Here is a 51,742-nt window from a genome sequence, read left to right as displayed (position 1 = left end):
GAAAAAGAGAAATGATTTGTACAAGTTTTAAATAGACAAGCCTCATGTAAGTCCTTGTAAAAAAGTAGATCACATCTTAAAAAGTGTAAAAAAATAATATTTATTAGTATGACCTACTTTTTTACAAAAAGTTTTTATATGACTTGTCTATTTGAGATTTGTACTTAATATTTTTTAAAAATAAAAAGAAGAATATGGAAAGGATGAGAGCGGGGTATACAAAAAGAAGTAAAATTGTAAAAACTTCTAAGACAAATAAAAACTTAAATTTTGTAAGAAATTGATCTATTTTAATGAAATCTTTATGCCCTTTTTATTTTAGGTATTTTTTAAAATATTTATACTTTTGTATCTTGCAACTTTTTCATACCTTTTGTTTTTTATTTTCTAAGAATTTTTTAAATGCATACTATAATTTCTAATGCTTGGATTTTTATGAAGAAATCTGGAATATTAGTTGCCTTCTTCTATTTCACTTAAAACTATAAAATATCAATATTCCTTATTTAATACTTAAATGATCTATTATATAAAATTCCTTGAATAATAATCATTATGCTCAAGTTAGTAATTAAATCGTTTGAATTCAGAAATAAGTTGAAATGGATTGTGAATAGTAGTAAAATTTGTGAGTTAACGTTTATGAATAATAATGAATAGTAATGTGATAAATTTAAATAAATTTAGATAAATTGTAAATTCAAACCAATCGTTATCATATATAATTAGCATTTTTTTCATTTTTACTACATCAATCTAATTTAAAAATATATATATTTTTTTACAAAAAAAAAAGAAAAAGGAAAAAAAAAAAAAAAAAAAAAAAAAAAAAAAAACTAGCTACATTATCCTAGAAAATGGAAGGACAATAATACGCTCTCATTGTAGGCCACCTACTCACTCCACTTATGATCAGCAATCCCATCTTCCAAGAAATTGGTCACTGCCTAAAAAAGAGTTCCTCTTATTTAAGATAAGAATGATCACCATCATACCATCTCCTTGTTTTCATGGTACTGCTATTCAGCATTAGCATTTTGTCTCAGTTATTATTAATGAAATTAATTTTTTTGCTTATTTTTTATTTTTAATTTTTTAAATATAAAAAAATACATAAATACACTGGTAATAACATTTTTAATCATTTTAAAAAAATTAAATACACTAATAATAACTTTAAAAAAGCAAGAGTAAGGCTTCGTTTGATTACCAAACTCACATCAACTCATCTCAACTCATCATTACAATTTTTTCAAATCCCAATACAAAATATAATAAACAATTCAACTTTTTCAAATTTTAAAATAATAATATTATTAAAAAATAATATTCTAATAATATTTTATCATCACAACTCAACTCAACTCAACTCACTTCAACATCCACACACACCCTAACACTACCACCTACTGAAAATTTGTCCGAAAGTGTGTCTCAAAAAGTACATTTTATTTTTTATTTTTCTTTTATTTTTTATGTATTTTTTAATCATCATAAAAAAATTTAAAAAAAATAAAAAATTTACAATATCATTCAAAAATATTTTTTTAATTATTAAGTAAAAAAAAACGATGAAACTAAAATAAAATAAAACAAATAAACTAAAATAAAATAAACAACTAAACTAGTATTATTCTTGTTTTTAAAGTTTTCTAGGTTAGAGTACCACAATAGAATTATAGTGGGTAGGGTAGGTAGTGATGATGACGGGGAAGAGCAATCTCCAACCAGAGTTGGATGGACTTTAATCCCAAGTGATAGTGATTATGATGCCAGCCATTTTGGCTTTGAGTGCCAAAAATTCAATAAAAGAAGTTATTATAATGATATATCACTAATCATCAATTGTTGAATTTCTTATTTTAAAAATCAAATTAAGGATTGATCTAATGGTTGATATACTATCGAAGTACAACGAAATAAAAATGAGAATGTATTATATAGCATAATTATTTCGATGAATATATCAGAATGGCTTATGAAGAATTCGTTTGAACAGTGAGATGAGATGAAATTATTTTAAATGAGTTGAATAAAATATTATTATAATATTATTTTTTTTTAGATTTAAAAAAGTTGAATTGTTTATCATATTTTGTGTAGAAATTTGAGAAAGTTGTAATAACGGGACAATATGAGATGAAATCATTTTTCAATCTAAAGTGTTTTTATTTTTAATTTTTTGGGTAAGGATGCAATCAATTATGATATGGTTATAGATGCCAAATTATATGGTTTAGCACATCAAGACCCCAAGTAGTTGTTACAAAATTGGGTGCAAACTATTTGAGTTTGTGAATCAATGTTATTGTATGAGATGAGTTAGGCAATTATTACTATGAATTATATGAAAATGAGTTTAGGTAAAATTGGATTAGTCATTAGAGAAAAGATATTTGTAATTATGAATTGTGCAACCGTCGCGTAATTACTTTGAAAAAAGTGAATAAAATTTAGAATCCACATGAAAAAAATTAATTTTTTAATAGTGAACTCTACTATTTTTCAAAGCGATTATACGACATTTACGTACTTTACAATTATATATAGAATTACTCTAGTCATTGACATAACTCTACCAAGGTTGGTGTTAGCGGTGATAATTTGAGTTCATGAGTTTGATTTGTCTTGTGTCGAACCATTTGTAAGTAATTATTTAGTTCAACCTCATTTGATTAGAATGATCTAACACATTCTTATAATCTATTTAACAAATATACAATGTTAGGTGCGCCCAAATGCAATATGTTTTGACTTATTTAGGCCTTGTTTGGTTTCATTTCAAATATTCTCGTTTCATCTCAACATCTAAATATCATTAAAATATAAACACTTTTCAATTTTAAATTTTTAAATTTTTCATCTAATTATTATAATTTTTCCAAACTTCTAAACAAAACACAACAAACAAAAAAATAATATTAAAAAGTTATATTCTAACTCTCTTTTAAGTTTTAACTTTATAATTTTTTCTTATTCAACATTTTCTCTCTCATTTATCAAAATCTTATAAAAATCTTAACTCAAACTATTTTTACTATTATTTATAAATTATCTCACTACTATTTACTACTTTCTCATTTCATCTTATCTGTGTAACCAAATAAAGCCTTAGTAAATAGATTGAATTGACTTAATTATTTGATTAAACCTAATTGGTACAATTGTATGTATAAGCATAAAAAAAATATTCATTCATCATTCATATTATCACAACTAGATTCATGACTAATCAACTTGATAAACTCATACCCATAACCATACTGATAAACATAATCCAACCTATCATACATATCCAATAAATAAGATTATAGTATAAAATTAATCTAAATACAGATAAATATAGCAGTAAAAGATAAGATTTCATTCCACAAATGACATAAAAAACCTCCTTACTAAACATTAACTTTAGTAATTAACAGAATTAAAAATAGATAAAGTTGAAGTGCCGTGGAATGTTTGGAAAATGAAATAAGTTGATAATTTTGTAAATAGTAAGAAGATGATTTATGAATAGTAGTAAAATAGTTTGAGAATTTTTTAATAGTGATATAAGAATTTTTGGTTTTATATGAAAGTTTAAAATATTATTTTTTAAAATTATTATTGTTTTGGAATTTGAAAAAGTTGAATTATTTATTATATTTTATGTGGAAATTTGAAAAAGTTGCAATTATGAGATGAGAATTTTGTATCTCATCCCACGCGCCAAACATATCGTTTTGAAAAATGAGATAGAAAAAGTTGAATAAAAAATATTATAAAGTTAAAATATTATTTTTATTTTGAGAATTGATTTTTTTTTAAAAAAAAAAATTGAAAAAGTTATAATTATTAGTTTGAAAAAGTTATAATGATTAGTTTGAAAGTATTTGTATTTGAATGATGTTTGTGAAGGAAATAAGATGAGATGAGATATGTTTCCAAATATCGAACTCGTAAAATTGACATATTTTATGATAATTTGACCAAAATGAAACTTATTGATTATTAATGCAAACTTTTTTTACAAGTCATTGCAAGAAATAAAATTCAAAGTATATTTAGCTCTGGGAGTAGGGTGTCACCACTCCTAATCTACTTACTCTATGTTACCTTCTTTTCTTTACAAAATTACAAGGAATTAGAGAGATCATTTCAGCTCCTTTGGAAGTGAACAGACTTGGTTTATCCTGCTATATGTAGGAGGGTGGGCTACCATGAAGATGGAGGGGATAATTACAAGGAAGAAAAACATGATCCCATTGGTGAAAAAGTCAAGTGCCTACTAAAACTACCTGCTAACTTCATTTATCTCATATCTAGGCACTTAAAAATATTATAAGTCAATGTATTAGGATCAATAATTTATTTCCCTGGAGTGGGTGGTTTGAGAAGTGGGGAAGTTTACCTAATTATGCAGTATACTGTCGTTGTTTAATACTATTACAAACAAAACCAATACTCTCTGATTCTGTTTTGAGTTATAAATGGCCACCGACACTTTTTATGGGTTTCTACGTATGCAAATGAATTATATGAAAGTAAATTTATAAATAGACGTGGCTTCATAAGATCTATTAGTTCTGTTTTATAATAAAAGTAACTTTACAATTTGACGTAACACATCAAACCACGTTACTTTGTGAGTTTACTTTTATATAATTATTTTGTCACTAAATATTTCTCTAAATTTCTAATCTTTTACTGTTATTATTCAAATCACTCAGTCTAGACTCTAAACTTCAGATGAAAACTTTGGTATATTAAAACCCATGATATATCCAAGAATGAAGAGTGCTTGAATATTAAAACCTATGGTTGAATGAAATATTATATTCCTATCTTTTTAGTGATCACACTTTTCAAATTCTCACTAACAGCATTGAAAAAACGAATGAGTTGTTTGCCAAAGACATCCAAAAGAAATGGCATGCAGTTGGGTTGTTAGTAACTTCTCAACAAGGAATTTTGCCGGGCAGCAATAGATAGGTACTGAGTTTTCTACTCGTATATGATTCAACCATGTGGACCGATGGATTGCAATTATATATAGTTTTTGATACAGATATTCACATCATGTTACAAGAATATCTGCATATCCACATTTCGAGTGTACTTGATGGATTAAGACTTCGATGGAAGTTTGCTTCCTACACAAAAGACAATAGGAGTTGAAAAGACATGGATGTAGAACTAGTGCACGCTTTATGCATATACAGGGACTTGAAAAGAGCTGCTCTGCCGCAGAAAGGGATAGCGCTACTGGAAATAAGCCTTCACACACTAAACTTAAAACTTTTTTATGAAATTGATTTTTTTTATTTGCACCGGGTGTCCAAGAATAAAATCCTAACTAATCGCTGGAGTGCACAAGACTTTGGCAAAGAATTTTTCGCAAATGCACTTAAGATAATTCGAGAGAAAGTTCTCACAGTCCAATGGCCCCTAGAAATTAATTGCATCCAAGAGGAATCAAACCTTAGACTTGGAGTGAGCATACCACCAATATACTGACATTTTAAATCAGTTGCAGAGTTGACGAGAAGGCAAAAATAAAAAAAGATGATACAAAGTTCCATCTTGAGAGAACCAATTTAACAATAGATATATTATAACTTCTTAGTCATGACACAGATACTGCTAAAAGACAACCTAAAATATTGTACACAGCACATATGAAAAGTTTATAGATAGTCTGATAAACTCTTTCTAATAAAAATAAACATCTGGGACTATGAAATGATGAATCCTTCAAATTGCTTATACTTTGAATTGCTTATAAATGGAATAGACTATAGACAAAATGTTACCAAGAAGAATAGTAACAAAATTTTGATGCACAGTCCAGCATCTCTATGATTTTCAGAGGGTGGAGCAAGAAGTTATGACTAGAAGTCCTCATCCAGATTAAAGACATAGTTTTTTCCGCCATCTTGAAGGCTTGACATTACAGATGCCTTCTGATATTCTCCCACCCTTCTCTCAAAGAAGTTTGTCTTGCCTCTGCCCAATCAAAAAAATAAATAAAAATAAAGAAAATAAAGCTGGAACCCAATTACAGAACATCCTGATCAGTGTGATTATAGTTTATACCCAACAAATACCAGAGTCCAAGATCTTGATTCTTAACGACATATTTCACAAATGCATTGACTCAAAAACAAAATGGGAAAGGAAAAAAATTCTATTTTTTTGGCAAAAAGTATCTACTAACTCACATGGGACTTTTTTTGTTTATAGAAGTAAGAATTATTTTATTATAAGCAACATGGGAATGAGCCTAGCTGATTCTTGCCCATACTTCCAGCAAGTCTAACCACTCACGTTTCCCACTTTAATCTTTTAAACCTCATTTCTGTTACACATGGCTTGCCTAAGTTAAGCCAAGGATGGGAATATCTGATCAGTCGTCGCAGGTGCGTATAAGATTACAACTTACGATAATGAGGGAGGCTCTAATATTTTGTTGCAATGCCTGGGGTGTGAAAAAACAATCAATGAAATATTATCTGGCAACAAAAGACTTCTAAGAGGCACCCCCTGGGGGTTACTTCCTACCTTTTTTTGTTGTGGTTCTGAGCATGGATTGCTGCCTACTTGTAAATGAAAAACACATTTTCTGAGATATTGAATAACCTATATACTTGGGTTGAAGACAACACAAGATTATCTCCTATAGACACCAGTAAATCAGCGGTACTTTTTAACTTTTGCTCGAGTTTGGAAAATTCAGAACCTAACCAATGCTCATCATACTTACTGCAAAGAAATAAACTCCATCCAATCAAAAGGATTTTCCACATTGTACTTTCTCTGGTACCCTAACGCAACCTGGTGCCAAAACAAAAATTATAAAAAAAAAATGTCAAACCTTTCCGCAGGAAAGTAGGAGAAAAATGAACAACTTGGTGGAAAATTACCAAAAGTCGGTCAGCAACAAACTTTATGTACTGGCTCATGAGTGATGAATTCATGCCAATCAATGCACATGGGAGGGCCTCACACACAAACTGTGTCTCGATTTCTACAGCTTCATGGACAATGCTATGAACTTTTTCCAAGTTTAGTTGCTTCCTTAGCAAGCTGTAAGCAAGAACAATAAATGAATATTTTATTCTACCATAGTTCGTATTCATAACATAATAGAAATTAAACCTATGCCTACCATAGTTTGTATTCGTATTAAGAACTTGGGTCAGGCACAGTACTGCAAGATGGGGGAAGAACTGTCCTACGATGGGTCAAATGAGGGAGATCTTGTTGACAAGCTTGCTGTGGGGGTGTATGAGGGTGCGTCGGAAGAAGGGGAGATAGAAGGGGAAGGATCCTTGATCCAGTTTGAGCCATGTAAACACTCAGCAGAGGGGGAGGAGTCTACAAGAGAGATCCTACACCAATTAGTATGATTCCTACGACTCACTCCTCTGACTAGGTTCTGAAAAAGGTGGAGGAACTTTAGAGTTGTAAGGAGATTTCATGTGAGGGCTATGAGGATCAGTTTAAGGCACTGATAATAGTCATTGAGGCAGGGCAACATGAAGCAGGGTCAAAAACAGATAGGGAGTTGAAGAGGCTGACTTGGTCCATTAATTATGATGGAAATGAGGCGAGTGCAAGTCGTGGAAGAAACAAGGGGAGGGCTGGATTAGTCGATAAATGAAGCACAAAATCTTGATTTGGAATGTTAAGGAGCTGAACGAGATCAACAAATGCCTTCGAATAAGATCTCTTTTAAGACAGTGGAAGATGGATATCATTTGTCTACAAGAAATAAAACTGAAGCTCATCACTAAAAGAACTATCCGGAGCATATGGAGTTGTCAATATGTAAACTGGACATACTTACCTTCGAAAGAGGCCTCGGGTGGAATTTTGGTCATGTGGGACAAGAGGGTGGTGGAGAACATTGATGAGTTTGTGGGTGAATATTCGGTGGAGTGTTCTTTTAAAAATACGGAAGATGGCTTCTTATGGGCCTTTGGAGGGGTGTATGGCCCTAACTTAGATTGTGAGCGGCGGTTACTTTGGGATGAACTTGTTGGCCTATGTACTTGGTGGGATGTACCTTGGTGTATTGGGAGAAATTTTAACGTGACAAGGTTTCCTAGCGAAAGGTCAGGGGTGGGGCACAACCATGCTATGGTGGAATTCTCAGATCTAATATTTGAGTTGGGCCTTATGGACATACCTTTGATGGGAGGTGAATATACTTGGGCTAATAATCAAACCTGGTTAAGATTGGACAGATTTCTCATATCTCCTTCTTGGGAGCTGCAATTTCCAGATTTATGTTAGAAAAGACTTCCAAGGATATGCTCTGATCACTCCCCGGTAATGTTGGATTGTGGTGGTATTCAAGAGGGTAGAAGGCCTTTTAAGTTTGAGAATATGTGGCTAAAAACATATGGGTTCGTGGATTTGATTCGACAATGGTAAAATTCATATAAACTCCAAGGCACTCCGAGCAATGCCTTGGCTGGAAAATTAAAAGTTTTGAAGAAGGAATTGAAGACATAGAATGAGCGAGTATTTGGTGATATAACTTTAAAAAAGAAGAGTTTATTCCAAGAGTTACAAAGCTTAGAGGGTGTAGGAGATGAGCATAACCAAAAAGGGCAAGTGGTTTCTGAATTAGAAAGGTTGATTCTAATGGAGGAAATTTCGTGGCGAAAAAAGTCAAGGGCATTGTGGCTTAGGAAGGGGGACAAGTGCACAAAGTTTTTTCATCATGTTGCAAATTCACACAGGAGGTTTAATACTATTGAGTCCATGAACATTGATGGAGGTGCATCTACAGACCAAGCCGAGATAAAGGATTATGTGGCTGGACATTTTGAACATTTGTTGTCAGAACCTCATGCTTAGAGGCCTACTGTAGATGGACTAGCTTTTGAGTCCATTGATCAAAGTAGTATGACTTGGTTGGAGAGACCATTTGAAGAGGAAAAGGTACAATTGGTAATCAGAAAAATGAACAAAGATAAAGCTACAGGCCCGGATGGTTTCACCATGGCATTTTTTCAGACTTATTGGGAGGTGGTGAGAGAGAATGTCATCCAGGTGTTTCACGAATTCTACAATTTTGGCAAATTTGAGAAGAGTTTGAATGCTACTTTTATTGCACTTGTCCCTAAAAAGGTGGGTGCATTAGAGGTACAAGATTTTAGGCCTATTAGCCTAGTGGGCAGCATGTACAAGATAATTTCCAAAGTCCTAGCTAATAGGATGAGCACGGTTATGGACAAGATTATCTCTACGTCTCAAAATGCCTCTGTGAGAGGCAGGCAAATATTGGACTCAGTTCTTATAAGTGCTTGGACAGCAGAATCAAGTCGGGAATACCAGGTATCTTATGCAAATTAGATATGGGGAAGGCCTATGATCACGTTAATTGGGATTTTTTGTTCTATATATTGAATAGATGTGGATTTGGGGAAAGATGGAGGACGTGGATGAGGCATTGTGTGTCAACAGTCCGCTTCTCGGTATTGGTAAATAGTGATCCTGTGGACTTTTTTAATAGTTTGAGGGGACTAAGACAAGGTGATCCATTATCACCCCTTTTATTTGTCCTAGTAATGGAGGCTTCTAAGTAGAATGGTGTCGGCTGCAGTAGAGGGTTGATTTTTTTCAGGATTTTTAGTGGACATGTACAATCTTTTGTTTGCTGATGACACATTGCTGTTTTGTGAGGCAAATGTAGGACATGTACAATCTTTGAAGGCTATCTGACTTTGTTTTGAAGTGGTATCCAGGTTAAAAATTAATCTTGCTAAGATGGAGATGGTTGCGGTAGGGGAGGTAAGCAACATTAGGGGGTTGGCTAACATATTGGGATGTGTGGTTTCTTCGTTGCCATTGAAGTGTTTTGGTCTTCCATTGGGGGCTTCTTTCAAAGCTATGACAATTTGGGAGGAGGTATTAGAGAAATTAGAGCGTAGGTTGGCTGAGTGGAACATGTTGTATTTAACTAAAGGGGGGAGGATCACTCTTATTAAGAGCACTTTATCCAACCTTCCCACATACTACTTGTCTTTATTTCCTCTCCCCGCCAGCATTGCAAATAGAATAGAGAAACTTCAAAGTGATTTTTTGTGGAGTGGACTAGGCGATGCATTTAAATTTCACCTAGTGGGGTGGGAAAAGGTGTGTACTCCTTTGAGAGATGGAGGATTGGGGGTCCGTAATATGAGGGCCTTCAACAAGGCTTTATTAGGAAAATGGTTGTGCCACTATAATAATGAGAGGGGAGCCTTGTGGAAAGAGGTGATTGACATGAAGTATGGAAGTGCGAGCGGGGGGGGGGGAGTTGGTGTTGTAGAGAGGAGGGGGGCATATGGTGTGAGGTTATGGAAGTATATACGGAAAGGCCGGTGCTCCTTTGTTAGTAATACTCAGCTGTGTTTGGGGGATGGCAGCAGGATCAGTTTTTGGTATGATGTGTGGGTGGGAGACTTAGCGTTGAATGACGCTTATCCCACTATATTCAGAATTGCATGGGAAAAAGAAGCTATGGTGGCTGACCTGCGGGTAATCACTCATGGCTCACAAGAATGGAACATTAGCCTTACTCGAGATGCACATGATTGGGAAGTGATTGTTCTTGTGGAGTTTCTTAACCTGCTGTATAACTGTTTCTATGACTTCCTTGTAATTGTTTCTAATTCCTAAATAGGTGTATTCACATGTATACTTCCAGTGTACCTGGACTATGCCTATTTTCATATCAATAAAATATCTTATTACTTATCAAAAAAAAATTATAGTCAAGTATTTGAATGTAGCAACACCCAGTAAAGCTATTATTCTAGTTTCTAGCCAACATCAAATGTGAAAGTTAACATCTTGACTAAAGGGAAAAAAAAAAAAAAGGAGCACAGCAATAACCTGTAAAGAAGACAAGCAAAGTCACAATGTAGGCCCTCATCTCTAGAAATAAGCTCATTTGAGAACGTCAAACCTGGCATCATTCCCCTCTTTTTGAGCCAGAAAATGGCACAGAAGCTGAGGACCACAAAAAAGTAAAACTATATAAATGTAAGCCTCATGACAGTAGAGTAACATAGAAAGGCAACCATATCATAAGACCCATAACTCAGAGGAAGATTACCTTCCTGAAAAAAAGATTCCTTCAACACATGCAAAAGCAACAAGTCTCTCTGCAAACAAGTTGGAACTGCACAAGATGCAAAATGAAAAATTGTAAAAAACACTTATAAATTCAAACTCAATATGTTTCATTTTTATGCAAAAAGGTATATCAAATCACTAGTTGAATTATACAAGCAATATTCACTAGTTGAGAATTGCGTAGAGCAGAATCCAACACATGATATGATGATTCTATTAAACGAGGCACTTTTGTGTATTTCAAGGAAACAGCTGCATCTAGTTCGTTGCAGTGCACAACATGACCTCCTCCCAGATTGGGGAGAAAACAGTTAAAACTGTACAACTATCACTCATTCTCTCTTGATTAAGTTTGATAGTGTTCATATGAGAGTTCAACACTCAATTTATGTTAATATAGGATGGTTTTCTTAATCAACATTGGACAACAAATATTGAACACTAATTAAGATCTTGATAAATACCTGTAGGGTGGCTTAATATAATTGCTAAATGTATGAAAAAAAAACTATAAAAATCAATAGAATGATACAAACCTATGAATCCAATCTAATGCCCACTTAGCCTTCCTAGCAATGCAAGGTATGTTTTCGATTGCATTGAACAACCTATGCTTCTCTTTTGGATCTTTGATATATGTCTCCAGAAGCAAGCTGTACATTTCTGACAATAGGCAGCAGCATATATATCAAACAGGTAGCCAGTAGGCCCAGTACTAGGTTATAGAAAGAAAACCACGGGCATCAGTTACAAAGCTCTACCAGAGTGAATATTCTCCATTGCCATTTGAAATCCATAGAATGCCCGAGCCTGAGAACAAAGAGAAGACTAATTTTAGTTGGTCAACTATAAGGAAGAAAAGGTGGATGCTGATGCATCCCTTTGATTTGGCCTAGGCAGTAAAGGCAAGAAGTATAATTGAGGTAGGTCTTTAATTTAAATCTGGATAACATAGGATATTGTAAAGAAACGGTGCATCCTCAACCACTAGAAAAATAAAAAGAGGATAAGAGAAGGGAGGGAGAGGCTAAATTTTAGAGAGATAGGTGAAGAGATTTTATATAATAGAACACAGATTTGGTTAATATTTTCCATGTCAAAATACAAAATCACCGTCCCAAAAGCTATGCCTTGATCTAGATAGTAATTTCTTTCAATCCTATTTACTACAATTGAACAAGCAAATAGCTCAACAAGAAAACTCTTCTAATAGGTTAACCTTTTTTTTTTTCTGATGTCTCACCTAATGGGACAACCTTAAATGACCATGATCTAGATGCAAATATGGAAGCATCATTGAATGCTATAACCAATAACAGGACGAATCATATAAAAAAGTGGAAACCAAAAGAATATCTAACTACAAATATATAGATCCTAACCAACAAATTCACCTCTGGCACTTGAACATCATTTAGAAATCTAGCGGCCAGGTTCTCCAATACAATCCCATCAGATGCTGCAAAAAATGCCAGTACATGGCCAATGAAAAATTTCTCGGAGTCAGACAAAGCTCCCCACTGCTGAATGTCCTGGGAAAGATCAACCTCCTCAGCTGTGAGCCCAATGAAAAGTCATAAGCATATGTTGAAAAATAAAATCAAAAGTGTGCATAGAACCCTTCAGTAAATCATTTTTATGATCCAAATAAGGCAGGGTGCAACACAAGAACCATTCGCTAAATCATAACGTATCATAGCGGCTTAATCATGGACTTAAGGAACTATTAAATTCTAATATCATGGTGTGTCTTAGGCTACCCCAAACTACATTGAATACCAACAGCTACTTTGAGACAGTTAGCATCCATGTGCTATCAGAACAGAGGCTACATTTTAGCACCACACTTTTTTTTTTTTTTTTATCAATAAATAAGAATTTTATTAAAATAGGCGAAGCCAAGTACCACATTTTAGTACCACACTTGGCACTGCATGCATGGTCAAAGTGGCTTAAAGATTGTTCAAAGCATTTAAAAGCAGGTCCCAATTATGTAACTTTTCCTCCTCTGAGACATAAGATAGTTGTGATATCCCATGTGATAAGGATAAGGGGGGGTAGGTGGTGTATAGGATCCCACATTGCTTGGGAATGATTAGTTCTTGCTCTATATAAGGTTCCAATGGGGCTCAAATTGTATCATTGACTAGTTTTTTTTTGCAGTATAAGTCATGTGGCTTGGGCCTTCCATTGGGGTGTTAGAATAGCTCTCAGTCTTAGCATGCATCTTCCACCTTTTTTTTTTTTTTTATCAGTAGCATGCATCTTCCACGTTAAACTTGCATACCATTATATCTTATGTCAGCATACTATAGTATTGCTGCCAGCTTTCTTACTAGCCAAAGTACTTTATAGTGCTGGCATGGTATCATTATGAACAGTTTATAATATGGATGTAATTCATGCAATAAGAATTCTCTCAACTTAATGGCAAACAACTGTTCCCAAAACTAATACATGAACCTTATATGCAATGACCCAAATATTAGTTTGAATTGCAGTTGAACAAACAATTTCACAAAACTCAAGCCAAGCCCAAGATATGTCTTTGAAAACACAACATTACAAATTGCTTGCATTCGTACCACTGCATAGTTCAAAGTTGTTCATTTGTCAATAGCAAAATGTCCCAAGATCGGTATCAATATGCATGCATGCATACATACATACATGTGGGGATGTGTGTGTGGAGAGAGAGAGAGAGATAGAGAGAGAGATTTCCGCAAGCATGACAAGATAGAGCCCGCATGTTCAAAATAGGCTGTCATCATATAGCCGCAATATCTAACAAATCTGATATATTAAATTAAACCAAACATAAAACAAACACAAAACTTAAGCAAATGAATGCCAACCCCGAGAAGAGTAAATTAATTTCCTTTTCTGAAAACTATTTACTCAAATATGGTGTTTCTAGAAACATCTTGCAGAGTCACCATTCTCGGAGAGAACAAAAACATGAAAAACAACTCATTCTTCTCAAGAATTGCAACTGCTGCCTGACATCCCTCTGTAGAGATACTCATGCATCGTCGAGGTTAATTGTGTTGATTTTGTTGTTATTATGGAACTTTTTCTGGCCCCCGAACTTCCGAAGGACGGAAACGTGGCTCCATCACTGTACGAGGGTGTAACAGAAACAACCAGCATTTCAAACAATAGGTACAGGTGCCCGAGACCATAAATTGCAACTAGAAATTCAACAAGAAAAAAAAACAGATGCCCAGTTCCAAACACTCGCAGATGAAAATGAAATAATCAAAATTTCAGAGAAAAATGTATAAGAAAACAAAACGGTTAAGAAAGAAAGTGAAAGTACCGGTCCAGAAACTGGCTTCAGCCTTCTTGTACATCTCCCAAAGCTGTTTGTACCTTATGGGGAACATACAAAACCTCTGGTTTTGCTCCTTCAATATTGGCTCTTCTTCCTTCTCTTCTTCTTTATCTTCCTCTCTGCCATTTAGTATTAGTCTCTCTACCCCATTCTGCAGGGAACCCATTGTACTGTGCCTATCTCTTTCTGTCTGTGTTTGAACTTTGAAGCTTATGCCAATATTGGGCTTAGATAAACCCTACAAAACCCCCCGAGGATCAGAGGAGAAACCGACCAAGAGAGGTTGAAAATGGTGATTGCGAACCCCCCACCCCGACGCCATCCCCGTGAATTATTTATTGGAGTTGGCACTGATTTGTACGACGACGTTTTCCGCGTCATTGGAGTTGGGTTAGGTTGTGGACTATTTTCTGTGCTTATTAGATTGGGCTGGGTTTGGTTTTCTGAAACTTCACTTTCTATTTATGCTAGTTTGGTTTTTTTTTTTTTTTTTTTTTTTTTTTTTTTTTTTTTTTTTTTTTGAAATTGCTTTCAAGAAAAATTTTCCTTTACTAAAAAAAATTAAAGGATACAGAGGAGATGAGAACCCTAACAAAATACCGTCTCATATTTAATAATATAAAGAAATTATATTTACAATCTTAAAATGTGTAAATCACGTACTCTTTTTTTTCAAAAAAAATGGATGAATTTGAAATTTATATAAAAAAAAAATTATTTTTTAATAATAATTTCTATTTCTTTTTTTAATAAATAGAGGTGCAGGTTTACATACCCAACAGCCTGTATCTAACATTGTTAAAAAAAATGACAAACAAAATTCAACTTTTGATGCAAGACTCGAAAGGGTTTGCAATACTTCAACTGAACTGAGAGTGACAGTAGATACTTCTGCGCTGTGATTGATTGCTTCAACGCCCTTGATCAAGTTTTCCAAACTCTCGTACTCGTTACGTCTAGGTAGTAAAATTATTTAAAATTATTTTTGAGTAGTAGTCAAAATATAAAAAAATAAAATTGATAAAATATTAAATAATAATACAAAATAGTTAAAAATAATAATAAAATATTAAATAATAACAGAGTAATGTCACTTCAGTATCCAAATACAGCTTAATCCATCAGAAAAAAGAATTAAGTATCAATGTGTACTAGTTTGTACTTGCAGTCAAAATATTAGTTTGTTAAATAGAGTAATGCTAGAGAGAAGTCACTGTAGCAGTATACACTTTGCACTCACTACATAGTTACTTTTAATTCTCTATTTTTTTATTTTAAATTTGGGAGATATGTGGTCTAGATGATGTTACATCATGTGAGCAAAATGGTTATTCCCAATAGTAACTTCTATCTATATTTATTCTTTATCAAAAGTGATTCGTACAAGTCTTAAATAAATAAGTAACGTAGAAACTCTTGTAAATAAATGGACCTCACTTAAAAAATGTATAAAAAAATTATTTTTTATTAGCGTGATCCACTTTTTTATAAAAAATTTATATAAAACTTGTCTATTTAAAATTCATACCTAATATTATTTTTAGGTAATACCAATAATCTAAGATGAATATATATTCGTATTTATATTTAAATCCAAGACCTAGCAAATGACAAACCATTTGATAGTAACCCAATTGGGCAATTAGTACCATTGAGCAACCATCCTTGTGGTGCGCAATTAAGCAGTTGACAATTAGAAATCGCAACTTATATATAGACTATTTAACTTTTTCTAAAACTTACAAGACTGATGTTGTATACTATATTTTTATTTTATTTTAAAGATCTGGCACTATCCAACATCTTTGGTTCTCTCTTCTTCTCTTCTCTCTTCTTTCTTTTTTTTTTTTTTTTTTAATTAAGGTTATTGGATAATATTATCTTATTATAGTGAGATAAGAATATAATAAAGATGTAGTGCGTAGCATTTTTCAACCGGATTACTGTTATAAACATACTCGTATCTCACTTTCATTCCATTTCATTGTACCATATAGAGTAGCCTTTTTTATTGGGATATTTTTTTAAAATATCTAAAATTGATAGTTAATTCTAAAATATCTAATAATGGCATTACTCGTGGGCTCCACCAACCCACGCGTCTTTGAAGCACCTGTAAGAAGATTTTGGTCATCGATTGACATGGCGCGGCCTAGGATTGTACAAAAACGACCACACCGGTCATCACCGACGTGAACTGGTCATCAAATTCCAAAATCGATAGAGAACCAGTTGGCTAGTAGCAGAAAAATATGAAAATCAATATCAGCCGATTCGATCCCGGTTCAAACCAGCCGAATATATTATATGTATATAAAATGACATCATTTTATACCTGACATTTATAAAATATATATATATATATATATGAAACAGTGTCGTTTTGACTAGGATTTAATAAGCCCACCCCCTCCCCTCTCTCTTCTTCTTTTTCTCGATTCTTTTTCTTTCTTCAGAGTATCTCTCCTCTCTCACATAGTCACACGTAGCCCCAACGCCCTCCGTTCCCCTCTTCCTTCACAGCGCCACCTACCGGAAATCGAAGAACCAATCGAAATCATGCCAACATCGAGACTGCCAGTTTGCTCCCCCTTAATCGGCCGGTTCTAAACCTTTGAGAAATACGTTGGTTCTGATCGAAAACGCACCCACAACGTAGATTTTCACCCCTAGCGCGACCTATCAGGACTGGGCTCCACATAAAACTTGTTAAATGAGTGATATTAAAGATAAAAGGCAAGTGGAAACAACCAGCTCCTTTTAAAAAACACTACGAAAATGATTTTTATTGTTTTATTTTAAATCATTATTGAAATGCCTTGAAAACAGCTTCCTTTTATTCTTATTTGTACTTGCTCTTGAAAGAAAAAAAGAAAAAGTGGGGTTTCACTATAAAAGAATTTTTTTAATACTTTTTCAAGCTGAGATCTATTTTTTTACAAAAAACTTACGCAAATTTTATCTATTTAAAACTTGTAGAAATCATTACTCTTGAATTAATAATTGTTCATGCGAGATAATACATGGCACACTAGAGCTATAAATGTGTTTTTTAAATAGTTTCTGAGCATGGAAATGGAGCATATGATCCTTTACCATTTTTAGATCATGTAAAAATGCCAAGCATGAATCTCCTCTCTCTAAACATCCCCACCTTTTTCTAAATCCACAAAAGGTGTCGATGTGTGGGGGAGGAGCTCACTCATTTGTCCCTCTCCTCGCTGATCCTCCTTTCATTTTCATGAGTTAGAAGTTATGGATGTAAAGTTTTGTTATGTTTCTTTCTTTCCTTGAGATGTAAAATTGCTGATCTACTACTTTTCGACCACCTCTTATATATACACACCTTACTATAGAATTTTTAAATCACTGATTTACAACGAGTAAGAAGTGGTGTCGTAAAAACTAAAACGGTAGGGCAAGTGTGCCTCACGTGCTGCGTATCGCCGAAACTCCAACCGCCATACATGCTGCTCCATTTGGTTCCCAAGCCTCAAATTTTCAATATTTGACCATCTACACTCATTCATATGTTGGTAAAGTTCTTCGAGTCTCTTATATGCTTGTGAAGTTATGATCGAGTTGATCCTTTGTTTCCACTTATCTAGCTGCTTTTCCTAAAGTTTGAAGTTGATGTACTCTTTCGTCCAAGTTTTCATTCATGATTTTCCTACCCCCAGGGGGAAAGGCACTTTAAATTGAGTATCCAGAGATAGAATCAGACCGATTCCCTAAATGTCTTTCTGGATATTCCTCAATGTCTTGGCTATTTACGGAACGTGAGAAGCAGATGATTATTCATTCGTTCCTTCTTCTTGTTGCTGGATATCTCGTTCGTACACATCTTCTCTTTGTTTCTCAAGCCTATAGTGAGTTACAGACAGAGTTCGAAGAGTCAATGGTATCTAATAAGTTTTTCTACTCACCTCTTCCAGTACGACGAATGCTTTCCTTAACAAGGGAATACTATATCTAAAGAGTATTAGCGTCTTATACACTTCATTTGTTCTCCCCTATTGACAGATGCAAGCTACCGTTAAGCTACTGTTGCTTTAGCTTTACTCACGTCAATAGCATATTTCTATGCGGGTTTTACCAAAAAAAGATTAGGTTATTTCAGTAAATACATTCAACCAACTCTAATCCTTTTACCAATTATGAAATCCCTTCTCTCCCACTTCACGCCTCGGAACGTACCGTTCTTATAGAGAGAGAGGCACTTTCACATCTTCATTATGATCTGTTACACCATGATTTTGAATCAGAAGAGAGATTTCAAGAAATGGCAGATATATTCACTCTATCAATAACCGAGGTGTCAAGTGGAAGTGCAGTGATGTATGCAGCTGAGGCATCCTAACAGACCGGTAGACTTGAACCTTGTTCCTGCATGACCCGATCCATTCGATCAGGCATTCGCCATCTATTTTCATTGTTCAACTCTTTGACAACACGAAAAAATTTAGAAATTGGTTAATCGGTAAAGATACATGTACTTGATGCCCCGCCCAAGAAAGAGACCCAAGTCCTAGTAGCCCTGCTAAATGGTGATTCAACATAGACTCTACATCTTGGAACCAAGCCAATTTTGGAGCAGCTTTGTGGTAATGGAACCAACCAGCAAAAAGCATTAAAGCTGTAAAGACCAATGCACCAATTGCTTAGGCAAGCTTGCAATGAAATCCATGGAAACACTTGCCCGGTCTCTCTGGTATAGGCAAGGGCTCCAACCCGCTGGTTTAGCTTGCTCCACCTTGTCCTGCTGACAAAGACGACAAGTTCTCACATACCCTTAAACCTCTTCCTCCATCTTTGGCCAGTAGTCACCTCGTGCACGTCCCCATCTATGGATCAGTTGACATTTTTCACAAATTTTACGAACCTGTGCAGTGCTGTAGCTAACGCGTTAAGTATCCCGCCTGGGGAGTACGTTCACAAGAATGAACGGCTTCCAATTAAATAAACGTTTCAATCAGTATCAGGCCTGGTCACTCTCCTGCTTGCCACCAGTTTGGTTGCTAGTTCTTTGGACTTATGAATGAGGACAGCTGCTCGCCAATCATGCACGCCTCCATGACCTTTTTGGAGGCCTACGCCCCATAGAAACTGTCTACCTGAGACTGTCCCTTGGCTCGTAGGTCCTGACACAAGGTTAGAATTCTACCTCTTCCAGAGTGGTATCTCACTGACGGCTCGGGCCTCCTTCCGCTAGAATTGGGATATCGAGAAAGAGGGTAGACCGTAGAGGATTCAACAAAGAAAAGCAAGAAAACGTAAGCCCAACAAGCTTACGTTTTTCAACTGCATCATACCGAGAGGGGTTCGTACCGAGAAGAAAATGATCCTATTTGACCACTATACATTGCTAACATCAGGAAATGGAATAATCAGGAATTTCGAGTAACCGGCCGAGCCGCTGAAGTAGCTAAAGTGGTGAGAAAAAAGCACTGCTTGCTACTTTTTATCAGAAAAGGAACCTTGATTTCACTATTCTCGTGCTTTTTTGTGTGTTAGCAAGGTGAAAGGCTCACTCGGAGTCCGTCTATGTTTCTACTTTACGAATATGATATTTTCTGGGCATTTGTTCATACTATATCTCTTATCGTTCAAAACGAATGTTAATAGTTCATACATAACATTTAATACTTCATACATATTCAAATATAAAATAGAAAGGCAGAATCGAAGTATAGTGTCGAACAAGTAGGTGTAACTATGGAGTTCTATGGCGGCGAACTGAATGGAGTCAGATCATGTGGTATTTTCTCAGATTTTGTGCGTGTGATACATGTTCCTTCTATTTCTCCAAGCAAAGCTCTTCGCAGTAAGGGTCGGAGAAGGGCAATCACTCATTCTTAAAACCAGCATTCTCAAGACCAAAGAGTTGGGCGGAAAAAGGGGGGAAAGCTCTCCATTCCTAGTTCTCCTGTAGCTGGATCCGTCTCTTCTTTTGTTTCAGTTTATTCACTGATCTGAACTTAGCACTTGTTTTCTTATTTATTCCAGGGGTGGCAGCGTTCTTGAATGAAGTCTATCCGAATCGAATTAGCACTTCTCAGATCAGGCTAGGCCTCTTCAGCTGAGCTGGGCTATCATTTTTTTTTTCAATTGGAAATTTTCAATTGAAAAAAAAATCCAGCCCCTCTCACGGTGGAAGAACAGATAATGACTATTTATACTGGAACGAATGAATCATTTCTTCAGACAGAAGAAGATTATGTAAACACTTACTCGAAATCTCTATAAGCTACGCCCCCTTTGTACAATCATGTGATGAAATATCATAAAAATATTTTATCCCCGAAGCGTCGTAGAGAATTGAGAATTCAAATTTTTTTGAATTATAGGTATATAAACAGTATCTATAGAACTTTCGAATTGTATCTCTTCGAAAGCAATATTGAAGTTGAAAAAATAAATCAACTAATCGTTTGAATCATTGTTTCAGAGTTTATTGAAACTGCAGATTCTTGCATTCTAACTAATACAAACATTGAAGAATTGCTGGTACTAGCAACTTCTTTTTTTCCTTTTTTGTTATTAAGAGACAATTAAGAAGGCAAGTAAAGCACTAAGACAAAGCAGCAATAAGACAAGTTTAAGACAATCTAGTAAAGGGCAAGTAATGGTTGAGAGTGAGTAAAGCTAAAGCAACAGTAGTATTTACATCATTTGTAGGTGCGGCTAATTCCCCATGAGGTAATTGTATGATTTTCCAAGGTAAAAGAGCACCTGACCAATCGATTTCGATTCTTGAATAATCCACATCACTTCTGCTTCGATTGTAACAAAAGATTCACTTTTTATGTGGAAAAGGCCCGTGTCAAAAGAGGCACTTTTTTCGAATTTGAGCAAATGATATATTTGGAAACAATATCTTTATTCGCATTTGAAGTGCGAATTTGGAGTGGACTCTCATGTTGATTCGAATGAATCATCTTTTCCGCGGAGGTAAATCTTTGCCTGCTAGGCAAGAAAGAACTTTTTTCGTAAAATCTCATCTACTAATAAGTTTCTAGTCCAACACAGACCTAAAAGGACAATACACGGGATGGGTAGAAGAATTTGTGACAAAAATTCTTTAGTTCAAATCTTTTTGAAAAAAAAAAAAGAAAGCGGGATTCCTGATTATTCAGAACTTAATCGAATCATATGTATGGGTCATTTTAATCTTGTATATCCTGCTATTCTCTACGAGTTAGCAATTTCTTTCTTTTTTTTTTTTTGTTCCTCTCTTCTCTTTGGATTGGAAAATGGAATAGTTGGTTAAATAAAAAATCCAAAGGAGGTTCATGGCCAACTGCATATTTACAAGAAGCGACTGGCCGTATTGTATGTGCAATCTTTTTTTAGTATTCCGAAGAAGTAATTGATTGAGCAGTTGACAGATAATCCAGTGGACCAAATGATACAATCAAAGCAAAAGTTCCTAGATTCATGTAGATATAGAACAGCCTGATCAAACTAGAAGTTACCAAGGAACCATGCATAGCACTGGTTACATCAACCTACTAGAAAAATGTTATGGTAAAACTTCGTTTAAAACGATGTGGTAGAAAGCAACGTGCAACTTGAAGGATATGGTCTATTTATTTGTTAGTGAATAGACCATAGACCAATTCTCCATTTTATTTGGGAGTATTGAATACACCCATAATTCTGAGTTTCATGTTCTTTCTACCAAGAGACATGTCAAATCTGGAATCCATGTTGTATATTTGAAAGAGGTTGACCTCCTTGCTTTTCTCATGTTACAACCCTCTTCCTGCTGAGCCCCCTTTCTTCATATCCATATGATTGAGTCCTTGGATTTTCGAAATAGTGTAAAAAGAAGTGCTTCGAATCATTGCTATTTGACTGAGAAGAGTACCTCTGAATTTTCTTTTTCTTTAAAAGACGAATGAGATAAAAAAAAGGCCAACATTGAGGCAAACAATGCAATAGCTTCGGTTAGAGCAAAGCCCTTCTTAGAAAGCACTAACTTAGTGCAACAACAAAAGCGGCAAAAAAAACAGCAGCGATACTACTGGAAAGGACGGTTTCAATATTTTCCATACGTAATCCTTTGTATAAACGTCCGGGGTTGAGCCTTGGGATTTGACGGCAGACTTAAAAAGCCACCTACAGACGCTTTACGTCCAGAATGTACCGTTCTTATAGAGAGAGAGGCGCTTTCACATCTTCTCAGCCCGAAATGGCTGGGAAGAGGAAAGGTTTATATGGAGTAGAAGATAACGAACTTCTTTAACCACAACAATCGATTCATAGCTGCCGTAGAAACCTTTAACAAACCTCTTAAAGGGTTGCCGACCAAAACATCCTTATGATTCGTCTTTTCTTAGAACATTTTTTTTTATATACTTTTTAACACCTAAGATAAGATTTTTTGAAGTGATTATAGAGGTCTCCAACCCTTATTTATTGTACTTTAAAATATTGTAACGAAATTAATCACACAAGATAAAGAAATACTAAGCATATGCAGTTAGGTCCTATCTGGATACAGAAACAATTTCATTTTATCTTATGTTATCATCATAATTTTTCTAAATTTTTATATAAAATATAACAAACAATTCAACTATTTCATATCTCAAAATAATAATAATATTAAAAAATAATATTATAATAATATTTTATTTAATTTTTATCTAAAATTATCTCATCTTACTATTTATTAGTGCCCTTAGCAAAGGACGAGCTTGAACCACTTTGTGAAAAGCCAAAAAAAGATTTTATTCAATCGATCCAAGATTATGTTTTAATATTTTAGTTAGTGCGATTTGTTGTTTAGATAGAAAGCTTGATTGGTTTTTTTATTTTGATCCGATCTTATTAATGGCATACGTGCCAGCTAACAAGTTTGTCACGCCTGCAGCAATGGCCATACTGATGTGCGTTCTAGTTGCCATGTTGGACGGCCACGTCACATCCCCAATTGCCAAACAAAATCCACTGCAATATTATTTTATTTTACTTTTAAGAAAATTATACATTTACAACTCAAAATGGCGTGGCAAAAAATCCATATTAAACGGCTGAATAATTGTTTAGGTTGATATCATTTGATTTGTGTGAAAAATTTTAGAAAATACTATTTTCATTTTTTTAATAGTGTTGTTAATATAATACATTAAATTGTAAAATTATTTTTATTTTAACGTATATTTAATATCTTCTTCAAACAGAGTAACAAATCCTTATTTACAATCCAACTCTCCTTTGACAATGCTCGAGCCCCAACACTACCCTTCTTAGATGTTATAATTTTCTTAACATTCCGAGGTTCTATCTTACACTCACCCCTTATCTTACTCTTCCATCATACGAAATCGTGTCAATTTATATTTTTATAAAATCTTTTTGTAACTATAACATTTTTATAAAAATTATTGTGATGGCATCCAATCTTACTTACATTTTTATAAATATTTTCATTTTTTCAAAATTCCAATATACAATATGAATGGGTTACCCTCTACAAGTAATTTAAGAAGGTAAAATGACATGACGATAGACACAAAAATATAATGATATGGATATGAAACATTAAATTATAACTCGGTGCATATTTTATAGCTACCAATTCAATCAAAGATTCCCATTTGGAGATCCCATGTAATGCACATGCAACCATGGAGTGGGAATCTTTCTCCAATGCTATTAGTTTAATTTCAATGGATATAGACTCCTCTTGCAACAGCAGCATCGTTGGATTAATTTATTCCCAACAAATTAAATTGTGGGTTGGGGGAAAATTAACAAAATAAATAAATAAATAAATGTATTTCATGGTTAGAAAATTATAAGAATAATGTTAAATACAGTCATGGGTTGTTAAAGCGTCACACACTCTTTTTAAAAAAGAGTAGAATCCACCATTAAAAAAATATTATTTTCATATGAGTTTATATTTACTCATTTTTTTAAAATAAAATACATAATACTTACGCACTCTATGACTACAAATATCATTTTTCAAAAATTACAAACAATGCTTTTATACATATAAAAAAGCAGAACAACTAGAGAGTCAGATATGAATAACAAATAAGAGGTGCTACTCTGTCGCTTGAGTAGCCTCGCTCCAAGTGACCGCTAGGCCAACTTGACATTTCTATTTTTTTTAATTATATTTTGTTATCATTTTAAAATCTTTTAAAAAATATATATAAATTATCAATACATTAATAGTTAATTCCTTAACTATTAAATAAAAAAAATTAAAATTAAAATAAAGAAAGGTCAAATTTAAGTGTTATTTTCCATAACAAATATACTATATTTTACTAATAGGGAAATGGATAAGATGTTACGGAGAAAGGACTAACAAAATCTTTGATGATTTCACCGTATATATTGACTAAAGAAAATTTCTTGATGGTATCATGCATCGAGCCGAACTCTTTAAAGAATTTCTTTCTAATTGTTCTGAAAATTGTCAAGAATTTAACAAGCAGGAAGTACGGTCCTTGTGAAATTGATGCGCAAAAAAAAAAAAACTTGACGATACTAAAACCAAAACGACGAAGAAGTAAAGAGAATTATGGAAAATTGGTTCAACATGTGTGGGCGTGGCAAAGAGGTCTCTCTCCAAGACCCAATTGGCAATTGATAATGCGCCTCTCCCGATCCCACTGCTTAATTTCTTTCTCTGTTTTGCTTTTTGTTTTTTTGCTTTTGATTACTTTATGTCTTTATCTAATCAAACAAGTTTCATTTCGTCCCTTCTCTCTATGCTCCAAAAAGCTTTCAACTTGGGGTACATTTTCCCGAAATTTTCCATCTCTCTCTGTCTGGGATCATCCGAAAGCCTTTCAGAATTTCCTGTCACAAACCGCAATCATTCTGCCACTTCTATTTATACTTTTCAGCACCAAAAGAAAAAGCACGTCCATTCTGCTCTGGAAACCTGGTTTCCTCCTATATACCAATACATACATATGCTTAGTGTATATGTATATAGATATATATATTTCCCAAGACGTTAGAGATTATCGCCATTTTTGATCCAGCCAAAGTTATTATTTTTTATCCAGCTACGTTAGACAATCGTCTTAGAAAGACTCACGCTTCTCTGTATGATCCGCTGCCTCTTCGTCTCCAGCTACATTTAGAGACGTCCGCCAAGTTTATTGGCCGTTCAATGTTCCTTTTCCTTTCTTCTGCATTAGATTCAGTTTTGGCTAGAAAATAAGTCTTTATTCGTTAGTTCAACCCCAAAAGTTTCTATCTTTACTCTAAGACTCCTTCTGCCGTTTCTGGCTTCACCTTTTGTTTCTTTTGTTTTTCCTCACCACCACCTTTTGTTGTTGTTTTTAATTTCTTTCCTGTTGATCTAGACGTTAGAGTTCCAGTTTAAATTATTAAGGTGATTCGAGTTTCTGGGACATTGAAATTTCTCTCGGTTTGATCTGGGTGGGTTTTGAGTGTGAAATCAAGGCCTTAGATGCGCCATTCGTTTATTGCTTTAAAGGATTTTAATGCTTTGATGCCAAGATGCAGCGTGACCAGAGAAGAAAGGTAAATTTACAGCTTCTGTGTACATTTACTTGTATTATTGGTTCAAGATCGAGTGAGTATGAAGATTCAAGACATGCTTTTGTATTTGTTGTATCTAATTTTAAATGGAATCAAATCGCTCTCGTTCGACAGGAATTTTTTTTTTCTTATGCAATTCATTAATATATTCTAATTTGTATGGTCCATTTTTAACGGGATGCTTTTTATATTGCGGGTATGATTCCCGAGGATGGAACAGAAAAACCTATACTGTTCATTGTTCAGCTTCTATGCCAGATGCTATGCCATTGCAGTTTCGTGGGAGGTCCCACTAGATTACTCGTCATATGAAAATTGAATGGTTTACACTTTTTAATCTTGTTTTCTTTTTAAGGATTAGTTTGGGATTGAAAATCTGGCGTGAGAATTTTTTCTTTTTTTTCCAAGGCAAATTTCGAGGAGGGCATTTTAGCCAAGTTTAGGAGGGGATTACATATATAGATTTTTGGACTTTGGTTACCTTTTTATAGATTCATTATCTTACTTACCTTTTTATATGGGCCATGGAAATAAGCAACCTCTAATATCATGTTCTTATCCTCTCTCTCTTCCTTTTCAAAATTGTCAGTTCTGAAGTTACTATGGGATCTTGAAATTCTATTTCTTGCATTGTTCTCATTGTGAGAATCAGCAATGATGTCCTTTTAGTGATTGACTGAGTCGTGCTCCCTTGTCATCTAGTTCTGCTGTGGTTTCACAGTTTATAACAGTTATAATTCCTTCACCAAGAAGGGGCGAAAAACAGCTGACATTGTCTTATAGATCACTTATGAAGCATTCTAGTAATCAATTTGACGAGGTTGAGCATATTGGGGCAGACATTTCTTCTGATACTTACATTACATCAAGCGTGAAAGTTAAGTTAAACTGTAGGTGTCGTATTATAGATGCCTGATGCCAAATCAGTTATTGCATACTAAGTCTGATGACCATTAATAGTTTTTCATTGACCATTTCCTCTCTAGGTAAACTATTATGTGGGCTATCAGTGTTAAATCTTGTTGATAGTAGGCATGTTTATAGTCAGCGGTACATATGTCAAACTGTTGTAAATTGGGTTTAGCAGAGGCATATTTTTAATCAAATTATGTTGCAGATCATATAACTACATTTTTCTATTTCTGCTGGTGATCAAATTGTATGATTGAATGTGGTGATGCAGTCATCGGTGGATGTGGACTTTTTCACGGAATATGGTGAGGGGAGCAGGTACAGAATTGAGGAAGTAATTGGGAAAGGAAGCTATGGCGTTGTTTGCTCTGCATATGATACACACACTGGAGAGAAGGTCGCGATTAAAAAAATAAATGAAATCTTTGAACATGTCTCTGATGCAACTCGAATCCTTCGTGAGATTAAACTTCTTCGACTTCTGCATCATCCTGACATTGTGGAGATCAAGCACATCCTCTTACCTCCATCCAGGAGGGAGTTCAAAGATATATATGTTGTTTTTGAACTCATGGAGTCTGATTTACACCAGGTTATTAAAGCAAATGATGATTTGACGCGAGAACATTATCAGTTCTTTCTTTATCAACTTCTTCGTGGCTTGAAGTATATACACACAGGTCATAATCCTATAGTTTAACTGTAGTGATTTTACTAGCTACATGTTTCCAACATGGTTACATTTTCGATATAGCATATGCAAATGTATATACCACAAAGGGTTACTAATTGTTCCAAGACTGATATATATTTTTCTCTTGAATATTTGATTGTCTTGTAGCAAATGTCTTTCACCGTGATCTAAAACCCAAAAATATCTTAGCAAATGCTGACTGCAAACTCAAAATCTGTGACTTTGGTCTTGCAAGGGTAGCTTTTAATGATACACCCACTGCTATATTCTGGACGGTAATTTTCTCCCCCAAGAAAACAAATTAACTACTGTGATTTTTATGGAATTGGACTTGTGGAAATTATTATGTATTTAGTCACCAAGGGCTAGTACTTATCCAATATCTATATCAAATTGATTATTTTAAATCATGGATGCAGGACTATGTTGCAACACGTTGGTACAGGGCTCCTGAATTGTGTGGATCCTTTTTTTCAAAGGTGCAAGAATTATACCTCATTGCCTTTGCTTGGAAGCTGCATAATCTTACCTCAGAGATTCTGATTTTTCTTCTGTTGCAATTATGGAGTCATTACCATCCTTTTATATTGTTAAAGTCTTCTGTCCAATAATTTGTTTTCATCATTTCATTCTCGTTGCTCCCCTTTTCAAGGGAGTTTTGTGAACTACATATCATGTACATTTTTTTATGTCCATCCCATCCAATGAATAACACTTTTATCTATCTTGCACCCTCTTCTCGCCTTGCCTGGCTTCTTAGCCTCTTTCTTAATGTTTAGAGCAAGAAGCGGAACTACAAGATGTTTCACTTACTAGTCACGTTTGTGTTATACAATTTGGATTGCTTCACTCTGGATTGGACTTTGTTGAACATATTTTTTCTTTAGAGCTATGATCTGGAACATTTTTAAGAACCACATTTGAGATAGATTTAAAGTAATTATAGTAAATTGTACAAGAAACTCGACCAAATGTTCGTATTTAGTAAATTGGGTACATGGCATGTGTTTGGAAAGATTAGGTATAAATTGTGCACGCTGTTGGAAAAATTGGTAAGACTAGTGAACTTGCTTTATACTCCCATGAAATCATCGCTTAAACAACCAATGAGAAGAACACCTAAGGCTCAAGCTCCCATCTGTTGAGGCAATTACTCTGAAGGGTTTATGAAAAGCACTTCACAGTTTTCTGATTATCCTCTCAATGATTGACAAGCTTTTTTAGCCAAGGTTTTACCCATATAGTTTATTTCCCCTACAATCCTAATACCAAGGATTTTCAATTCGACCAATTCCTGAAAATCACCTTACCTGTAGTTCCTTCTGAAATGATATTATGAATAGATTATTACCTGCTGATAGTTTCATTGCTATTATATATTTTGCAATCTCAATGTCCTCTCCTGAGCATAAAGTGTTTTGTTTCCAGTATACACCAGCAATAGATACATGGAGCATTGGATGCATCTTTGCGGAACTTTTGACTGGAAAACCTCTTTTTCCTGGAAAAAATGTCGTTCATCAATTAGATCTGATGACTGATCTGTTGGGAACGCCATCTGCTGAAGCCATTGCCAGGGTTTGTTTCTCATTCTTGACATGGATTTGAATCCGTTATTGTGCATCATTGGTTCTGTTGCATGTCTTTATCCATAATGATTATATCTACCTAACTGTTGGTATTACCCAAATAGGTACGCAATGAGAAGGCTCGGAGATACTTAAGCAGCATGAGGAAGAAGAAACCCATTCCCTTTTCCCACAAGTTCCCAAATGCAGATCCACTTGCACTCCGTTTATTAGAAAAAATGCTGGCATTTGAACCCAAGGATCGACCTACTGCCGAAGAGGTAAAAATTTCCATGCCTCTTCTCTTGCTCTTTAGAATCCATCTTTCCTTCTTAGAGAGCATAATGTGTTTCGTGTTGTCAGGCTCTTGCTGATCTATACTTTGAGGGCTTGGCAAAGGTAGAGAGGGAGCCTTCTGCTCAACCAGTTACAAAGATGGAATTCGAATTTGAGAGACGAAGGATAACAAAAGAAGATGTACGAGAGCTTATATACCAAGAGATTCTGGAGTATCATCCAAAGATGCTGAAAGAGTACCTGGAGGGAGCAGAGCCAACAAGCTTTATGTATCCAAGGTATTCCTTTCTAAAGTTGGTATGAACCCCCGACCCATATTTTGTTGTCTTGCAAACAAATTTCATACCATCATATTGATTTCCTTGCCTGTGGCCATGACGGTTAGATCACATACTTATTTTGAGATATTGGGCCTTTTTTTTATTATGCTTAAGGTTTATTGTTAAACGTACCTTGGTCCTACTTTTACAATTTGAATGCACATGCCTTTAACATCCTGGCTTTGTTTGATTTTTCTAAATTGAATTTACTATGGAATGTGAATTCTGCTAAATTGTTTTCTGGTTGGTGATTCTAGAACATAATTCAATTAAATTTATACCGATAAAAATTATGGGACTCAGGGCCCCCAAAATGAATCCAAATGCAAAGATGCTATGGCACCATACTGTGCTCAGAATATTTTCAAGTTTGCACTAATTTGTCAACGGTGTCCTAAGTTCAATTTGAATATTTTTTTCCCTCAAGCAGTGCTGTTGACCATTTTAAGAAGCAATTTGCTTATCTTGAGGAGCATTATGGAAAAGGCAGTCCTGTTGCTCCACCTGAGAGGCAACATGCATCATTACCCAGGTGCATTGCTAAAATCCCTTTTTAGGGTGTCTCTCGTGTTTCCTCCTAAATCCTTCTGTGGGGCTGCCTACTATCCATATTTTGCTTTGTCTAGTCTGATAAAGGGGTTGTACCTGCAGGTCATGTGTATTATATTCAGATAGTGCAGTACAAAATTCAGCCGAGGTTGCAGATGATCTCTCCAAGTGTTCCATCAAAGAAATTGAGAAGTCACATACAGAACGGACTTGTGGGATTCCTATGACACAGCTTCCACTACAAGTTCCTCAAAGTATCCAAGGTGTGTATTCTGTAGCTATTGCGTATCATTTACATCTTTTTGTAATTATTTCCTTGTTTGCTCTCTCTTTTGAGTGGAATGGTGTTATAAAAGTGTGTGAACAAGTATTCTGGTAAGATTCTCTTCATTCTTGTTCTCCCATGGTTGACAAATACTTGCACATGAGTTTCTTCCATCTCTGTTGGTTTTTATTTTTCTTTAATATTTTGGATGTGTTTTACTAAATATGCAAGCAACAAAATGTAGATAATGCTGGAATACAGCTGTCATAGGCCTCCCATCTTACGTTTTGCAGTTGAAACTCAACTCAGCTTAGTTTTGATCTGATATAAATTGCACTCGGGTTTATGGATCCTCTTCAACATCTTTTGAGGATCAATTCATATTAGAGGACTGAGCTTAGCCTATAATACAATTATCTTACAGAAGCATGTGTGCTGACATGATGGTGATGGAAGTGTTGAACTGATAACTCCAATCCTCAATCTGGAAGGGGAAATTTAAGGGTGCACCCAGAAGTCTTAGATGCATTAAATAATCCTAAAAATCCTGTCTTGAATCCACACCTTTGCCTGCTTCTGATTTAAGGTGTTTATGTATAATCCTATTTACTAGGTTTTGTTGGATTTGATTCCTAATTTTTTCTCAGTAGTTTATACTGATACATACAGATTTATACAGTTAAGAATATGTTTGTACTTGAATACAATTGTGATAAGCTAGCTCACTACTTCAAAGCTGTAACTTTAAAATTGCTGCTCTCATTTCTTGTCCCACCTCTGGTTCTCACATAACCTTAGACCATGTATACTCAGCTTATATTAATACATAGTGTACCAACTCTGATTATGAATGTACTACCCTGCAGGAACTTCTGCAAGGCCTGGGAAAGTTGGTGGTGCAGTGTTGCGGTACAACAACTGTGGAGTGGCTGCAACAGCCGAAACTCTGGAACAGCGGAGAATGGTTAGAAATCCAGCTGGCAGGACCCAATATACAGTTTCAAACTGCTCATATCCAAGAAGAAACCCGACCTGTAATAATGATACGGGTGCAGATGATGGGGTTGAAAGCTCTAATGGGCTGCAGCCAAAGCCTCAGTACATGGCAAGGAAAGCTGCTGCAGCACAAGGTGGACCTGGGGGTAACTGGTTTTGATTCCGTGATGTTCATTTTGTGCTGATCTCCTGCCTTCTTGATATTATCTTACTGATTTTGTGGGATAATGAATCACACCTGATCCCAGATTGATCTGCACAATTAACTCTCCAGCTTCGACAACATAACTCCATCGGTATTATGAACTGGCATAGGTGCTTGGAAAGTGGAACATTCATCGGTGAAGTGGCTGCTACAAGTTGCAATTTGCATTGATATTTTTACATTTTCATGGGGTTCACGAGCACTCTTGTCCTTGTACTTGCTCTCTGATTCATAGCAGAAAGCAAGATATGGCAGATGCGCATAGTCATGGATAGGAGAAGGCAAAGCTATCGATTGACTTCCAAGTCAATTTGTTTTGCTCTCATTCTTTGCAAGGAAATTAATATTTTCTTTGGTTCTGCATAACTGTAGGTTGTATATTGTACTCCAAACAGGGATCTTTATTCACTAAAACATCCTGAGCAGTGAAATTTGTTGCAATAACTGGATATAGTGATATTTTTCTATAATACACATTTAGTACCTGTCTGTATTTGCATTTACATTGCTGCTTCTTCATGAGCCAATTTTAGAAAAGAAATGCCTGATAAATGCATCAAGTGGGGAATCGACCATCTGCATGATTCCTTGCTAAAAAAGTTCGACAGTAAAAAAAAAATGGTAGTTTGCAGTTGTTATTCAGGTTTTTTTTTCATTATTATATCTATTTCTCAGTAACTTATGCTCTTAATACCAATACGTTTTGAACCTACTGTTCAATCAGCTCCCAACACCTGTGGAGTGTTCACTCATTTATTCAGGTGAATGAATAATGTTATTTGTAACACAACACCATTGATGTGATATCCATATATTCAAAGTTATATTTTGTTTTTGATCCTAAAATATATTTACTCTTACAGTATTAAAGTGGTAATGTACATATTGTTATCCAATATTTATTTCTATTGACTATAAAACAAAGAGAGATGCTTTTCTTCATCTTTTTGTTGATATATTTTAAGAGAAATGATATTTACAGTCGTGGACTCGTGAGTACGTGAACGTGTGCAATCTTTTTGAAAAAACGTGAGTAAATACAATATTTACATAAAAAAAATTAATTTTTTAATAATAAATTTTACTCTTTTTCAAAATGATTGTATAGTACTTACGCATTTCACGTTTGTATCTAGCATTACTCATATTTTAAACTATTTTGTTATTTAGATAGTTGAGTTTGTATATTAAATTACTTATCGATATTGATATGTAAGACATTCATTTAATGAAATTATGCGAATAAAAGATGAAAATAATTTGTAAAATAGATGACCTTCTTCTTCTCTCAAAATTATTTTTCTTTTATATTTTTTTCAATTAAAAAAGTTGTTGATATGTCATTTAGGTCAATCATTTCTTCATTGAAAAATCATTAGATAGGATAGGAAATGCTTGGGCCACCATGAGCCAGCTATGATGAAATTTAATAAGCTTTGAAGACTCAGCCAATGGCATTTTTATTTATTTTTAATTAATAATAAGATCCAGATAATCCTTTGTATTGCACGTGTTTTATCCTTGTCAAAAGACAGCACGCAAGAGCAACTTTGTCCCTAGAAGCCATGAGTTGTTGTTCTGTGGGACCCGACAGGGCCGATGCCACGTGTATGGTCTGACTGGACCAGAAAAAATGAAAGATAGAAACACACACATTAAACACAGTTGATATTAAGGTGTGTTTGGTTACCAAATTTACTTTAACTTATTTTAACTTATTATTATAATTTTTTTAAATTTTAATATAAAATATAATAAATAATTTAATTTTTTTAAATTTTAAAATAATAATAATATTAAAAAATAATATTCTAATAATATTTTATCATCACAACTCAATTCAACTCAACTCACTTTAACATCCATACAGCATTAGATGAGAACCATTTTCGTGCAGTCTAAGATTAAAACACAGCAGGGTTTTGGGGCCCATTTGAGCCTTCTTTAACTTGACTCTAGTGATCACTGAACCCATCTATGGAAGTTAAAGCTAAAAACTCACTTGCGAGATTCATTGCGTTTAAATGTTAAATTAAATTGAATTAAATTAAATTGAGTTGAAATGATAAGATATTATTAAAATATTATTTTTTAATATTATTATTATTTAAAAATTTAAAAAAAATTAAATTATTTATTATATTTTATATTAAAATTTAAAAAAATTATAATAATGAATTGAGATGAGTTAAAATAAGTTTGATATATTTGGTATTTAAATTTTAAATAGAATAATATTAGCTACAATTTTAGACCTCGTTTAGTTAAACAATTGAGATAAAATAAAATAATTTGTGAATAATACTAAAATTATGAATTAAAATTAGATAAAATAATGTCAAAAAGGGCGAGTATACAAATTTTATGCATTTTTAAAAGGAAATTAACTAAATTTTTTTATTTGAAATTTGTGTCATAATTTTAATAATTTTTCAGTAATGGTGTTTATATATTTTTGCTTGAAATATTATTGAGAAATTATTTTTCTAAAGAAAAGAAACGTGGATCCGACAAGAAAAACACCAACGAGGAAGCGAGTCAAACAGACTTCTACGCTACTCGAAACGTGAGCCCCAAGTATATTTTGGTTTTCATCTCATCTTTATAAACACCAGTTTCCCATTCCTTCCGGGACATCTCAAACCAAAACAGACAAATTCTCTCTACAACTTCGAATCTATAAGCCCACAACTGCAAAATCTTTCGAAGGATTCAACCCAGTTCTTCTCAAAGAAAGGAAGAGTTTAGTTTCCAAGCTGGTTTGGAGAACCAGCCAACAATGAATCGTGGAAATTCTGCTCATGGTGATGGAAGCATTCATCTGCAGATTGCTGAGTCTCAGAAGGTCGGCGAAACTTTCAGCTCGGGTACCACAATTTTTGCACCCCAGAGCAGCATTGGGAAGAGAGACAGCAGCAATGCAGATTCTGTTTCTCCGGCAATACCAGCAGTTCGTGCACCGGAAAAGAAGCTTACTCTCTTTGCTCTCCGTCTTGCAGTTCTTGAGAAAGCAGCTACTGGCCTTGGAACTCTAGGGTTCATCTGGGCAACGGTCGTTCTTCTGGGTGGTTTCGCCATCACTTTGGATAAAACCGACTTCTGGTTCATCACCATCATCCTTGTGGTTGAAGGAACTAGAATATTCAGCAGGAGCCATGAGCTTGAATGGCAGCACCAAGCCACATGGTCTATCGCAGATGTTGGAATCAACGGTTTTCTGAGGTCCAGCTCACACTTCCTGATCGGAACTTTGAAGTCAATATTCCAGCCAGTGCGTGTTCTGCGGGAAAGAAGTCAACGCACAAGAGATTCAATAGAAACAAATGATGAAGCAAGACCCGGATTAAGGGATCGCCAAAGAATGCCCACTAGGAGATGGGCAAGTTCAGATGTTCCTTTTCTACCGTTTTCTCAATGGGTTTTCCTCTCCAGAAATGTCAGCAAGTTTCTCTATTGGCTCCAACTTCTATCTGCAACAGCCTGTGTTGTCCTCTCATTGATGAAGCTCGTCAAGCACAACTATGGAGAGGTTGGAAAAGAAGATACGGATAAGAGGAATCGGCAATCTGCTCTGAGCATTTTCTATGCCTTGGCATTAGCGGAGGCGATGTTGTTTCTAATTGAGAAAGCTTTCTGGGAGTGGAAGGTCAGCTACTGTGGACTATTGGATGAAGTGAATAAGGAGTGCGAGTTCGGAATGACAGGTATGGTCTCCATTAAAAGGTTCTTCTATGATGCCTATTCAAGATGTGTAAACGGAAGCATTTTTGATGGCTTGAAAATGGATATGGTTACTTTTGGTATGGATCTTTTGGATTCAAATTCCCCTGATGAGCAGCTCATCGGAGTTAGAATACTTCGACAATTTGCATTGAATGAGCGGTTTTCTGATGATACCCTCCAAAAAATAGGGATAAATTTATCTGTGATAGAGAGATTAGTAGAGATGTTGAATTGGACAGATCCACAAGATGAAGAGATCAGGCGATCAGCTGCAGAAATATTGTCTAGTCTAGCAGGCAAAAAGCAGAACTCCCTTCGGATTGCTGGCATTCCTGGTTCGATGGAATCAATATCATCTTTGCTCCAAACCAACAGAAGCTGCAATGATACAGCTGATGAAATCAGTGAGAAGAAAATCGTCATTGACCATGCAAATTACGGATTCTGGACCTTTAATGATTTAGGACTTCGCATTTTGAAGAAACTTGCACGTGATCATGATAACTGTGGAAAGATTGGAAATACAAGGGGTCTCCTACCAAAGATCATAGATTTTACTCATACTGAAGAAAAGCTATTGAAGGATGAAAATGTTGCAGCATCTCAGATTCTGACTGTGAAACGATCCTTGCAAGTGGTGAAGATGCTGGCAAGCACAACGGGTGCCACAGGAAAACATCTCCGAAGAGAAATTTCCGAGATTGTTTTTACCATCAGCAACATTAGAGATATTCTTCGGTATGGAGAAACACACCAAATGCTGCAAAAACTTGGCATTGATATTTTAACTAGTCTCGCACTGGAAGAGGATGCATCCGAGAGGATTGGGGGCACAGGTGGAGTTCTTAAAGAGTTGTTTAACATTTTCTTTAAAGAGGGAGTGCAGGAGAGTCAAAATGATGTCAGAATTGCTGCGGGAGAAGCACTAGCAATGCTGGCTTTAGACAGCAGAAGTAATTGCTATCGCATTTTGAAGCTGCATGTACAAGAAAGACTTGTAGGAGCACTGGAAATTCCATTGCTTCGTGTAAATGCAGCAAGAATTCTAAGAAATTTATGCACCTACAGTGGTGATGAAGTCTTCAACCACCTAAAGGGAGTAACAGCAGCAGCATCCACAGTTAGTGTTTACCACAATTACTATGAATCCTGCATTTTCTTTCCCATACAAGTTTCACTTTTATCATTCAACACTACAATTTTGATGCGTACCTTGAAAAAATCTGAATCCCTTTCCCCTCCTATTGCAGGTGCTTCAGGCAATCATGTCAGAAGAGAACAAACTACAGGAAGTGATGCTTGGACTAGCAGCACATGCTTTCAAATTCATGACATCTGAGGAGTCGAGCATCATGTTTGAGAGAGCTGGAATAACTGAGGCTGAATTGGCTGATGAATTAGTCAAGATTCTGAAGAAACACCAATGTCCACCAGTCAAAATTCCAAGAATAAGGAGGTTTGCCATAGAGTTGGCGATATGGATGATGAGAGACAAAGTAACCAATGTACTTATTTTCAAGGATCTGGGAATGGAGAAGGTGCTGGAGGATGTGTTGGAGACCACAGCAGAGCTTGAAAGCTTCAATGTTTTCTCCGGTAATGTTGGACTTAATCGGCACAGCACAACAATCCAATCACTTGTTGAAATTGCTTTGAAGTTCCTGGAGGAGTTGTAAAATTTTGTGTGTTGGATATGGATATCAAATCCATGTCAACTCAAATCTGCAGATAAAATTACCTTGTAAATATGTACACATAAAGTTTCAGGATATTCTTTTTTATCTAAGTAATAAGGATGGAATGCAATCATATCAAGTTATGCCAATAATTGAATCAAAGTTGGCTGTGTTGCGCTCATTATATAATCTTATCTCCATCCAAAAAAGCATGCAATTTTAATATTGTAGATGATGAAGATAGGGAAAATGGGGGGATTGAGGTCGGGGGGGTCGGTTTTGGAAGGAAGGAGGGAGAGAGAAGAAAAAGAAGAAGTGGCAATCGGATGAAAAGCCGAACAAGCAGAAATGGACTCCAACAGGAAAAGGAACATAGCAAAGTTCAAACCCAAACTACATTATATAATTGGAGTTACCAAGGGACTCTGTTGCACATTCATAACTATAACTATTTAATAGTGAGTTATACTCTTTTTCAAAACGACTACACAACACTTGCGTATTCTACAATTATAGATAGCATAACTCAGTTTGATCGTAGTTTAATGAACTTTCAAACAGATTTAAAGAAGAAATCATACAGTTATATCAGAATCTGCCCGCACGAGAAAACCAAGAGCAGAATCTCCTGACATGTTTTTACGATCTTGTTGCCAAAAAAGGATGTGACAATAATATAGCATCGTTCGTAGCCACTAGTTGATTTTTATATACTGGAATTGAAAAGATCATTTCTTACCTTGAATGAATTAAAACATGACCATTTTGCTATTTTTTTTAATAATAAATGTAGAGCATTACAACAAAATGAACAAGGAAAAATACTCTAGCCTTCTTACACACATTCACAGCACTACACATTTCTTTCTTCCCTTTCTTTTATGTAGCAAGAAATTTATAGAGGAAAATACCATCATCAGATTTTGCACTAAAAAGGGAAATATCTTTTCATCTCATCGATTATGGCTCCGGAAAAAATTGAAATCCCAACGACGCATTAAACCATCCATAACATGACTTGCCGGGTTCCGTTCAACAGTTAATGTGGCTTTTGTATTGGCTGACATGTCAGCATCAGATGAGCTCTGTATGCTTGCTGAAGTATCACTACGTACAGAAGTTCCTGTGCTTCCAGTTTCCATGCCAGATGAAGGAGCATCAAATACAGGTCCCACAGATACACTTATATCAGGAGATGGACGCTCAGATGCCAATTTCTGGACATTGATTACCGAAGTGGAAGTGGGTTCTGTTTTTGAACTTTCACAGTGCTTGACTGAAGTCGAAATCAGTTGTGTCTTTAAGGGTCCACAATGATCCATAGGAGAAGCCTCCAGGTCATCCTTAGGTGAAGGCATGATAGAACTGGAGCTAACACCAGGCGATTCTCCTGCCTGAGGGTGTCTCATTTCCAAGTCCTTTAAGGATTCAATCACTGCTTCCATAAACATCTGAGAATGTCGGACAAGTCAAAAGAAAACTCAAAGCAACAATATCATTGAATATATTGTTTTGTATACAATGTGAAAGCACATAATTTGTCTCACTCTTTCTTCCTCCTCCGAATTGGATGGAAAACCTGTCAAGTCATCTAGCTGGTATTCCACATATTGATCATCATCTGAAGTAGTTGGAACATGGGGACCATATGGGTGGCCATTGGAAAATTCAAAGCTAATCATTTCAGAAGATGATGGGCAAAGATCGTCATCAATTTTTTCATTCTGCAGCAGAGTATCATGCACTGTAATGAAACTGTAATCCCTGTTTATCTTATTTTTTCTTAAGCAAGTTGTATTATTTAATTTAATATTTTACAAGGGCGGGTCCTTTCTGCTATCAAACTCTAGCATACACGTATAGGGAGAAGGTTGTGTGGTATACATCCAAAGATGAGTTTGGATGCTGATCATTGCACTATGGATTTGTATTCATTGTTTATATCTTTTTTTTCCACTTCACAATTATGACAAACTGCCTTTTTCTCTTGCCATTTTCTTTTTCCTCTTAAGACAGGCAAGAGGATCACTTGGCACCATGTGAATTGGTGACCTAACAGGCTCAATGATTTGCCGAAATGGAACAACTCAGACGAAGAATACTTCACCTTTTAGTTTCGAATAAGTAGAAGATTATTGATTAAGGATATCATCTACATACTTGGGGCTCAATAATTATTATGTAGAAGGAAAAACTAAAACGAAGAAAATTTAGGATCTAAGAAAGAGTGAAACAAGAGATGTAAAGAAAATACCACATCTTCCGATTGATCATCCTTAGAAGGAACCTGAGTCAAGTAAAAGAAACAATGAACAGACGCACTACAAAACAACATTCAAGTCAATAAGGCTGAAGCATCAAAAGCATCATATATTTTGGGGTCAGTCAAGTCAATCCCAGAATCCCATTCCCTGAAAAGAGGAAAATATGTCAATCTAATTATTTTGTCCACCCAATTTCCTCTGTGTGTGCGATGAGCAAATGCATCGGTAGAGAGAGAGAGAGAGAGAGTTGGGCGGATGGGGATCCTGAAAATTGTTCCCTAAACATTTGGCAACCAACAAACACTACTGTTGAGTTACTCTAAATTTGAATCTAACTGGTTTGAACAAAGTGGTAAGTGGTTTTCCGGTCAACCTTCTGTATTGGGTATTGATTTGACATCTAAGCACCAAAAGAAAACCAATCAATCACTAACCTCTGTCCTACTCATAGGTCTTCTAGTACGGAGTTTTGTAATGGCATCTGCTGTACTGCTTGTTGCTGGCTCTGCAACTTATAGAAATCAATGAGATACAAGAAAGGAGCGGTTGCTGAATAATGAACGTGAAAGATATCCGTATTTGAGAGCAAAAGAGAGACTAGGTACTTGAGTCTTGCCTTTAGATGTAGCTGAAGATCCATGGTCATTACCTACTTCATGAACATTTCTCCAACCACCCTGAGGGTATAGCAACCATTGTGAAGGGTTGTCATTATGAAAGCTGGCTGTTTGAATAACAGAAAAAATACAACCAGATCTATTGGTGTTTACCTTACCAAAGTAATCATCCATAGGATCAAAAAAGGCTTCAGCTACTTCATCCTCTGGAGGTTGCAAAACATTGTGGAAAAATATATTTATAGAATCAAAGTAGAATTGAGGGCGTGGAGAATTATGGTCACCCTCAAATCTGATAATGTTTTTGTCTCCCTGCAAAAAAAGCACTCATTAAAAGACGAGCCTCACATAGCAAACAATGGATTGAATGGGAAGGTAGAGATGCCAACAAACAAAAGGGAGCTCCAACAGGCATATCTCATGCTAAGAAATTTGAGAAGACAGATGTGGAGCATATGCAGTGAATTCAGGAGGAGTGATAATTACCATATAAGCCTCAAATATACGATCCGAGTGGTGGGGGCGTATGAAATCATCATCAATGGCATGCCCTAGTAAAACTGGAACAAAGCAAGAATTTGCCACCTATAGTAAAAAGCAACAGTGGAGCAGGGTAAACAACAATAAATAAGCACTGAAAAGGATAACATGAAAAGTCATTCCATTTTTTTAACATCATGAATTTGTGAACTTATCCTCACATCTACTTCTTAAATACTTTGCATTCCCTACAAGATTAATTGACTTCCCAATTTCAACATTTATGCATGACCAAATTAAAGAATATAAATTAGTTATACAACCACAAGAGCAATAGCAGGCCAAGTCCAAGAGTTTTTCAAAGGATAAAACTAAGATCCCACTAACCCAATCTCATTTTCTTGACTCCAATCTCTTCATTGTTCATTTATTACTCTTCTTGAAACTTGTGTCCAAAAATTAAAGGATGAGGAAGCCCAACTGACGAGAAACATGGACAGGGTCTGGAAGTTATCATGCATAAACAAGTGCTTATAACCATTAGGTGACAACCGCCACATATATGGCACTGCTTATGAAGGCATTGCATTGCCTATGTGTAGCCTCCAATGCGGGAAAATGTCCACTTCTCAAAAGCAAAACCCTTTCCTATTTAGGTCTTGTGGCATTTAAAGAAAACAAACAACTCCATATAAAGTACCTAAGTTGGAACCCATAATGTATGACCCATTGCAACTGAACTTATTACTGGTCAATCATTGCTGCAGTGTCTACCAGACTTGGTTCAGTATCAGATACACCTTTAAAGCAGAATTGTGGAGTACATGCATTCATGGGTTCTCATGCAGCCAAGAAAAAGGGGAGGATAGAAGGAGATGGGGGAAGGTGATGCAGGAAAATTTTTTCATTATCATCACCCTAAACTGGTCCAAATTTGTCTCATGGGTGAAATTATTTGATAATTTCTGTATAGTCAGATTTGGCTATGTTTTAGACAGATTTTTAATTAACAGTTAGGTCATTAACAACTAAATACAGCATAAGTTCATAAATGAATTAGAACTACAATCTCAATTCAGTCAATGTATATTATAAACCTCGAATATATCATAGTGTTTCCACTTTGATAGAGTAATTTATTTTGTACATGTGAAACTTGATCAATCAAAATTAAAAATAAATAAGTTGTCTTTAACCAAGTAGGGCAACTATCCTGAAACTTTCTTGTACATTATGAGCAAAATCATATGAAACAATAATCATAAATTCACAACATTTTATCAATGTAATCAGCAAGAAATACAACCCGAGAGATAGAAGCAACTTGGTTGATGTGACTAAACCTTAATGGTGTTCAGGTCCATTATGTCAAACTTCGCCTTTTTCTGAATAACTTTTCGCATGTATTGGATCGCAAACTTCACCTAGAATTAGCAAAGAGAGAAAAGATAAAGGTGATGACATTCCCTAGAAACATTTATGGAATTGTGCCTCAATCATAATAAAAATAAATGGCCAAAATCAAAGAATTCATGGTGAAATCAATGATTAAGTACAGCAAATACAGCAACCATTCAATCAGAAAAAAGACATTAACTGCACGTCTTGAACAACTCAAAAATGTTTATGAGTGACTGCCTTAAGCATATTTAGAATTTAATCCCCATTTAAGGGAATATATATGTAGTGTGATCTCAGAAACCTAAAGGCTTCAAGACTGAATTTTGATAGCAAATTTCATAAAGTTATGATCATTTCCCAAGGAGTTTAATGGAAACAATTTACTCTATATAAAACTTTTTGTTCGCAAGTAACCAAGATTTTTTCTATACATTAAAAAAAAAAAAAAAACCTATGCTAGGAAAAGGCGTAACTCAAGTTCACAGGGCGTATACAAAAGAAGATACCTAATTAGGAGTTAAAGACAGATACAAGGAAATCGTGAAAACTGATTCCATGGAAATCTATAGCAATAGCTTAGAGGAACACTGTATTGAAAAAGAAATTTCCAAGTTCATCCAGAGTAATCAAGAATTTGACCGAATCTAGTAGTAAATTTCACCATTTCAGATCAACCCAGACCCACTAAAGACAACATTAAATTCCGCCAATTTTTTACAAACTTTGCTGTGTACATGTAACGCAATAAACCAGGAATTGATCATAAAGACACGTCATAACCACCCTCGCCTCAAACCAAGCAGAGAACAGGCTTGACATTTCTGCCTCAAACTATGAGTATCTAATTGTTTCCTTGATGAATTTACTTACAGTGAACTTGGGTAAACGGATCTTGTAGGTATCTACCAATTCCATCATCAAGTCAACCAAATCAGCGAAGGGACTATCAAGGACCATTCCAGCAATTGAAGGATCCTCAGCTCCATACATTAGGCTGTAAAAAACAAGTTTGTACTGTCAATGGCAGATAAAAAAAAAACAGATGACCTAACTTACACAGCAAACAGTAAAGCTAAAGAACTATCAATAATTATTCAGAATGACAGCAACAGTGCCTTAAAATAAAATCCATGAACTTAAGATAGTATGTATGCAAAGATCATGCTTATAAAAAAATGTATATGTATCAATCATTCTCCCAAGGAGGAGCTTATGAAAACTATAATGCAAGGAACTGTCCCACCCCGGACATTGAATGATAAAATCAACATTTCTCGGGGAAAATTAAAATCTTCTGGTAAAAATGTAATTCCAAAATATTTGGATATGCTTCAAATGCAAATTAGAATGCAAATTAGAAACTATTCGTAGAAAATATTGCTTTTTGATAGTTACTATTCTTAGAAAAATTCAAAAGCGGGGAAAGTTTTTTTTATAAGTAGAAGAATTTATTAAACTACATAATTAGGCAAGGCCCAAGTACACAGGAGATGAACCTAATTACAAGCTAAGCACTGTGAAAAACAGCATAAAACTCATTAAAACTCATCCCATTCAATACAATAGCTGAAGCCCAAAACAATAATGTATAAAAGAAAAAGTCCCTAAACCCTTCCAATGAGCGTTCCCTATTGTCAAAACAACGACCGTTCCTCTTGTTCCAAGTACACCACATTAAACATAGAGGCACCATCTTCCAAATATCCGCAATGTGATGATTGCCCCCGAATTCCTCTCCAACATGCCAATAAATCTATCACCCTCCTAGGCATTACCCATGCCATACTGAGCCTCGTGAAGATTTCATCCTATAAAGCCTTGACTACTTCACAGTGAAGAAGGAGATGCTATGCCGATTTCCCATTACTTTTGCACATGAAACACCAATCTATTATATAGAGGCCACACTTACTTAGATTGTTGGTAGTCAACATTTTCCCATTGGATGCCAGCCAGCCAGCCGAAGAAAGCAACCTTGTGAGGAACATTACTCCTCCAAATGCACTACCAAGGGAAGGTAATGGAAGAATGGATCAACATAACCTTATAATAGGATCTGACCAAGAAGTTCTTATTCCCCGCAGGTATCCAAAGCAACATGTCCTTCCCTCCAGCCGTTAAATTCAACGTGTATAACGCTCTGTAAAATTCAATAATATCCCCCACCTCCCAATCCTAGGCAGGTCTAATAAACCTCACAAACCACTGAAAAGAATCAGTAGAAATGTCCATGTTGTCAGCCACTGAATTGTCCTTATCCAACACAATCCTATAAAGAGAGAGAAAAGCGATCTTCAAGGCAACATCACCGCACCAAATATCATGCCAAAATCTAATTCGTGTTCCCCTTCCCACCTCAAATCTGAAATTACTGAAGAAATCTTCCCAACCATTGCGGATAAATTTCCAAACACCCAGGCCATAATCCCCTCTTATTTCATTAGAGCACCAACCTCCCCAAATACTCCCATATATACATCGATGACATTCCTCCAAAGAGCATCCCCTTTCCGATGATACCGCCATAACCATTTTCCTAATAGTGCATTGAAGGTTCTCAATTTTCTAATCCCCAACCCACCACAAGATAAAGGGGAACAGATCTTATCCCACTTAATCAAATGGAATTTTTTCTCATCCTCTAAACCTCCCCACAAGAAATCGCGAAAAATCTTTCCCAGTCTATTCGCCACCCCTGCAGGCAAAGGAAACAAAGATAGGAAGTATGTTGGAAGATTGGATAATGTGCTCTTGATTAAGGTGATTTTACCACCTTTGGACAAGTAAATCCTCTTCCAACCAGCCAATCTACATTCGATCTTTTCAACAATCCCATCCCACATTGCTTTGGATGTATGAGGAGCCCCCAAAGGGAGACCGAGGTACTTCATAAGCAAGGATGAAACCTTGCAGCCCAAGTTGGCAGCCAAATCGTTTAAATTATTAACCAAGCCAACATGAACCATTTCAGATTTCAATAAATTCACCTTAAGCCCAGAGGCAGCTTTAAAGCAAAGCAAAAAAGCCCTTAAGGAACGAATCTGGTTGGGATCCGGCTAAAAAAGAATCAATGTGTCATCAGCAAAGAGGAGGTGAGGGACAGTTAAGCTACCATGCGATGAACCACCCATTGAGAAATCCAAGATAAAGCCCCTATCCACCACCACCTTCAACATTCTACTCAAAACATCCATAAGGAGAGGAGATAAAGGATCCCCTTGTCTCAAGCCCTGAGAGCTATTAAAGAAAACTTCCGGAGTGCCACTACCCAAAAGCAAGAATCTGACGGTTGTTATGCAATGTTTCATCCACTGACACCATCTCTCCCCAAAACCATACCTCCCAAGTAAATACACCAAAAAGTCCCAGTTAACATGATTAAAAGCCTTCTTCATATCCAGTTTACATAGAATACCTAGGGTGCTGGCTCTAAATCTACTCTCCAAGCATTCGTTAGCAATGAGGAGTCGAGGACCGAGTCGAGGACTTGTCTTCCCTTAACGAAAGCATTTTGTGACTTTATACCCCACTCACCTAATGTATAGGACGGAAGTCTTTCACCTCCACCGACCTGGCTCTTTTGGTATAAGGGCAATGAATGAAGTGTTAAGACTTTTCACAAATTTCATTAATGAGTGAAATTCAAGAAAAACCTTTATGAAGTCCTCCCTGACAATGTCCCAACAAGCCTAAAAGAAAGCCATTGCGAAGCCATTTGGGCTCGGTGCTTTGTCTTTGTCCATCCCTTTTAACACACTAAGCACCTCATCCTCTTGAAATGATCTCCTCCAACCAAGCCACGCTTGACTGATCAATCGAATCAAAAACCAATCCATCAATCTTAGGCCTCCAATGGTATTGCTCCGTGAGAAGCTTATCATAGAAGTGAACAATGTGATCCTTAATATCGACTCTGTCTGTAAGAATCCTACCTTCCGAATGAAGAACCTCATAGTGTTATTTCTTCAGTGGGAATTAGCTACTCTGTGGAAAAATTTTGTACTCTTGTCCCCTTCCTTCAACCAAAGAGCCCGAGATTTCTGTCTCCAAGAATTTTTTCCAGCTCAGTTAAAACAACCAATTTCCTTGCCTTGTCTTCAACTGAGAGGGCCCCATCGTCCTCTTTTTCATCAAAACGCTGCAGCTCCTGAAACAGAATGTTCCACTGGTCATTGATGTTCCCACAAACTTCCATATTCCATTTTCTCATGTCATTTTTCAGGGCTTTAAGTTTCCCAGCTAAAACAAAACTAGGAGTGCCTAAAAAAAAAAATTTGATAAGTAAAAATTTATTAATACCAATAGGCATAGCCAAGTACACTGGATGTATACAAGAGAAAACACCTAGTTGGGATGCAAAAAAAATACAAGGAACAATAAACCCAACAAAGTCCTAGCCCAACAACAAACCCATCTAGGAAAATGAACCTAACAAAGCCCTAGCCAAAGCCCAAAAATGCGCTTGCCCCAAACCACCACCAATGCACCAATGCCTATCCCACCAAACCAGATTTTGCCCATATACCAAGCCACTGTAAATTTCCCAACACACCGGTCCTACAAACAATATACAATTGGTTCTATCTTCCCTCTAGTCCTCTCTCGACTTGAACTACCTCCCTTATCATCATAGTTTATTGCCCAAGTAAGACGCTTTAGCTCTCTGCTCTTCTTAGATCTTGATTTTGTGCCAAGTACATGACCCGCCTCTATTGCAATGAGTAGTGCTGTGAATCGGTCCTCGAATCCTTCACAGGTAATCCCCACACATTGTTGTATCTCATTTACCTTGTCCAAAACCCAATTTGATGATGAATCAGCTATATTGCTAATCAGTGGGAGAGATATCTGGGGGACATCTTCTGTAGACTCCGCTTCAAACTGTGGACCACGCCCTAAAATTTTCCCCTCGCAAGGCACCAATGACAACCCCATCCCTTCCTCCACACCAGTTCCTAAAACTCTTGTCTCCTCCACAGCACTATTGATGTTGTCACCACCTTGCCCAAAGTTATGTGTCGACCCGCAAGATGCCTAAATAGGTACACCGGTTCCCTCCGACATGGGTGGGTGTCGTCGATTCAACGAAAAGAGCATTGGCTGCGCAACTTGTTGGAGATTTCTGGGTCACCTTTGGTGAGGGGCTTTTATATGAATGAAAAACAAAAGTCAAAAAGATTCAAATCAGGTACAAGTAATCTACATAAAATCAAAAGGTAAGTCCAATAAATTGGTGCATCTCAACCACACATGCTTGTTCTTGTAACAAGAGACTCCAATAATCAAGTAAAGAGGACTTCTATGTTCTACATGTTGTGCACACAAATTGAAGGAAGACAGCAAGTAAATGGAAAAAACCTCGTAACAGCACCCATCGAGCGGCCCCAAAAGCCTATCAAAGAGACATTTCCATCTTCCCGCAGATATTCAACCACAGCCCTAAGATCATCCTTCTGAAAAACAGTACACAACATCAGATGGCAGTTACAAGATGAAAAATGGCAATGCTGGTGAATAAGTATGAGAACTCATATAAATATTCAGGATAGGTAATAATGATTAACAAAAAAGAAAAGAAAAAAGAGGTTGCATTGCCATATGTGTAAAAGGGTGGCAGAAGTTATACCAGATAGTTTAGCCATGTGCAAGAAAGACATACAGATGCACCAATGCATTTAATTAAATTGAAGGAGTAAAAGAACTAAAAGAAGGGCATAGGTAAAAGTAGTAAGAAAGGTCGATCACAAAAATATAATGCAGAATATGCTTTCAATAAAGTCAATCCCAATTAGATAGGAACAACACTTCTATAGCCGTAAAGGTCTAGTTGAGTGGAGTTATCCAACATGCAATCTGTGTGGCTGACTTAAGAGATACTATGAAAGTCCTTTTCTGATATGATATTGCCAGCAAAATGCGTTTAACTGAAAGATTTAAAAGATATTGGACTTATTGATAATAAGCACAAAAAGATACTGAAAAGACTCATGTGCAAATGAGACCCTGCATGAATAGAAGCAGGTGTATTTAAAAATTAATTAATCTATAGTTTTTAGTTTCTCAATTTCTCAATAAACTAGAGACAAGTATTCAATTCCCTAAAGCAATCTGCTGGGGAATTGGGCAAGGAAGAGGGAGGGAGTGAAGGTTGATGCCAATTAAGGCATAAATGGAGAAAATGTGGATTGAACATAAATAAGAGTATATATTGGTAAATTTATCTGGATAGAAAATTTCTTCATACTAGACTTTTTTTTTATGAATAAGTTTCTTCATACTAGTTGCTAATCCAACTTACTTCATTCCACCCCAGGGTGACATGCTCTCCTCCAGAGAGTCCAGATCCAGAGAAATCAAGAGTGAAAACTGTAATGTTTGAAGGCAGCAAAATTATTGCAGCTTCACTCGCATCAGCCCTGCACCCACTGCCAAGACAATGTATTGTCAGTCAATTTCAATAAATTAATGAAATGGTATAAAATATAATGCACCACAGGCAAGAGCTTTATCCAAAGAGATGATAACATAGCTAGAAAGTTCTGAGTTTAATACTGAAGAGAGCAAGGAAGACATATTTGTGGTCAATTGTCCAATGGTCCCAAGAATGGTACCAAGAAAGCTGCAGCGATTTTATTAAAATAAAGTTAAAATCTTATAGTTGCAGAAAGAGATCCTTTTGGCTATCCAGCAATGTGTCTGTCATGTGTGAAGCACCAATCATGTTTCTGAAATAGTAATTCAAGTGGTAGCACAGGTGATCCAAGAAAGTAAACTGTCATTCCTTCAGACCATAGGGGGCATGTCAAAGTGACCACCAATCACACAAGAGGTTTGCAAAATATTGTGGTCAGAGAAAAGTGGGAAGATAAAAGGTAATAACCTTTTAGAAATGATCCCAAATACAACACCCATTATGCCATTATAGATGTATTCTTGCATGTAGAGTTCATATACATATTGTACTCTTAACTATAAATAATAAGAGGATGCAAACAAAGTAACGGCTTTTTTGGAACTGATACAAACAATCCAATATTCCCAATGATTTAGTGAAAAGTTTTGCCATTTAAAGGATTGATTTTTGCCAATTGCATTGTAAATTTCATTTCCACCCACAAGGGGCAAACTGAAGATAGGTGTTTTTTCAATTGCAATTAAAATGTCATGTTTTTAAAGTCTGAAATGCCAACAAGAACTGAAGAATTTAGAATTGAATGAAAAATATTTAAATCGCTGTCAGCAGCCATTATTCTCCAGTCACAGATTCACCTGTTCCCATGGCAGTAAATCACACAGGGCAGAGGCTTTCCTTCGGGACTAACGATAGGCACATAATGACTGCATTGAAGAACATCCCCCCGACTGTTTTTAACCTGCAAAATTTCAAAGCCCTATAAATGGAAAACTTACAATAGCATGTAATTCTCAAAACTCAACAAAGGATGTAATGGATATAGTAAAAAAAAATTATTAAAAAAAAACAACAAAACTCTAGGCTTTAATAGGGTGCTTATAGCAAGTATAATTAGCAAGGAGTTTAATTGTGTAGGCCTTCAAGGCTAACCATTACTAGAGAAGGCTTGCAAAAGGTTTCATTTTATTTTGGATTTATCCCTACCTCACCATATGATTATCTATTGACCCATGGAGTGTAGGTATTTAAAGGGCAACACAATCGTAAGGGAAAAAAGGCCCCATCCTTTTCTTCTGCTTCCACACAAGAAAACTGATACAATACACAAGGTCAACCCACTTTTTTATATATAAGTAAACACATGGTCCAACCATAAAAAAACATTTTCCTTAATCAAGTTATTGACTTAATAGTATTGTGGGGTGTACTGACCAGAAAAGGCCCAAGCAAACATCTGGACTTATACTTAGAAATGACTAGTTCATGTTGCAGTTGGACAAATTTAGGAGGTATTCCACAAATCACAGCCATGTGGAAGATGGTTCCTATTTGTATCTTGTGGTGCTTATGGCATGAGCAAAATGACCGGACGTTCGAAAACAAGGAGCGCTCATTAGAGGAACTTAGATCAATGTTTGTTAGAACTTTATTTCTATGGGCCATAGCTGTAGATTTTAATGGCCTTGGTTTTCATGACTTTCTTGTTTCCATTTCTTCTTTCCAGATGGGTGTTACCTCTTGTATATCATCTTGTGTATTTGGGTTATGCCTATTCTTATTAATACAATCGTTTATATAAAAAAATAATAAAAAAAAAGGACTCCTCCTACCAGGCAGTATGGGATTTCGTTCTTCACCCTCTCATATTAAATTCAGGATATTAACTAAACCTTGCTAAGTAAAAGAATCATCTATTTATACAGTTTCATGCAAATTCAATTTAGCTAACCTTTCTCGGAAAGGTCATAAACAAGCAATCCTAACATATAAGCATACACCATATTACAATAGGAGCATACAAGTTTGAATTTCCTGGCTTCAACGGATTTTTTCTTTCTATTTCATGAACAAGTTTGGATCTTACTGGTGACTATGGTTGAAGATCAAGAGGTAAAATAAGACTGGATCCTTACCTCCAGATCCTTCCTTTGATACCATTTCCCTTTCAGCATGAACTCTTGATCTAATAAATCGTCTTTCGGGTCATATTCAGCTCTGCAGCCCAAGATGGAAAGACTTGTGATCATTTAAACTAGTTGAAGCATAGTTTAAAACGTTAAGCAAAAAAAGACAACCAGCTCGCTTAGGTTAACCAGAGGTTGCATAATTACGGTCCTAATATACTTAAGATACCCTTACAGAAGTTCATGTAACTATAATATTATCATATAGATGCAGCATTATGTATAACTCAAATTATTGCCAAAATTGTGCTTCTTTTTAGTGCATCACAGTAGGAAACGTGTCCATTCTAGTATGTACCACAACAAGTTTACTGATAAAAAAAAGTTTCCTTTTTTCCACAAATTTTCAACACAAAAGCTCTAATAAATTCCGAGTATTACACACGTAAATAGATACATAGAAAAAAAAAAGTGAAATCCTATGCTTGTTTTGCTGCCTTCCACACATACATAGAAAATAAGTCTTACAAGAAAGAAGGGTGCAAATTCAATTGTCTGGGACAGTTCCATATAGTTGAATCGGGCTAAGTTGTGTGCAGGGTTTCGTTTACCCTAGCGTCCCATACCCAAGTACCCAACCAGACATCTTCAATTTACTTTCCTACCTTTTCACCTCAACCAGACGGAACGAGAAGAAAAAGAAGAAAGAAAAGAAACCCCATCTACAACTTAAAGAACAAAATCACCAAAACTATATCAGAAAGGAGGAGAAAAAAGATGATTGGATGTGTTGGTTCTGTTACCTGGGTGGCCGAATGATAAAGTTGACGAGCTGCTCCATAGATTCAAAAAGGCTTAATACGATTTTATCTCGCGCAGTTTGTTTCTATAATAAAACGGAGAGGAAGACGCAGAAAAAGAATAATAGAGAGAAGGTTCTTGATGGGTAGCGAATCATTTCTTTCTTTAAACAAAACAAAAAACCAACGAAGAGAAGAAGCAGGAGGACCAGCCTTGCGTTTCTTCGCTTGTAAACCAGAACAAAATGATTATTATTATTATTAATTGTTGTTGTTGTTATTCTCTCTCCTCTGACTCTCCTCCTCCCGGATAGACGGCTATGCACACGTGCGAATGCTCGAACATGTTTGCTTTGCTCTGGGCCTGGTGGTGGGACTATGGATTTTTAAACTGGATCTTATTTGGGTCTCGGCCCAAATGATGTGAGCCCATCCTCCATCTCTATCCAG

General features: G+C 35.6%; 4 protein-coding genes across 7 annotated transcripts; 2 read left to right on the top strand and 2 right to left on the bottom strand.

The window, feature by feature from the left end:
• Positions 1-5,562: 5,562 nt before the first annotated feature.
• LOC121246783 (ribonucleoside-diphosphate reductase small chain A) lies at positions 5,563-14,767 on the bottom strand. Of its 3 annotated transcripts, none has more exons than XR_005937163.1 (10): positions 14,432-14,767; positions 12,507-12,667; positions 11,874-11,922; positions 11,649-11,775; positions 11,093-11,158; positions 10,870-10,986; positions 6,903-7,065; positions 6,743-6,813; positions 6,270-6,355; positions 5,563-5,988 (listed from the first exon to the last, which is right to left on the bottom strand). XR_005937163.1 is itself a non-coding variant. In XM_041145066.1 (10 exons), exons 1-9 carry the CDS (start codon positions 14,610-14,612, stop codon positions 6,303-6,305), a joined length of 1,014 nt encoding a protein of 337 aa, XP_041001000.1. In that variant the 5' UTR covers positions 14,613-14,767; the 3' UTR covers positions 5,563-5,988; positions 6,270-6,302. The 3 variants fall into 3 exon arrangements, 2 of the variants coding, with proteins under 2 accessions (XP_041001000.1, XP_041000999.1); XM_041145066.1 differs by having other exon boundaries at positions 6,270-6,381; XM_041145065.1 differs by lacking the exon at positions 6,270-6,355 and having other exon boundaries at positions 5,563-5,985; positions 14,432-14,766.
• A 10,361-nt stretch (positions 14,768-25,128) lies between these two features.
• On the top strand, positions 25,129-32,278 carry LOC121246782 (mitogen-activated protein kinase 15-like). Its single transcript, XM_041145063.1, has 10 exons — positions 25,129-25,969; positions 27,171-27,579; positions 27,741-27,868; positions 28,013-28,072; positions 29,022-29,171; positions 29,287-29,442; positions 29,525-29,736; positions 30,209-30,310; positions 30,430-30,590; positions 31,459-32,278. The coding sequence occupies exons 1-10, from the start codon at positions 25,946-25,948 to the stop codon at positions 31,746-31,748; spliced, it is 1,692 nt and encodes a 563-aa protein (XP_041000997.1). The 5' UTR covers positions 25,129-25,945; the 3' UTR covers positions 31,749-32,278.
• A 2,085-nt stretch (positions 32,279-34,363) lies between these two features.
• On the top strand, positions 34,364-37,368 carry LOC121246779. The gene is made up of 2 exons (XM_041145060.1): positions 34,364-36,636; positions 36,767-37,368. The coding sequence occupies exons 1-2, from the start codon at positions 34,573-34,575 to the stop codon at positions 37,190-37,192; spliced, it is 2,490 nt and encodes an 829-aa protein (XP_041000994.1). The 5' UTR covers positions 34,364-34,572; the 3' UTR covers positions 37,193-37,368.
• Positions 37,369-37,937: 569 nt separating this feature from the next.
• LOC121246781 lies at positions 37,938-51,534 on the bottom strand. Of its 2 annotated transcripts, XM_041145061.1 has the most exons (14): positions 51,296-51,533; positions 50,502-50,583; positions 49,224-49,327; positions 48,253-48,379; positions 47,313-47,407; positions 42,825-42,948; positions 41,897-41,977; positions 40,560-40,658; positions 40,227-40,385; positions 40,073-40,133; positions 39,891-39,961; positions 39,447-39,479; positions 38,740-38,916; positions 37,938-38,643 (listed from the first exon to the last, which is right to left on the bottom strand). In XM_041145061.1, exons 1-14 carry the CDS (start codon positions 51,331-51,333, stop codon positions 38,146-38,148), a joined length of 1,749 nt encoding a protein of 582 aa, XP_041000995.1. In that variant the 5' UTR covers positions 51,334-51,533; the 3' UTR covers positions 37,938-38,145. The 2 variants fall into 2 exon arrangements, with proteins under 2 accessions (XP_041000995.1, XP_041000996.1); XM_041145062.1 differs by lacking the exon at positions 40,560-40,658 and having other exon boundaries at positions 51,296-51,534.
• Between the last annotated feature and the right edge of the window lie 208 nt (positions 51,535-51,742).

Source organism: Juglans microcarpa x Juglans regia, chromosome 1S (genome assembly GCF_004785595.1).
Source record: "Juglans microcarpa x Juglans regia isolate MS1-56 chromosome 1S, Jm3101_v1.0, whole genome shotgun sequence".
Taxonomy (NCBI): Eukaryota; Viridiplantae; Streptophyta; class Magnoliopsida; order Fagales; family Juglandaceae; genus Juglans; species Juglans microcarpa x Juglans regia.
Note: the sequence above shows the minus strand (reverse complement) of the source record. Positions and strands in the feature narration are given on the sequence as shown.

What these genes read in the sequence shown, in the direction of transcription:
- LOC121246783 (XM_041145065.1), bottom strand. Translation starts at nt 14,612, where the DNA reads ATGGGTTCCCTGCAGAATGGGGTAGAGAGACTAATACTAAATGGCAGA. An exon ending in ATGATGTTCAAGTGCCAGAG is followed by an intron (nt 11,923 to 12,506) that starts GTGAATTTGTTG and finishes CTTTGTTCTCAG; the next exon opens with GCTCGGGCATTCTATGGATT. An exon ending in GGAATCTTTTTTTCAGGAAG is followed by an intron (nt 10,987 to 11,092) that starts GTAATCTTCCTC and finishes TGTGGTCCTCAG; the next exon opens with CTTCTGTGCCATTTTCTGGC.
- LOC121246779 (XM_041145060.1), top strand. Translation starts at nt 34,573, where the DNA reads ATGAATCGTGGAAATTCTGCTCATGGTGATGGAAGCATTCATCTGCAG. An exon ending in TAACAGCAGCAGCATCCACA is followed by an intron (nt 36,637 to 36,766) that starts GTTAGTGTTTAC and finishes CTCCTATTGCAG; the next exon opens with GTGCTTCAGGCAATCATGTC.
- LOC121246782 (XM_041145063.1), top strand. Translation starts at nt 25,946, where the DNA reads ATGCAGCGTGACCAGAGAAGAAAG. An exon ending in AGCGTGACCAGAGAAGAAAG is followed by an intron (nt 25,970 to 27,170) that starts GTAAATTTACAG and finishes GTGGTGATGCAG; the next exon opens with TCATCGGTGGATGTGGACTT. An exon ending in CTGCTGAAGCCATTGCCAGG is followed by an intron (nt 29,172 to 29,286) that starts GTTTGTTTCTCA and finishes TTACCCAAATAG; the next exon opens with GTACGCAATGAGAAGGCTCG.
- LOC121246781 (XM_041145061.1), bottom strand. Translation starts at nt 51,333, where the DNA reads ATGGAGCAGCTCGTCAACTTTATCATTCGGCCACCCAG. An exon ending in TCCGTTTACCCAAGTTCACT is followed by an intron (nt 41,978 to 42,824) that starts GTAAGTAAATTC and finishes TGCTAATTCTAG; the next exon opens with GTGAAGTTTGCGATCCAATA. An exon ending in TGGACCTGAACACCATTAAG is followed by an intron (nt 40,659 to 41,896) that starts GTTTAGTCACAT and finishes TTTTTACTATAG; the next exon opens with GTGGCAAATTCTTGCTTTGT.